This window comes from Brassica napus, chromosome C2, assembly GCF_020379485.1.
Source record: "Brassica napus cultivar Da-Ae chromosome C2, Da-Ae, whole genome shotgun sequence".
In the NCBI taxonomy this organism is placed as follows: domain Eukaryota; kingdom Viridiplantae; phylum Streptophyta; class Magnoliopsida; order Brassicales; family Brassicaceae; genus Brassica; species Brassica napus.
Genome location: NC_063445.1, coordinates 20,176,114 through 20,248,202, shown reverse-complemented (window position 1 = coordinate 20,248,202; position 72,089 = coordinate 20,176,114). Strand labels below are relative to the sequence as shown.

The window sequence follows — 72,089 nt, the reverse complement described above, 5'->3', positions numbered from 1 at the left end:
TCCCGCGCATCGATGTAATGACTACACGAAGCAGAGCACGGAGAGAAAGCCAGGATCTCGATGACGAAACCAGCGGTGAGCTCACCGACCCATCGACCCCAAGCACGTCACACGTCAGGACTAGAAGAACAGCAACCACGGCTACTGTCCCCGAAGAAGCCGTCCACGAGACTAACAACGAGGCACACGACGCCATCAAAAAAGAGTTCGAAGCTAGAGCAGATTGGAGAACCCCAATAATTAAATACATAAAAGATGGCGAACTCCCCACTGAAAGATGGGAAGCTCGAAAAATAAAAGCCCGGAGCTCGCGCTACTGTATTATGGAAGAAAAACTGTACAAAAGAAGCCTGGACGAGCTCTATTTGTTGGGGTATCGCCCAAAGACACATTCACAATCCTAAAACAAACTCATGGGGGATCATGCGGAAGCCACTCTGGTGGGTGATCCCTAGAAATCAGGATAAAGAAACTAGGCTACTTCTGGCCAACGATCGCCGATGACAGCGAGCAATTCGCACTAAAATGCGACAAATGCCAAAGGCACGCACCAATGATACACCAACCGACTCAAAAATTGTCCACCATATCTTCACCATACCCTTTTATGAAATGGTCCATGGATATAGTAGGCCCGCTAGTACCTTCCGGGCCTGCCCAATTACGATTCCTCCTGGTATTTACCGACTATTTTACCTAATGGATCGAAGCTGAAGCATTCTCCACTGTCACCTCTACGACGGTAACCGGCTTCATTTGGAAAAACATCACCGATCGACATGGTTTACCATACGAGATAGTAACCGACAATGGACCACAATTCATCTCAAAAATATTCAACGATTTTTGCGTAAAGTGGAAAATCAAAATTAAGGCCGCGAGCCCCCGATACCCAAAATGCAACGGTCATGCCGAAGCCGCAAATAAAACTATAATGACCAACCTCAGGAAAAGACTCGACCTCAAGAAAGAGAGGTGGGACGAAGAACTGCACGGTGTCCTATGGGCTTACAGAACGACCCCCCACACAGAAACCCAAGAAACACCATTCTCGCTGTCTTACGGAGTCGAAGCCGTAATCCCAGCCGAAATCAAGGTCCCGAGTCAGCGACGAGGAATATGTCCAGAAGACGCCGAACTCAACGAAGAGTTACTAATCCACCAGTTAGATATGATCGAGGAACGACGAGAAAAAGCAGCAGTACGTGTGCAAAAGTACCAACAAGCCGCATCACGTTATTATGACTCCAACGTTAGAAACCGCGCTTTCTCCGTAAGCGACCTAGTTCTCCGAAAAGTGTTCGACGGTACGAAAGAACTGGGAGCAGGAAAACTAGGAACAAAATGGGAAGGACCATACAAAGTAACCAAAGAAATTCGAATCGCAGTCTACGAGCTAGAAAAACGCAAAACTGGCCTCCCATAAATGAGACCTTGGAACGCCTACAACTTAAAGAAATACTACAAGTAACGCAAATCCCGAACCTCGACCACGACTGTCAAGCTTCGAGCTGGGTGGCTACCGATGCCTACAGCTCAGTCAAAAAGAAACGAAACTACGAAAACGCTTGATTTCTCGAAAAGGGTACGTAGGCAGCTCGACATCGAGCGCAGCCCAAACCACCGAAAAAACATTTGTTACTTTTCTTCTATTACTTAGAATATTCAATCCCTAAACATAGCCCGTTCAACCGACTTGCTATCAGGCCATTTAAAGGCCCACAAAACAGATTTCTGATCAGTCTCTGTTCTACACACACCTTTTAAATATTAAAAAGAATAAGCTCAATGAAGCTAAAGTTAAAAACATTCGATTAGGAAAGGTATTAACCTGATAATCCATTTTTCAAGACATATTTATGTTTCTTAAACAAACCAAAAGATAAAGTAAAAACACAACAAAAACTACAAACTCCAAAAACAAAACAGGTTAACTCTCGCGTCATTCTTGATCAACCGAATCACCAGAAACCTAAGGAAGATCGAGACGACTAAGGGAAGGATCCGACACAGAGGCAACACCATAATCAAGATCAAGCGAGATCTCCCGATCTTTAAGACGCTCCAATTCCTCATCGAGCTCAAAACCACCTTCGCTGTATTCGGCCAAAGCCGCAATACGAGCTCGCACCTCCTACAAGCGAATTTCTGCAGCCGTCTCCTCCTTCTTCTTCTAGAGCTTATCCTTCACCACGGCAAGAACCGCGTCGTACTCTTGGGCAAGAGACCGACGAGCAAGACTGCGTTCCTTGAGAGCTGTCGCCTTGCAACCTTCAATGTCCCGCCTATGCTTCTCCTTCATCAAGTCAAGGTCAGTCTGGAGAGCAACCTTCTCCGCCTCGGCAGCAACCAATTTCCCCTTCAATCCCTCGACCTCGACTTCGCGCTGCTTCTCTGTTGCTCGAACGGTCTCCAACTCACCCCGGAGCTGTTGAATCGTGAGAAGATGATTCCCGACCTCCTCTTGCTCGGAAAGTCAGCCAAGCGCTACTCCATCAAAGCGGCGTATTCGTTGCTCACCTCCATAACCTAAGCAAAAGGAAAAACAGAGCTCGGCCAGTTATCAGTCAACCCGACATAACATAAGAAGCAATCGCGAGACAGATTACCTTGGCATTCACGATCGCCATTCGCACGTAAATGTCACGCTCACGCATATTATCTAGGGAAGGAAGCTCGCATCCCTTCTCTCTGATCTTGCGCCAAATAGAAGCAACACCTTCAGGATTCTCAAGGATTGGTACCTCGTCGTCATACGAAAATATCCACGAAGAGGTCTCCTGCACGTCAGGAAGACAAGCGCTCGGGTCGACCTGCGAAGTACCTTCGCCAGAAGCTCGTAACGGCAGAGGAGGCTCCGAGCTCGGGGAATTAGAACTCACCGAATTAATCTCTTCTAGGGATCGACGTCGGCGTTGGTGAGTCGGCGAATCGATCTCATCATCGAGAGCTCGATCACCGACAGAACCAGTTGAAGTGTTCGGCGCCCTTTGAGCCCCACAAACGGGAACGGCGATCGAAACCGGCCTAACCAAAAGATAAGGAGATTGAGTCCGCAACCTCGACCTAAGGATCGGTCCACGACCCGACCTCGGAAGACTCGTTAGGACGGTCGGGTAGCACCTCCTTCTCCCTCCCCCCTGAACAAAACATATTTGGAAAATTGAGCGACGCATAGACATTCGAATCTTTTCAAACCAAAGAAGTTCAGCTTACTCTTATCGCGACGACCCTTTCCCGGTCGAATAGGTACCACCGAGCCAATGGGAGTAGCATGATTTTCACCCGGCGGAAGAGCGTAAGCAGCTCGATTTCGATCTACGGTGAATGCGAGCCATCGAGGGCTACCCCGCCGCAAAGTGGCGATTAACCCCCAAAGCTCGGGAGTCATTGGCCCAGAACCGAAGGGTTCTACAAATAAGCAGAGAGAAGTTAAAGAACGCCAAAAGCAATCGAAGAGTAAAACTCTTTTCGAGAAGTAGAACAAAGAAAAGAAGAAACTCAGAAAACCCACCAATCTCGCTGGACCACTCCCTAGGGATCCTCTCGAATTCAAAATCCCCCACCGACGCCGGATTAATCTTAAAAACAAAAAATTTCTCCCTCCACCGGTCATCCCTGTTAGGAATACCGTCTATAATAGAACGGCCAGCCCGAGGAGCAAGAATCATTGTTCCGGGGAAGCCACTGTTCCTCCTAATAGAAAACCGCTGTTTCAACTCCTCGAGACCGAACCTGAGACCCTCTTCCCTAGCTCGGATCCACGAAGACAAGAAATAGCGCCAAAAATTAGGCGCCATCTGGGCAAAAGCCATCCCAAGCTCCGCAAGCGCCTCGAGAAGGAAGTGAGGAAGAGGAAATGAGAAACCTCTGTCTTGGAAATGCGACGTGTAGGCCCCATAATGCCCCGGCCTCACAGTCTCCGGAGTTTCGCCATCTTCAGGTGCTTCGATCTCAACGGCATAGTCGATTCCCCAGAGCTCGTAAAGGATCTCGATATCTCTCGCCTCGATGATCGTTGGGAGATGAGGACCGAATTTTTCGTTCGCCATAGATTCGAAACAGAGAAAAGAAAATACCAAGAGAAAGACGATGAAAGAGAAAGAAGGATCGTAGTATCGAAGAAGACGATCTATTCAGTAAATTATAATATATATATATATATATATATATAAAAGGTTCCCGAAATGCTAAAGATTAACCGGCCACGAACTCTCGATCTCAACCGCACGATTCGAAAATGGCCGACAAGTCAAATCAAGCTGATGCGCGTGACATCCCACTTCCCGAGAATCGCGACGCCGCTAGTTAACGACAGTTTTTGCCCTTTCTGTTTCCCAAATAAACCAAAAAGGCTGGGAGACAAATGTTGGACCCAATTTCGATCAGTACGTTAATGGGCCGCGACCAAAGATATGGGACGTAAGGAACTAAAGCCCATAGCAAGCAATTGGGCTCGAAAACAAAGACTTCATGGTCCCGGAGATCGCTGAGCAGCCCCAGAGATCGTGGACCAGTTATGAAGGTCACGAGGTCGACACACTATAAAAGAAGATGAAGGGACATGAATGAGGACATGTTGAAAACCCTAGAGAGAGCTAGACACATACATCGACCTTGTTTCCATCCCGATCTTAGATTCTTTCTTTACCGATCTCAATTGTATCATTGGATATAGTTCAACTCATTGTATTCTATTTTATTCATCAATAAAGTCCATTTTTACCTACTGGAAACTGTTTACATCGTTGTGTTCTAAAGATATCGTTGCCTACATCATTTGTCTTCCCTAGATCAAACTCCCGATCACTATCAAATACTTAGTGTAGATTTTAGGTTCTACAAGTGTGTGGTAGTTGTATTGGCCTAAGTTATTACAACACAAGATCAAACAAAGACTGACTACAATGACTCAGACGAGTTGAAAACTTGCTCTTAAGACAAGGTTGGTCTTCTTTCGGAGCTGTTTGGTACTAGTTACTATTATTCTGTTGGGTCTGAATGTTTGGTGGTCTTGGTTTTGTCACAGGGAGAAGATAACTACACCTAGGAGGGACATCAAGAAGAGAGGAGAAGGTTGTGAAAGCCGCGGTCTTGCATAAGGTCACACCATGAGTCCATGAGTCGGAGATGAGACGGAGATGCAGCAGCATTGAGACAGGTACAAGACGGAGTTAGAAGCAGAACACGAGGCAGAGAAGCTCATGAAAAATTAAATGGTGAAGCACATAATTGAGGATGATGGTCTTGGAGAAGATGACATGGGAGCAGAGATTAGAGTTTGAGATTGAATGTTAACGTATACAGCTCTTGAGAAGTTGAATGTAGAGTTAGCTATAACAAAATGTACTTAGAAATATTGTCATATTAGTTATCTCAAATCCTTGTTTGTTTTGGATCTTTAATGAAAAACATATGGTATTTTATTATTTATTTGTATTTTATTAGAGTGTAAACTCCAAACCCCAAAGACTAAAAATCTAATCTTTTAAAATTTTATCCTCAAATTTCATTATAAATCTCAAACCCTAAAAGAATGATATATATATATATATATATATACACACAATTATAGGGTTTAAACCCCTAAACATAAATTTTTAAAACTTCAATCTTAAACTTAAACACAAAATTTAATAATTTAGAAATTTAATCTCAAATTTCTATTTTAAACCTCAAACACTAAATTTTAAATCTATACCCTAAATCTAATACCTTAAACCCCAAACTTAAACCCTACATACTAAGTCATAAATCTAATCTTTTCAAACTTATAATATAATTTTTAAACTTAAACTCCAAGTCTATTCTAAAATTCAAACCATATACACAACTCTAAATCTAAACCCAAAACACTATGTTCCAAACCCTAAACTCACTTAATTTTATTATTCTTACATCATTACTTTTACTCAATTTAAAATTTATCTACAAAGTGAAAACTAATAATGTTATTAATCTTATATCATTATTTTTATAAATGTAAATGTATAACTTAATTTCTTAATGAAATAAAAGTTTTAGCTAATCTTCTAGATATTGAACCATTCAACATTTTAAACCATTTATCTTTAAACTTAAATCTAAATTTTAACACTATTCATCTTAACCCCGAATACTATTTTCAAACATTTAATATCATATATACATAAATTTCCCATATACATAATATAAATTTCAAACTTTCAATAATTTTATAATAATTATACATACAAAAAAGATAATTTTATACTTTTTTTCGTTTGAGCCATTGATTGATTCAGAATCAAAGGACCAAAATCAAACTTTTATCAATACTCACCCTTTTTTCTATTGGTTTGGCATGGATCACCATTTTGCAACCTTGGATGATAATGAATCAACGACTGAGATTAATTGTTCATTAATTTTTTTTAAATTATTTTCCGAGATTTGAGCAGATCTCCTGTTTGAGAGGGATAGAGAGAGAGAGAGAGAGAGAGAGAGAGAGAGAGAGAGAGAGAGAGAGAGAGAGAGAGAGAGAGAGAGAGAGAGAGAGAGAGAGAGAGAGAGAGAGAGAGAGGGAGAGAGAGAGAGTAAGCGATGCATATCGACTCCTTTTCGAAAGTAAAGATCTCGTCTTCTCTATGATGATTATGGTCGACTCCTTCTCAAAAATTTTCTTCTTTCTCTCATCACTGAAACTGAACCAGAGCGCGAGGCTCACATAGAGGCTTGAGCATCGTCCGTTCGTTGTCCGGTGTGAAGCTTCTTCCAACGGAAGGGTAAACAGTCTGAAACTTTCTGAGTTTAGAGTTATCATATTCTTGCAGAAAAATCAGATCTGTATTTGCTTGTGTAGAATCTGTCTTATCTGTTTCTGTTTGGGTTTGAGAAGATTGATAATTTGTTTCAGTTTATGATTGATCTTATTTCAATGGATACTGTTAAGTTTAAGACAATTCGAAATTAATATGAGCTGTTTAGGATCTGAGTTTCAATGTGACCAGTTTCTGATTTGTTTAAAAGTTTGGAGTTTAAGTTTTAGATTTCGAAATTAATTTGATTTTTGATTTTTTTGTTCTTATTACAGGAAGAAGCCGGATATGAAGAAGATGTGCTGGTGTAGATGAGCCGAGCAAGAAGAATAAAAAGAGAAAGAGGGAGAAGACAGAGACGTAAGGAGGGAAGACGAAGAAGATGGAAGAGGAAGGCGACAACAAAGTGGCGTAGATTAGGTTTAGTATTGGTTGGTTTATTAGGTTTGGTTTAGACATGGTTAGTTTAATAATCCGGGTTTGTTTGTAAACCAATGTTATGAAATGAACTGATTATTAATTGTAAACCAATTATTGTATACTGATCTTAATTAATAAATAAAATTTAATTTTTATGAATTAATTTTTGATTTAATTTTGAATTATTTAATTACGAATTATGTTTAGGTGTAGTTTTTTTATTTTTTATTTTAATTTGGTTTGGTTTGATAATTATTTTTAATAAATTTTTGGATAATTAAAAACAAATTAATAACACAAAACATTTGCTATTGTTGTTTATTAAACTATAGCATTCGAAAAATCCGTTATCAAAAGTGTCGGACTTATTATAACGGGCGCTGTCAGAGCGGACAAAGAAGCGCTATTATTCATGACTCATAGCGTTTTTCGTCCGCTATTACTACCCTTATTTCCTGTAGTGCTGCGAGATCAGCTGCCCCTCTTGGCCAGTTATGCATCCTAATATGAGTGTCAGCGATCTCATTGATCAGGGATCGAAGGATTGGGATGTTGGTCTATTGGAGAACTATGTTAATCCTGAGGACATACCACTCATAAGGAGTTTGACCATAAGCTCAACTCATCGCCGTGATACATTCTGCTGGAACTACACAAGGAATGACCAATACACGATCAAATCTGGATATTGGGTGGCTCAGAATTTATTAAAGACAGCGGAAGAAAAGGAAGTTTTGGAGCCAAGCATCACTAAGCTCCAGGCTTTTGCTTGGAACTTAAAGGCGCCTACGTAGATATGCCATCTTATATGGAAATTGTTAACTGGTCATGTGGCAGTAACGAGGAACTTAACAAGACGCAATATGAGGTGTGACAACTACTGCCCAAGATGTGGAGAACTAGAGGAGACACCCATGCCATTTTGGAATGTCCGCCAACTTTCCAAGTTTGGTCATTATCATCAACTCCAACAAGCCCATATATTTTTCCGGTATCAAGCGTCTACACAAATATGGACTACTTATTCTGGAGGAAAAACAACATTATCGAGCCAGAGCAAGACATGGATCCTTATCTTCGGATAATATGGTATATTTGGAAGGGTAGGAACGAAAAACTTTTCAGGGGTAAAGACAGAGATTCTTTGGAGCTAGTTCACCATGCAGAAAGTGAATTTCAAGCCTGGTTTGATGCCAATGAAGTGGTACAACCAGTGGTACAAGATAACAATCCTGAGGAATCCCAAGTCATAAGCTTGGGTAATATTTGCTTGTTAGATGGATCTTGGACATCTTCTGCTCACTTTAGTGGATGCGGATGGGTATGAATGGACAGTGCTGGGAACATTCAATTTATGGGGACAAGAAATTTCACTCGACGCGAATTAGCCTTGCATTCGGAAGTAGAAGCACTGCGATGGGCGATGGAGAATATGCTTCAACATTCAACATGCCAGAGCTTCGGGACAGACTGTAAGGAGCTGATTGCAATGATAAAGGACCCTCAGGCTTGGCCAATCTTTGTAACGGAATAGGAGAGGATAGAGACGTTACAGATATGCTTTCAGGACTTCAACATCATTCATGTTCCTCGGGCGCGCAGTCAAATTTTAGATTTTTTAGCTAAGACTACTAGATCTTTTCATAAAGAGTTACATTTTATTGGTTGTTCTATTCCGATTTGGTTACCCAGATCACCTCAAGTTTGTGTAATAGAATTGCCTTTCGACGTCCAAAAAAAAAAGTTGTGCAAACATGTATATATTATGGTTTACTAGTGGTTTTTTCGCGCTACGCGCGGAATGTCAGTTAATTATATAACACAATGTTTGATTTGGAAGTTTAACTTTTTTTACATCCAATTTGAAAGTCTAAGGGCAACATTATCGGTCAAAACGTTTTTTTGGTCCTTAAATTTTTTGTTTTTTTTGTTTTCTGGTTTAAAAAAAAAAAAAAAATTAAACCAATCGCGGGCCGCCACGTGTCGTTGGGCCCGCAAACAGTGCTAAGGACTCAGTGCAAACGTTTCTTATTTTGGGACATTAGACACAATAATTGAGAAAAGGTGGTGGGGCCCACGCGTAAGGACCCTCCCCCCACCACCGATAATGTTGCCCTAAGGATCTAACTGGTGACCAAAGAATGAAAAAGAATAATGCATTTCTTGTTATTCCTTTTTTATTTTACCATTTATAAGGAATGATTTTTTCTTTTCATTTCTTCTCATTCCTTTTATTCTAGAGGAATATAAAACAAATTTGTTACTCCCCAAAATTGATGAGGAATAATTTTCCTTTTCATTCCTATAATTTTATTCCTCTGCATTTTTTCAAAAATATTTTTTATATTGTATATGAATCATTATTCTATAGTTTCTCTTATTTATTTTTCATGACTTCTTTCAATTGAATTTTTTTGTCGATAAGATATTCAACCTTAGTTTTATTTAGTCAAGTTAAATATCTTTAGTGCTATTGTTAAAATGGTTTAATATGGTTGTTTTCTGGGTTTTTTGACGGGTTGGATTTTAATTTATTTGTTTTATGTTAGGTCATATATATTTTATTTATACTTTGTATATTTTTTGTCAAATTGTTTTATATTGCACGTCTCGCTTTTAGACTGTACAAACATCTATTTTTTATTACTATAGCAATATTGAATATATGTTTTATTTGTTTTTATGGGATCAGTACATTAATGTTTTTGTAAGGAATCACACTTATATAGAGTATAATAATTTCCTTTGTGTTTAATATTTATTTTATTTATTATATCATATAATGTTTTTGTGGTTTTAAATCATTTTCTTGATGATTTTTTAAACTTGATGAAACCAATTTTTTTATCATATATAGATTTTTCGCCTTTTTATTTTTTTACAGAAGTTTTCCCTTATTACTGGAATTTTTATATTATTGAACTATTTTATGTATATTCACTAAATAATTATTCTCTGACTAATTTTTAAAAAAGAATTTTTGACTAATTTTTGATTGACATTTTTGTTCTCAAAATCAAAATCAACTCGGCATATTTCAGAAAACCCTTTTTGTTTTAACTTAGATATTAAGTTACAGTTAGTGCTCTCACTTAAATATAATTATTGTTGTATATAAAGTCGAATTACTGGTTTTGTCCATGCAACGATGTCACGTTCCAGTTTTGTGTTTACTTATTTCATGTTCCAGTTTTGTCTTCCCGTAAATTTGTCTGGACCTTCCAACTTGTGGACACTATGAACTTAAAGAACAATCAGCTCACAGGCCTTTTACCAGCAATCTTAACACAGATTCCAAACCTTAAGATACTGTGAATTCTGATTTTTTTTCATTTATTTATAAAGCACCAAATTTAGAAACTGATTAAGATATAAGTTTTTAGGTTCTAATCATGATGTTGCAATGCTCTTGGGTGTGAGATACAAAGATTACCTTACAACAACATATAATGAGCTGCATGAAAGGAAAATATTATTTAAAACCGTCAAGGCGGTAGTTTTCGTCGTGCCCACACCGAGGAAAAGATAAGTAAAAGAACCAAAAACCAAAAGAAAATAAATCAGATGCAAGACCCTATACAATTTATTCAAACTTTAAAAAAGACAAAATACTAAGTAGCAGTAGAGTGGACACTCTCCCAAAGATGGGAAGTTAATTATTATAGACTTTTTTTCTGGCGCGCCCATCCTCATGAAGTGGTGGATCCTCTGTAGTTATTACACCGTGAAAAAGTTCATTATGCACCACACCTATTGAGGCTGTAGCTCCCTATATCACTCCAGAAGTAGCAATCCCAGCACTGGTCAGAGAGGCACCCCTGTTCACACCATGAGAGGGATTTAGTTCTAACAGCTTCAGCGGTGATTTAGATGAGTCAGCATTCAAGTGAGTTGCATACTTCTGCAGCTCGAACATTCGAAAGTTGAGCTATTGCAGTGTTGAATGAGACAAAGACAGCCATATCAGATGCATCACCAGCTGGACTTGGTACCTTAATCACAGAGACAACAACAATGAGATTGATAACATGGAAAAGGCTCTCCTAGTTAGCAGTTAGAATAATGGTTGGTAGCGTATTCAAAATGTATTACCTTACAACTCCAAGGGCGTTCTCATCATTGCGTGATGCTCAAGCGAATGATGAGAATCCTCTTTTCAATTTATGTTAACACATCGTGACATCCATTATCACATTATCAGTTTCAATTTCCTCAACCTTGCAGAGCAAACGAATCCTTTCACTTCTCATAGGATATATGGACATAAACAAATGGGTCAATAATAGTTTGCGGTATTAGATATTCATAATAGCAGTGGTTCTTAGACATCTCTACTTAAAAAATCCTAGAAAATCCATGTCGGTATTAGCAAGTGCCACTAAATGGTGGAAATTACTGAACCTGTAGATCTCTGTGGGGCTAGGGGAACTGGCTTCCGTAATCTCGATGGAAACGGGTTTGATCAATGAATCTGTAACAACATGTGCGTCAGTGAAGCGAAAGTTTGGGCTGCTCCGTGTAACGTCGAACAAACTCAGATCATAAAGAGCTCCTTCATTGAGTAGTTGTCTGAAGGTGTTGAGCCGGTTAACGTTGATGGAAGCCTGGATCAACGTTTACTATGAAGTAACAGAAGGAGAGTAAAGATATCGAAAAGTACAAAAATTGATATGTAAAAGTAAACAAAAGCGATGTCAGTAAGATTACCCTCCCATCAACAAAAAGCATATCTACACCCATAAGCTCTCCACCTTTGTTAACATTGTGTGCTTTCCAGAAACGAATAAGCCTTACCTCAACCAACCGTCTACACCGTCATGCCTTAAATTCAAAGAAATGAAGCTGCGAAGAAATAATCAGACTGTAAGCATTCAGTCATAATCAACGCATAAATCGAGTTACCTTCTCATCCAAATCGGCAAGAAGCGTGGAGGAGTTGGCCATTGTTGAAGTCGAAGCTTAACAATGATTGGAGTTTGGGATTTCGTAGCAGTGTGGTTGTTCATCGCAGAGAAGAAACACATATAATCGGAGCTTAAATCGGTTACTTTAGGAGACGATGAGTTCGATTGAATGGTTAAGAGTGGGAGGAATCGTGTAAGCACATTAAAGGTCGGATTAAAGTTGGTATTAGCGCAATTTGGAGATGTTACGGTCACTTGATCGACTTTTGCATTTACTGGATAAATCGGCTGCGGGGTAACAAAGCTCAAAGTTGAGAAGATGGTGAAACCCTGAATTTTATTGGGTTTCAACTAAATGATAAGTGAAAATCAGAGCCTAGCGAAGTTGAACTTAAAAAATCATTCGAAAAAGAAGAAAAACTGACACGCCACGTGTCTTCATTAGCCCCCTCTCTCCAGGGTGATGTGGCTCAAGGAGGAGAGAGGCAAGGCAACTTTATTGTATAAGATACTAGGGCATGTCCGCGCTTCGCGCGGAATATTGTTTTATTGTTAATTATTATTTTTCGGATGATATAGCTAGCTAATTATGTGATCGGCTTTATTTGATAAAAACATTATTTGTTATTTTTATTATGTTATGTAGTAATAGGTGATATGCTAACATATTATGTGTTTGTTTTTTTAATAGTGTGTTGGTGTGGGTATAATAGTACCTTATTAGTGGTGGAGTGAGTTTGTGATGTAATGCATATTGAATTTCAATAATTTTACATTTAGGCATTTGTTGAATTTAAGGCTAATAGTTTCAGGGTAAAAATTAATATGTTTTCTAATTATTTGAACATTACTTTTTAAAGATGTTTTGTGCTCTCTCCCTATATTTTTACATTGAGCCATCACCATCTATGCATTTCGTTTACCTTTCCGTTATGCTGTGATTCTCGCCATCACCGAAAAAGACTCACATATGTGCTCTTGTTTTCCCTCACCTTTTCTCCTCTTTTTCCTTAGATTTCGGCTCATGTTAGGAACTGCATCTCTTTGGGTTGGGTCAGAGTTTAGTCGTCTTTGAAGTTGTTTTCCTCGTCGTTGGCTTACCATCGATAGTCCCTTCTCGTCTTAGTTTTCAAGATATAGTTTTTGGTGATCTGACTTCTATAGCTCGAGGACGGCTCCGCGATTGAATGATTTCGTTTTGTCTACCCTTCCATCTATGTTCCCTCATCTCGTTGCAACTTTCATGGCTGCTTGCGTCTCTGTGACTCTCCCTTTCTTCATGTTTGCCACTCTAGATTAGGATAGTGTTTTCTTCCGAATATGCTCTGTAGATTTGGAAGATTGTTTCTGGTCTCAAGTCTGGGCTCTGGTTTCTCGGGGGTTGGCTTCTGTTCTCCCTCACTCAGGTTGTTCTCTTCTTCCCTTGCTTCCCTTAGTATAAGTGTGTGGTATTAGTCTCTTGCAGCTTTGGTCCCTTCTATCCAGAGTTTTGTGATTCTTCACTTGCATAGACGTCTTGTTTGTGCTTGTTTAGTTTGTGAAGTGACTCTTACCTCTTAGCTGGTGGTTGTCCTTATCGTTCGTTATGTATGTCTCTTCATGCTTCGTGGTGATTTTAGCCTTCTGTTGATTATTTTTCCTCTAACCCGCTTTCTTGGTTCTTTACATTGCTCTTTGATCACGCTCCTTTGTGTTCGAGCGATTGCTTTATCTCAAGATTATCTTTCTACATTTTTCTGACTTTTGATTGTTCTGGCCAAGACACTTAATGATAAAGTGGGGTAAGTTAATTTTCGTTCTTGATCGCCTTTGAGCTCTGGACCTTTATTGAGTTAGTGTTACTTTGGTATTTTTTTCTCTATGGTTATGGATGTTTTATGTTTAGATTATGTGTTTTGATTTAATTTGGTTAATATTAAGATAAATATATAGTTGTAAAGAAATAATAGAAAATAGTAAAAAATAATAAAATAGCGAAAGTTTATGTTATTTTTAGCAGTGAATAAATTAAATATTAAAATACATTTATATTTTTTTACTTATTTCTTTATTCGTTTTGAAATTTTTTGAACAATAAAATAGATTATCAAACTTCAAATGATGATAGTTAGTGTGAGAAAAATTAGATAGTGCATAATTAGAAAATAATGAACCAAATTGCAATAGTCTAAAAGAAGAAGAATCTAAAATGTAAAAAGACAAAAAAGAGGACACATGTCAACAAACCCCCCTTCCACATGTCAAAGAAGAGAGAAAAATCTACTTTATATATATAGATTTCTATACGGAAAAGGTAAAAGAAAACACTGTCAGCGATAATTATATCGCTTTTCATTTCTCGATAATTTGACATAATAACTAAGCTTTATTAAAAAACATAATATGTTTATATACAGACTTCGCAAACTTAGTTGAATCTTATGATTTGGGAAGGACTAATTGATCATACAGGAGCGACCGGTTAGACCTGTAGTCTTGAGACACTCTTGAGTCCGATTCGGTCCTCTATGGGAGACTAATTGGCCATACCCTCTCGGAAAAATGTTATGTACCTTTGCATGTCGTTCGATCAAATAATCCATCTTCACTAAAACTGGCATAATTTTAACTCATGAGTAGGGCCAGGAGTTTCTCTGGCTAAATTGGTTGACTAATACCTCAAAAGATCTAATCAATGATTAGAAACATAACAAAAACATTGTGTTAATTTATGTTAGCAAAGTAAACTATCCTAGATTAGTATATTATAAAAGCTTTAGCGATATATAAAATTATATTTTCAACGTGAATTTTAGCTTTTAAGTTTGAACATATGAATATTTGACTTATCTTCTTAATAATAAAAAATTGTGGAAACCTTTTTTGTTTTTACGAGGAGAAGGTACCATTTGTAGGTATATTGAAGAGCAAAGGGATATGTGACTCTTGCCATTCTTACCTATATGTTGTCCAATAGCCACCATATATATATATCATGCAGATTTTTAATTATTCTCTTTTCAATTAGTTGGAAAGCTTTCTATTAGACCATCTATTCACTGTTGAAATACCTTCAATAAATGTATTGAAATATTGTGTCTATCTACGTGGATTCAACAAGCGTTGTAAAGTTTCAATTATTGTAAAAAAAAAATTTGTGGTCAGTGCTACCACATGTCGCTTCATGATTGGGCATAAAACTTTTCATTGGTCGTGCAAATTTCTTTTGATGCTTATTTCCACTCAATAATTCGAAAGCATTTATATATAATAAAACTTTTTTAAAAAAAATATCAAAATTATGTAAAAATTCAAGATTTTTTTATCTATAAATAGAGACTATTCTCATTTCATTTGGATATAGAAAAAAATGCATTATAATCAACTATTTTGTGTGTTTAAACCTTTTTTTGTTAAATAAATCTTAATAATAATATTTATATGTTATTTTAGTTTTCAAGTTACTTAAAATCAAATTATTTATATGTAATTATTATATTAAAAATAAATATATAAATAAAAAATAGTGAGGTAGGTTGTTGAAAATTTTAAAACAAACCATTGTAAATAGTTAAAATGAAGTAGATATTGAATAAATGAGGTTGAAAAAGAGAAGATGATGTGGAATGTTAAAAGATAAAAAATAGGGTGTTAATAATGAAATAAATGTTGAAACTATTGTACATGGTCTTAGATCTTTATCAAAACGAGGATAATTTTATTTGATTTATATAAAAAAGTGCAAAGTGAAAACTATATTAGAAAACTATGTATGGACCATGAAGCGTTTAAGGAAAGTCAAGAAAAAATTTGACTCTATTCTCACTAAGTCTTTGCTAGTGCTTCGTCTCTTAATGACATTAGTCCAAAACCAAAATGCATATTTAAATATACTTCTACATGGTATGTTTTTTCTTATTCTTTTTTGCAGTGGGCTTTCTTAGGGAGGGGGCCATAGATTTATATATATTCTTCATTACGTATTAAACATACGGGAAATTTGAAGATGAACCGAGCCCGAATTTGGGGATTAAGGAGCTTAGAGAATGTAACATGCATGATCTTTTGTTCGATAGATCTTATTGTACTTTTTTTCTTTGATGTAACTGCAATGGTTTTGCGGGGGTTCTCTGAATAGTTCCAGAAACCAACGTTAGAATCTTAATTTCTGGTAGACATTTTGTGTATACGAATACCAAGTCGATGTTGATATATGTGTAGATGCCATTTCTCAAAATTGTTGAGTTGCTATCAAATTTTTGACAGCAAAACATTTGTTAATTAGAGATTCAACGATAGAGCATCATTATTATTATTTTTATAGAGTATCATTACTTATTTTGGGTACAATTATAAAAACATTTGTTTGTGGCAAAATCTATCAATGGTCGTGCAGTGGCTCGATCGTAGTCTAGGAGTGGTGCATCATGAATGGACCGGTGGGTTGGGTTTGTAGTAACTGTAGGCAAACTCTTTTAATAAATATAGATAATAGTTGTGTACCAAATTACCTTGTCAGTATAACTATAGCCTATATGTATAAAATACATTGTTATACTGAAAATAGTTACATAACTATAGTTACTACATTAGTTCGATCTGAAATGGTCAGCATTAGTTCGATCTGCTGCTGAGGATGAGACATTATGGAAGGGAAAGAACGTTGTGTACAGGCCGAGTATGATACTCGGGACCGATTAGATGAAATTACAATTCTTCTCACATTAGATGATTTGTTAGGTAACCGAAATTATGTTATGATGAATGTGCTACGTAAATAGTATTTAATATGATCGAAAAAAAATTCCGATTCTAAGCCTAAAATGAAATTTAATTTGTTAATCATGTATAGCTAGTATATTGTAAAACTGGAGAAGTAGTGTATTGATAAGCATATAACTGGACGGTCCGGACTGAAGGAAGCAACCAATGAACGGGGATGAGCTAGCAGCCTAGTAGGCTAGCGCCTACAGCAGATTAAGAAGATAAGAGAATAGAGGGTCACAGAGTGGTCGATTGTATTTTGAGGAACTGTGAACGGCACACATAGAACTTGTTTTCTTGTCTATGACGGACGAGACTCTATTGATGGTGATAAGGTTCGGCGATCAGGTCTCAGACATGTATATGACAAAAGAAGCAAAATATTCATTTCTGCATTTGCATGTATGTGACTGTGACATCACCGTTAACAAGATGGAAGGAAACTCTTTTCTCTTCCGCGTGCCCTGTCCCAATGCAAGGCGTCGCATCCTAAAGCAAAGCTTGTGGCAAATTGATGGCCAAACCATGTTTGTAGCAAAATGGTCTCCTGGTATCCAACAAGTCAAACCAGAGCTGGAAATGGTTCCAGTTTGGCTAGAGTTTACAGGGGCCCCTCTCCAATTCTTCAACAGAGATGCCCTCAAAGATATCGCTGGAATGGTTGGACACCCTCTGTGCCTGCACCCTGCCACAGAAAATCTCACCAATATAGAGGTTGCTAAGGTTTACACCGTCATTGACCCGAGGAAACCGCTCATAGAGTTCGTCAATGCTCGGTTTGAGAGTGGAGATACTCGGAGAATAGCTGTCTCCAGTCCTTGGCTCCCTTCACTTTGTTCCTTCTGCAAGAACTTTGGACATACTATCACAAGATGTAAGAATGCTCCTAAAACTTGCTTAACTTGCAACTCAGTGAAGCACTCTACTGCCTCATGCCCTCGTACTAATCAATCAGCACCCTCTAAAGAAAAGCTTGAGAACAAGGAGGGAAAGAGGCCGGTAAAAAGCCTCCTCCCCATCGTGGGTCAACCACCGAAGACAGGGTTGAAAATCACTGACAAGGGAGCTAAGCCACCTGCCCGAAACCTCACGTCTGATCCTCCAAAGGCTAAGACCGCTGGAGCTCAACCCTCAAAAAAGAGGCCAGCCAGTTCTCTCCCCCCTGCCCCTGTGATTCAAGTGCCACCCCCTGGCTCTCTTGATCGCTCTGGAAGCACTGGCTCCGTCTCTCATGATCTATCTAAGGGAAGCTTATATGTGGATCTCTCATCTGATGGATGTCGTGTTGAGCAACAGCATTCTAGCATGGATTCTTCCTCTGATACTTCACACTCTGAAGAAGAGGACAGCCCAGACAACCCCGAAGACGATAGCGATGAGTTCATTGAATTCTTCTCTAAGAGGTACAAGAAGCGTGCGAAAGCCAGGGCTAGAGGCCCTTTAATCCTCTAACCGTTACCCCCGATGGATATATTTTGCTGGAATGTAAGAGGAATAAATGATCCAGTAAAGTGTCGTGGTTTTCGGAAGTGGATTCGTAAATATAATCCTATCTTTGGTTGTCTCGTTGAGAGTCATGTACAACAGCCTAAGTCGGTCGCTGTAGTCAACATCCTGCCCAATTGGTCCTTCGACGATAACTATGATTTCTCTGATCTAGGGAAAATCTGGGTTGTCTGGAAGCCTTATGTGCAGGTTAAAATTATCGCCAAGACTCTGCAAATGATCACCTGTTCTGTCAAACTCCCGTTTCAGACAAGTGAGTTTGTGGTCTCTTTTATTTACGCTTCAAATTGTCGAAGAGAAAGAAGACTATTATGGAGTGAGCTTGAATCTACATATTGCTTGCCTCAGCTTTGCAGTCTTCCTTAGATTGTGATGGGAGACTTTAACGAGATCATCAGTCCCTCGGAGCACTCCAGCGCTGATCACTCAACCTCAACCAGGGGTATGTGTGATTTCAGAGAATGTCTTCAACAATGTTCTCTCTCTGACCTTCAGTACAGCGGAAACACTTTTACCTGGTCAAACTCGTCTGTGTCTAAGAAGCTGGATCGTGTTCTCTACAATGAAGAATGGCTAGAGAGCTTCCCCGAGTCCATTGCAGTTTTTGGCAAGCCTGGCATATCTGATCACAGCCCTTGCTGCACCTTCCTAGACCAATTCAAACCTCCTCAGAAACGCCCTTTCAGGTTCTTTGCTCACTTAAACAGTCACCCTGACTTTCAAGAACTTGTCAGATATGTCTGGAACTCTCTTCCTTTCCTGGGTTCTAAGCAGTTGAAGGAAATGAAGCCTTTCATTCGTGCTTTCAATAAGGAAAATTACTCAGAGATCGAGAAGCCGGTTCAAGAGGCGTTTGATCATCTCACGGACTGTCAGCAAGTCTCCCTGTCTGCACCAAGCTCACTTGTTGCTGATGCAGAAAGATCGGCCCACGCCAGGTGGTATGGTTTGGCCAAGGCTGAGGATAAATTCCTTAGACAAAGATCAAGGGTGCAATGGTCGGTTGATGGGGATGCAGGCACTGCCTTTTTTCGCCGCGCTATCCGAGCAAGACAATCCCAAAACCATATCCATTTTCTGCTTGGTGATGATGGTCGTGTAATTGACTCTCTCGAGGGGATAAAATCTCACGCAGTTAACAACTTCCAGAATCTTTTGGGTGGTGCCAACGCATCTACAACATGTACTCCTGATGACATTGCGTCGATTATGCAAGTTAGATGCTCCGCCGAAGCTATTACCTCTCTTGCTGCACCATTCACTGATCTCGACAATGAAAAGGCATTCTTGTCTCTTCCAAAGAACAAGTCTCCTGGACCTGACGGCTACCCCGCTGAGTTCTTCACTGGAAATTGGAAGGTGGTTGGCCGAGACTTAATAGCTGCGGTGAAAGAATTCCTGAGCACGGGGGAACTGCTTCAACAATGGAATGCAACTCTCCTTATCCTGGTCCCCAAAAAGACCAATGCCAACAAGATTACTGAATTCAGACCTATAGCTTGTTGCAACAAAGTATACAAGGTGGCTTTAAAGCTGCTAGCCAATCGACTGAAAGACCACCTCCCGACTCTAATCTCCTCCTCTCAGTCAGCTTTTGTTCCTGGTCGCTTGCTGGTATAAAATGTGCTTCTAGCTACTGAGCTTGTTTCAGGGTACAACTGGAAAAAAATCTCTAAACGATGCATGCTCAAGGTTGATCTCCAGAATGCGTTCGATACCCTGGACTGGAACTTTGTTCTCTATACCCTAGAAGCTTTGGAGTTTCCTCTGGTATTTCGAAACCTGATCAAGAAATGCCTAACAACTACGCACTTCTCTGTTGCCATTAATTGAGAACCTTGTGGCTACTTCAGGGGAACCAGAGGCCTTAGACAAGGCGATCCCCTTTCGCCCTACCTATTTGTCCTCGCTCTGGAGGTCTTCTCGCAACAATTGAAGAGGAAATTTCAAGACGGATCCATTGGCTTTCACCCCAATACCTCATCCTTGCAGGTCACTCACCTATCCTTTGCTGATGACCTGATAATCTTCACAGATGGGACGCCTAATTCTGTGAAATGCATTGCTGATACAATGGAGGACTTTGCTCTCTGGTCGGGCCTGAGTATGAATAAGTCGAAGACAGAGCTGTACACTGCTGGCCTGAGCAATCAAGAAGCCTTAGAAATCTCTCGGCTTGGGTTCACAATGGGTTCAATGCCCATACGATACCTAGGTCTCCCGCTGATGTATAGGAAGCTGAGACTTTCTGACTACAGGCTTCTAATTGAAAGGATTGCCTCAAACTTCAACTACTGGTCAGCTAGAGCTCTCTCATTTGCAGGAAGGAGACAGCTCTTGTCATCAGTTATTTATGACTCCATCAACTTCTGGACTACTGCTTTCATTCTCCCTAAGAACTGCATAAAAAAAGATTGAATCCCTATGCTCTCAGTTCCTTTGGGGTGGCACAGAAACGAAGAGAAGTATTGCTAAAGTGGCATGGAAGACTGTGACTCTCCCTAAGATTGAGGGTGGCTTAGGTCTTCGAGATATTGGTCGATGGAACAAAACGCTCTATCTCAAGCTGATCTGGAGACTATTCACAGCTAAAGACTCGCTATGGGCATCTTGGGTAAAGGAGTACCGAATAAAAGGAGCAAACTTCTGGGCGATGGATGAAACAAAATGTTCTTCATCTTCCTGGCGATCTCTGCTTTCTCTTCGTGGTCTAGCTGCAGTGTTTCTAAAGGCAAGGGTGGGTAATGGTCAGCAAGTAAGCTTTTGGTATGATCAGTGGACGCCCCTTGGACCTCTTATTAATCGATTTGGTGATCTAGGCCCGAGAGAACTGCAAATTCATGAGCGAGCTTCAGTTGCGCAGGCCTGTAACAGCGATGGATGGCTTCTTAGAGGAGCCCGATCTCCGGCTGAAGAGGAGCTTCACACACACCTCACCACCATTCCTCTCCCCTCGCTAAGCTCCACAGAAGACTCTTACGTATGGGAGATAGATGGAAATGAGTTGCAGAACTTCTCCACAAGCAAAACGTGGAGCATGGTGAGAAACAGGGCTTCGGAGCAGAACTGGACTCTGAACATTTGGTTCAAAGGTCACATCCCGAGACACGCCTTCACAACCTGGGTGGCGCATCAGGATCGTTTACCTACCAGATCAAGACTAGTTGATTGGGGCATGAAAATCCCTTCATCTTGCTGTCTCTGTAGCTTGGCGGATGAGAGTAGAGACCATTTGTTCCTCCAATGTGAGGTAAGTGAAGCAGTTTGGGCATCTGTGCTGGTCCGACTCGGATATTCCCACTGGGGGTTCCACACTTGGACTGCCTTCTCGGAATGGATGAGTTTGCGAGACACGGTAGCGAGCTTGACACTCAAGCGCATGGTTGCTCAGGTCACCATATCAACGCTCTGGACAGAGAGAAACAAGCGGCTGCATGATGTAGTGTCTCAGTCGCCTGCGGTTATCTTCAAGACAATCGACCGCATCATCCAGGACGCAATTCTTGGCAGAAGGAATACTGATCTGTTCCGGCCTATGATGCAGGAATGGTTCAGATATGAGTAGCTATCTATTTATCTTAGAAAGTTTTGCTGCTAGCTTAGCTTTGTTTATTTTTTGCCAAGGCTAACTTAGCACAGTTTTTCCCCCTTTTTGTAAATCTGCAAATTATATGAAATTCACATTTTGGCAAAAAAAAAAAAAGTATGTGACTGTACATGTACTATTGGCATCTATGCGAGTATGTAAATGTGATCTTTCTTATCTTGCAAAAAGCTAGAAGGAAAAAAAAGGATTTATGCATTTTTCTTGAGATATTTGATTCCTTCACCTAAACCCTTAGCCTGAATTCACGTCTAAGTTCACAATGCTTCCAACAGTATATATAGAAACACTAATCCGTCCAATTTTTTCAAACCCTAATTCTCTTGGTAAACCAATTTCACCCAAAATAAGTAGACAATAATACATTGATCATGTAGTACACAAACAAACATCATTTTGGTCGGATGTTTCCTAGAGTTCCTCTGAGCACTTCATTGGAGAAACTCATTTGCTATCAAAATGTATTCACTGAAGTGTTTGGGGGAACTCCTGGACTCATCCGGTATTTTATATTAGGTGGACTAAGTTTGGTTTAGACTCAATCCGATCCAGAGCATAGACAAACATAATCACGGCTTCAGGTTGCAGGTTTTGTTTTGTCAAGTTAATCCTGTGACCGTTTAGGTTGCAACATTTTTGAATATATTTTCAACATAAGCAAAAAAAAATATATACAAGGTGACCGTTTAGATTTACGTGTGTCCCTCCAGTGACGTTTGGCTTTCCCGACATACATCAACTTGTTTTACCGAACAAATTATATCTTGTAAGATTTTGTAATGTGTACCATATTGGCTAAAGGCTAATCAAGACAAAGGAATACACATAAAATAGTGAATAAGTTTACCTTTGTTGAATTGCTTTTATTTGTTTTCCTCAGGTTTGTCGATCAAGTCAACTATCACTGCTATAATTCTGCTACCTTGATAACTCTACTGTATAGCAAGTCGACGTGAGAGTAGCCTCCATTATTATTTACCTATCTCGCCATGGTTAATTTTTGCCTTTGTAATGTGTTTAAATTTGTATTTCACACAAAGTAAATGTTTATGTTTGTAAATGAAATAATAAAAATAGTTTATTTTAAGGATTTTGTGTTAGTTGGGAAAATTTGTATGGGTGAAATAATCGGAATTTAGGTTACCTATATTATTTGTCTCATAGGGGTTCTTAAAATGGTAAATGTTAACCGGGTGGGAATCATGACCGTCATGCAAACGATAGAAGGGATCTTAATACAACTAGCATGAAGAAAATAAAGTTTTTTTTTTCTAAAGGCCTTAGTTAGGTTCGTTCCTAAATTTGGAAAAAGTGTAAGTGTGAATCGTCTATGGATAATAAGTTCTACAGTTAAGAAGATTTGGTTGATTAAGGAAATAAGAAATGAGTGTTGAAAGTCAATTGGTTTGTGAAGCCTTCCATCATGGATTTTGGAACTTTAGTACCACAAAATGTTTGCCAGCATCAGACTGATAGACTATTAAGTGGGATCCCTCCAGCCATGTATCATCCGTATATGCAAAACTGGTCCTAGCAGTTTAACTGACTTACTATATGATATACTATAGATTTTACTCATTTTTAGACATGGTATATAAGTGTTTTTAAATACCTTTATAGTTGTTTTGGAGTCTTTCTAGTATGTTTTCAGGTTTTGAAGTGATTTAGAGGAAAATAGTGATTTTGGTGCATTTTGTAGATAAAATGACAAAGATCCGTAGCTGACCATCGACCGGACTATCTATCAATGGGCGAAGGCAATAATCGATCGACACACACTCTGTGTTGTCAATCGAAGGCAAAGCGCGCGGAAGCCAAATTGGGTTCCACCCGACTTAAAGCCCAAGGTCCACAAGGATTACTAAATTACCCCTGACGAGTTTTAACCTAATATTTATGTGCTCTACCATTGTTCTAGGCACCACACGCTTTCTTACTTTCATACAGCAAAATATTTACAGCCTTAGGTTTGGAGAGAAGATCCAAGAACTACTTCAGAGATTTGTGATTGGAACTCCAGTTTTTATACTCTATATTTTATGTAGTTTTCATATCTCTTTGTTATGAATTGCTTAGCTATGTCTGAGTAGTTCTTCTTGTTAGATTTAGGGTTCAGATATTCATGAGGGATTAGCCCAAAATATAGAACTGCTAAGTGTCAAGATATGAATCAACTAAACTGTTCTTAATGCATATGTTCTAGAGTAGCTAACTAGGACCTTGCCTATAGATATTAGGGCGCAAGCGGAAGCTTGGTTCTCTATCTGAAATAGTTTAGATTGTGGTAGGATTGCTAGAAACAAGCGGAAGCTGATTTAGTTTAACCTAGTGAACACGTCAAAACCGTGCGTAACGCTCTCTGGAAGGAACGTCGATTGACAACTCACTAGTTGCATCAACCAACGGGTTGAAAGGTGTATCGATCGACACCCTGTTGTTGGAATCGTTCGACACTTTCTCAGGGCCAACAAGCGACAGCTGAGGTCCTAGATCCGGCGATAGATAGTTTAAATATACAGAAGTTGATCGACTATTCTTATTGTTTGAGTTCTAGAATATCCATATATGCTTAGTATCTATATCTCTATAATCCCGATTGACTGAATAGAAACCCTAAGTCTAACGCTTTCGACTTCTGTTTTAAAACTCCAATCAATCGACCGAACAATTACTTGTTCACCCCTGATCTTTACTGCTTTAAACCTATTTGCCTAGCTTAACTACATAACTAGATAGATCTATTGTGTGCCTTAGCTCCATGTGAATTCGATCCCTAAGTGCTACAACTTGACCTCTTATTTGAGAGAGTAAATCACTCCTTAGGGTAATTTGAGTGATATCAAATTTGGCGCTGTTGTCGGGGAGCTTCGATCGCCATTAGATCATATTTAGTTAGGTTTAGTCTAGGTTTTTGTTACTTGCAAAAACTGATAAAAAAATTTCTTGTCTTTTCAGGTGCATGTCCAGCAGTAACATAAGAAACAAGGAACATACACTTCTCTTTTCAGATCCTGCTCGCCTAAAACGCACCATCCGCAAAGGCAAACGTACCGCATCGATCGACAACAACACTTGCTCATCGACCGACGCTCGCCTTCCACCGTCGACCGAAACTACTCTTTCGTCGACCGCACATACCCACCCGACATCGATCAACATTCCATCTCGGACATTGATCGATATCGAGCCGCGAAACATGGTTACGACACTAGTTCTGATTCAGGACGCGACTGGAAACCTACATGACCAGGAGGTTCATATACGTAATGTAACAGGCCAGAAGATAGATGATCAGGGGGGCTGTGATCCATGATACTGATGATGATATTGCAGCTGCTCAAGCTGTAGAAAAGGCTGCTAGACCGAGGACATTATCTGATTATAACATGTCAGATCAGTACTACGAGAACATATCTGCCATCCGTCCTCCAGCCATACAGAGACAAAACTTTGAGTAGAAGCCTGAGTATATTGTACTCGTGGGACAGACACCCTACTATGGGTTATCACACGAGCATCCTATGGACCATCTGGAGAGGTTCTTGGATTTAGTTTCTGCTATCAAAGCCAATGGAGTCCCTGAGGGCTATCTGTTTTGCAAGCTCTTCAAGTATTCACTTGCTGGAGAGGCTTTGCACTGGCTTAAGCAACTACAACCAGGATCTCTTACATCCTGGGCCGACATCAAGAATGCATTCTTATGCCATTTTTTGATGAGGCACGTGCTGAAGACTTGAGGAGTAAGATTCCTACATTCACACATGAGCCTACAGAGTCATTCAAAAGCTCATGGATAAGATTCAAGTTATATCCGAGAGATTATCCACACCATGGATTCAATGAAGTGCAGCTGCTCAGCACTTTCTTAAGAGGCATCCAACTGGCATATCAGATGGCTCTAGACTCAGCTAGTGATGGAAATTTCAAAACTAGGAATCCAGAGGAGGCAGTGAGACTTATTGAGAACTTAGCATCCAGTAACTACACCAAGAAAACTGATTTCGAAAGAAAAAAATTGGCCCCTGCCCTAGGGAAGGAGCAGTTGGAAGATGTTAAGGCTAAGCTGGATAGTGTTCACAAGCTTCTCAAGAAGCAAGTCAGCTTTCCAGAGGATGTAGAGGCTGTAGATGTCGACAGTGACATGGACGAAGAGGAGGATGTGAACTTCATCAATGGTTCAGGCTTTCATAATCAGAGGTCTGGAAATCAGAGTGGATACAGAAACTCCTATAACAACAGCCAGAAGAGTGCATACAACCAGAATTCACAGTACCAGAAACCCTTCAGCAGCAACTACAACAGTAGCAACAAAGCTTATGGAAGTTCTTTCTACCAGAATCCACCACCGCAGACTCGAGAGAGCAAGATAGCATCCATGCTTAATCAAGTTCTTGAGGGTCAGCAGAAGTTGATGGTGAATTTCAATGGAAAGATAGATGATATCTACACAGAGCTGAACTCAAAGTTTGAGTCTTTGAACACACATGTGAGGAAGTTAGAGACACAAGTAGTTCAGACAGGAGACACTATTAAAAGATATGAAGCCTTCATGAAGGGTAAAGGAGATGATTCTTTGAAGCACCACGTGAATGCCATCATGGATGATGATTCTTGCAAGTGGTTAAGGAGGAGAAGCTTCAAGAGGGAGATTTACAGGTCGAAAGTTCCATGAGCTTCGGTAGTTTACATTGGTGTCGACCGACGCCAAGCTGCGAACATCGACTGACGGAGACAGACGAACATCAATCAATATCAGGTTCTCCACATCGATCGACAGAGGAAGTTGCACCATACACAACCGTCAGAATCCTAACTCACGAGAAGTTCGCAGCTAAACACCCTCATCCACCCATAGCCTTACGTATCAAGAAGTCGGACATCGATCGACACCAGGAGCCAGCCGCCAATCGACAGCCAGACTCAAACGATGATCAACAAAACTCATCCAGCATCGATCGACGACCACTTCTGACATACCGAGCGAAGTTACAAAAGATAGATGTAGCACGCCTGACTGTACTCAGAAACCCATCTCAACCTTCAGAACACATTGCATACAACTTTGAACAACATTCAGATGACACAGCAGAGCCTATGCAAGTTGATCAGACTTCTGAGAGGAGAACCTTGAGGTAAAGAAATGAAAAGGTTCCTAAGCATCTCAAGTGAGGAGTCAATGAGAAGGAGATGGATAACTTCACTAAAGAGTTCTCAGGATACCCTTGGACAAGCCGTTTGAGGAGACTTACTTTACCCACAGGTTGTGGATGTTCTTCAGAGAGACCAAGAAAACTGAGCAGGACATACATAGGATCTTCAATCAGATCAGAGAGAAGATGAAGCGGGGGATTACACTGGAGAAGAAGAGTGATCCTGGGAAATTTGTAGTGCCATGTTTGGTTAAGGGCATTGAGTTTCCATGTGCGTTGTGTATTACAGGTTCATCAGTCAGCATACTACCCAATATAATGGCAGATCATCTGGATCTGAAGATAGAGCTTTCAGAGGATTCATTCACTTTTGTGGATCATTCTACGAGGAACTCAGGAGGATTCATCGGAGATCTAGAGGTGCAGATTGGCAATGCACTAGTTCCAGTTGACTTTGATGTCCTGGAAAACAAGCAGAACAAGAATCATTTTTTATTACTTGGGAGGGCTTTCATGGCTATTTTAGGAGCGGTTTGCAACATGCAGACTAATCAGTTGTGTCTAACACTGATAAATCCTGATGTCTACTTTGATACAGTCAGAATTGTGAAGCCACAGACGTCGAACACTAAACTTAACACATGATCCATTGCAGCATGCCACTGCGATTTTGAGGATGAATACGAAACAAAGTATTCAGAATCGATCGATAGCGGGACTCCACTATCGATCGACATTGCTGTTCAACTACCGATCGACAACATGTCCAGAGAATCGATCGACAGCAATCATGTGAATAAGACCTTCGCTTTGCCAGCACACTGCTATCCGCGCTTTGATGTTGCTACCCAGCCTCAGACATCGATTGATTACCACTACGGTGATACGATCAGCAGACAAGGCGACTATTCTATTGGCAGTTGGGCAGATGATAGCCTTCATGAGAGCTTCGCAGTAGACACTGAACTACCGGAGATGAAATCTGATGAGTATGACGAGGACTACCATAGAGAGAAGAACATTTAGTATCGTGGTCTTTCCATTGATGATAGAGGACTTCTCCATACATCGTTTGCAGATGCGACGTCAACATCGATCGACAGCAGCACCAATCCATCGATCGACGATCAATGCATACATCATTTATCTCCACCAATGCATACATCATTTATCTTGGCAAACATCCGATATCCTGGTTTTCCAAGAAACAGAAAGGTGGTGCCCGCTCATCAACTGAAGCTGAATATTTGTCGGTGGCTAATACTTCAGCAGAGCTTCGCTGGATATGTTCTCTTCTAGTGGAGCTTGGCATAAACATAAATGGACATTCAGTCATCTATTGTGACAATGTTGGAGCAACCTATTTGTGTGGTAACCCTGTTTTTCACTCAAAAATGAAACACTTGGCACTTGACTATCATTTTATAAGGAATCAAATCACATCAGGCATACTACGGGTGGCTCATGTTTCTTCAAAAGATCAACTTGTCGGTGCTATAACCAAATCTCTTGCACGTGCTCAATTCACTCAAGTGTCTTCCAAGATTAGTGTTCTTCAAGCACCTCCATCTTGAGAGGACATATTAAAAAAAGAAGATACTCTCATTACTCCTGTATATTCTTTACAATCGTTGTATATCAATCACACATATACTCCCATATAATGGCTTCTTTGTATTGTATAAATATGTACTTAACAGCATCAATAAGAATCATCCTTTACATTCCATACCATATGTTGATATCTTGAAGGGCAAAGGTACATGTGACTCCTGCCTTTGTAACTTATCAATCGATGTATCCAATAGCCACCTTATGCATATCCTAAAACTTTCTTTCTTCTCTTTTACCCAATTTAACAAAGGAATCATCAAATTTTAGATTCTTATCGAAACGTGTGCAAAAAGTTGTGTACAACCGAACCGAGGACGAACCTGGTCTATGTTTTGGACCTGATGAGAAGACATTGAAATAAGAAAAATATTTTCAAATGAAAAAAAAACATTTGCGACTAATTTTTCGATAATATCTTTGCTTTTGATAAACGTATATACTATATTAAAGGCAGGTCCGCAAATTCAATATATCAGTTTTTATGAAATATATAATTTTGTGTAAATTTTTTTCTATGTTCAGTTGCTTGTAAGTGTGATTATGCTAAATGAATGAGATTGAGTTTTCAATTACCATAATTCTTTTTTTATGTCAGAATATCTAATACTGTGGAAAATAAAATTTTAATTTTAAGGTAATCTTAGTCACTAAAAATATAATTGTAGTTGTTTAGGACAATGTCATTGCTACTATTAGTACTTGTCGTTGTTTTTTTATATTTATGTTATATTTGAGGATTTATTTTTGCTTTATATTATGTCTGTAATTTGCTAGAGATAAACTAAAGCAAATGTAAAACACACCAAATAAACGGAGGAATAGTATGCTTTGATGATTATATATTTATACTTGCATAAAATTTTAAACTGGCTATAGAATATTACGAACAAACATAACTTATACGACCAGTACAAAAATTTATAAATCAACAAAATACATATTAAACTAACTATTATTTTAAAATTATTTTATTATGCTATAGTAAAGGTTAGTTAATAGAATAACTATATATAATTTTCGATATTTGTATTAAAATTCTTTGTAAATCTAAAATATGAATATATTAACATCTCAAATTGATAGTAAAAGAAAACCTTTCTTATAAATTATTTTATCTAATCTTTAAATATTAAAATTAATAATATATTTATAAAATAGTGATAATAATATTTCTGAAGTTCAAAACATAACTTTTAAAAAATTAAGTAAAATAATTAATGTACACAAATTTAAATTTTTTTATGAAACTAAAATTATCTAGTTTGTGGATATAAATATAATTTCTGTCTAAATATTTTTTTGAGGATAATATTACACTCTAAACTAAACCCGGTTAATATGAATTGCACTCGCATCCAAAATGTGCAATTTTCCTATATATTTGTTTTAGTTTCAAAATCATAATAATCCCCCTACAATACACTACATCTATTTATTATTATTATTTTTTTCCTCAGACTAAGAACTAAAATATATTATAAACACTTTTTTCTTTTTAGTCTAATCCACTATTAAAATATGTAACAGAAATCGAGTACTATTTTGTATCTGTAAACATACGTGTTTAATATATATGCATAAACATCCTATACAATCAATACTAACAAACATATAATCTCTTAATAAGAATACTTTTCAATGATCAAAAAAAAAAAAAAACTTTTGGTTGTTTTAAAGATACATAAGCAGAACGAACCCGATGTTAGGCGGCGTTGGTAATGTTAGATGCGCTCGTGACTGAGCAAGGATGACGACGTCTTATGTTACTCCACTTATATGCATGTACTCCAGCCTTTCTTCTGTTTTATCTCTTGACCATAACTAAAATTGTTTAAAAAAGATCTTAGAGTATTGTCATGATATGTAGTGGCTGCGATGGATCTCTATATATACATATAAGCGCTTATTGATGTGCATTAAAGTGTCAATTACATACTACTTGTATGTATAGAAATACGACGAGATATATTCATTTAACAAAGTGATGTATTTTGAATACAGGGACACGTGGCGTGACGACAGCCTTCGACTTTCTGACGTGGTATTCTATGTGGATGGCTTAGGAGCGAAGAAAACTCTTCTTTATATAGATAGATAGATAAACATCTTATTTTTTTTTCCTCTGTATTATTAAATAACCAAAAGGCTGCAAATTACAAAAGAGCCCAAAGTCCAGAAAAGAAAAACTAAAGGCCCAAACGCAGAGCCCAGACAAAATAATAGCCCAAAGAGAGAACGTTGCCACAATCCAGCTTTCTCCACGCGTTGAACTGTTAGCGAGGAGGGACACGTGCCTAGAAACTGAATCACCACCGCACAACTCCCGCCAAAGCGTGACCGACGGAACACTAATCGGCTGACCCACCGGAAACACACCGGAAACAGGATCCCGTTCAAAGTGAACCGTCGACTACGATATCGGAAGTGGAAGCACCACCAGCCAAGTCGTCAAAGTCTTCAACCACGAGCAATTATCAGACGCCATGTATCTACAGCCAAAAGATCTCCACTTCAATTGAAGGAGTTTCAATCCAAATTTACGAAGGACAACAAACACCTCGTAGATCGATTAAAACAGAGAAGATCGCATAAGAGGAGATCAACTAAGTCCGGAAAACCGGGGTAAAGCCGCCTTTAACATCAGAAGATGATGTAAAGCGGAGCCAAGAGCCAGCCGTCCTACGCCGGAGAAGAAAGCGCGGACACCGGAGCCAAGAGCCGGCCGTCTCACGCCGAAGAAGAAAGCGCGGACGCCGAAGCCAAAAGCCGGCCGACCACCGATAGATAGGTGCGACGCCGGAAAGGAGGCCCAACAACGGCCTGTATAGCCGGAAAGCCACCGGCTTGCGGTTTCTCCTCACCATCTTTTCCCTGTGAATGATTCTAGAGAGATAGATACACATCTTATTGCATAATAAATGAAGCACATGATGGGACGAAAATCAACCTTATTGATCCGACGGCCGAATAGAAGGGAAATGAATATATTAGATTCACGATGTATTATATAAATTACATGATCTGTCATATTACAGAAATCTTTTTAATTAGTTCCAAAGATAGAGTAATTTATTCTTTATACTATTATTTTTAAGTTAGACAACTGCTACAGAACAATATATACACTAAAAGTTGGATCAACTCTACCCGAAACTCATATATGATATAAATTACCGTTCTTTTTTCTATTGGTGATGAAACTATATATCCATAGATGATTGATATTCTGCTTCTTTTTCAAGTATCTTTAAGAAATAAATTATGAGATAACATTTTTTTTTCTTTTGAAACACAAATTATGAGATAACTAAATTAACTTAAGTTTAAATGATTATTAAAAAGTGCTAAACAATGAATTCAAGTTATTGTGCCAAAAACACCAGAGCGACCAATTTTATATTCTGATACAAAAGTGTGCAGAGTTTTATTACACCCCTAGACTATTGTTACCCAATTTATTTCCCTCCAAACTTCTAACCTCATCAATATACATTCCATTCTTATAAGTTTCATTACTAAACGACATATAATTTTCAATTCAAACTAATTCCACATATTTATTTGAAATTATAAAATTGTGTTTCGTTAACTCAAATAGCATTTTGAGAATTTCGTGTTACTAAGATCTGACCCCAAAAAAAATTTAGTTCGGTTTAAATCATTTGTTTTGAGTATCTAGTAGTTTAGAATCCATTCAAGAACCAAGGAAAATTTAGTTCGGATCGAAATTAGCTTGGTTTCATTTTGGTTCGTTTACGAGTTCATTCAAAAAGTAGGGGTGGGCGTTCGGGTACCCGTTCGGGTTCGGGTCGAGTATTTCAGATTTTCGGGTATTTCGGTGTAGAGGTGTAGAACCTGTTCGGGTATTTCTGTAATTCGGGTCGGATTCAGGTATTTTTAGTTCGGATTCGGTTATTCGGATCGGGTTCGGATATTTAGATTTTGAAAAAAAAAATTCATTTCTCAAATTTCTTGTATTTAAAAATATAACTTTCACTTAACTAATTTTTTATTTTTAATAGATTGAATGGTTAACATATTTGGACATAACATTTTGAAACTACATTAATTTGGTTATTGTTTTTACATTTGTGATGTAGATTTTTGTTAATTCTTGAAATAAAAAGTTTGACATGCATTTTAAGTGAGTAGCGAATTATTTTTTCTGTAATTGTATGTATATCATATGAACTTAAAGTATGTGTAGTATCAATATAAATATTTTATATAAAATAAGAGATGTAAACTAGAAATATAAAGTTAATTATACATATGTTCGGTTATCTTCGGATATCAATTCGAGTTCGGATATTACCCGTCCTGGTTCGGATATCCAATATCTCCAAATTCAATATCTGTTCGGATATTTTGCTACTTCGATTCGGATTTCGGTTCGGATTTTTCGGATCAGGTTCGGGTGCGATTTCAGATATCGGGTAAAGTGCTCACCCCTTTCAAAAACATTCTGGAGAGTGAAAGAAGTTCTTTATTCGAGTCCCTAAGATGAAAGTAGTCTTCTCTGAATGATAGTTTTGTAGAATCTAATCTTATGCCACTGAAATATTAAATAACCCTAACTTAAGTAATCATTGTCTTTTATTATTTTATTTAATTATTTCCTAAATAGGTTTAGCTAAATTTTTGTGTTAAAGATATTTACTAAAATGATTTAGCTAAATTTTAGAAAAATTCATGTTTAAAAACGATTTATAATAATATTATGTAATATGTTCCAAGTATCATATAATCCCCACACATTTAGCTTGTAAGGCCTAAAATATATGTATTTTGAATATTCCAAAAATATATGTTTAACTATTACGGTTACCATTAATTATTTTCAAAAATAAAATCTATCTATGCTAAGATTAAATATTTTTGAAATACTTGTAAAATAATATGGATTGTTTATAACCAAATATTAATTTTAATCTATCTAAATCTCGCTTAATATATATATACATATCAAATATTTCTAAAATATATTTTTGACCTTTTCAGTTACTATTAATTATTTTCAACAATAAAATATATCTATATTAAGATTTAAATATCATTAAATTACTTGTATACTAATTTATGTTTCTAACAATATGCCTTTTCTAATGTATCTAAATCTCGCCAAACATTTAAAATATTATTACATTTGGAAAACACTTTCGTGCTAAGAGAAAAATTACTCAAACATATTAATGGGTCAATATTTGTCGAAGTTTTAGTATAACGCACAAGTGAATATTTTTTACAGCATATAAAATATTTAATTATTATGTTTATAAATATTTTAAAATAAGATAAATATTTCAAATAGTAACTAATAAAAATTTAAAAAATATTTATGTAAATAAAAATAAAAATAAATATCCGTACGGATGCTCAGATCAACCTCTCACATTTTAAATCTCACGAAAAGACAGAAGGAAAAGAAAGACTGATTCTCTTCTCCAGACTATTGACCCCAAGTTTACGTCCAGGTTCACACAATATCCCCTCACACTAAATTACATGAGATTCTTTAGTCCTCACTATAAATAAGATCGTATATATGCATCTTCGCTTGTAAATTAACATATACGTTACTAAATACAGACAACAAAATTTATATATCATGTCCACGATGGTTACAAGGGACTGCAGCAACCTAACATTAATATTTCGACTAGATGTCTTCTAGAGCTCTCCCGAGCACTTCATTGGAAGTTGTTATTTACGGTCAGCTGACAATTAATTCCACTGAAGTGTTTGGGGGAACTCCGGATGTCATTTGGTGATTACAAGCCATGCGTGTAAAATGGTAGCTTCAGATACTCTTTACTATAAATATTATTTTGACGTTGTATATACGATTTAGTTTTGATATACACAATCTCTAGTCTGCATTACTTATTTATTACTCCTACTCTTACCTTTTAAATATGTTTTTATTTTGATTCATCATATCTAATTAAGTATATGAAAACCATGTCTAAACTATATATATATTTATTTATTTTTTTGGTCAAACGTGATGATATTCTTGTTTATAATGGAAGATACATTTTTTTTTTTTCAAGATACATATTTTGGACAAGAAATATTTTTGGACTTAAATAATGTTTTATTAAAATTTATTTTTATTTTATTATTTTTGAAGATACATTATATATGCGGAAATATGTATCTTCAAACACTGGGCTTTCTAATTTTGTTATTCTCGTAATTTATTATATATGCGGAAATATATAATATATACTTGTGTTTAAGGTACATTTTCATATATTTTAATAAAATATTATTTTTGGACATATGCGGAAATATGTATCTTCAAACATTATTTGAGATACATTATATATGCGGAAATATGTATCTTCAAACATTATTTGAGATACATTTTCATATATTTTAATAAAACATTATTTAAGTCACACTAAACACAAGTATATACTGTTGACAGAAAAAACACAAGTATATACTATATTTTTCCACATATATAATAAATTACGAGAATAACAAAATTAGAAAATCCAGTGTTTGAAGATACATATTTCCGCATATATGCAGAGTAATGAAAAATAATAAAATGAAAATTCACACTGACGCGCGTTCACTTGCTCTTGTAAAATTAGAAATCCCAGTGTATGATACTCACCTTTTTACTATTAAGCATAGCTCTGCTATGTGTTTCAAAAAAAAAAAAAAGCATAGCTCTGCTATATATTATTGTAAACTCATGTGACCCAATCATTCAACAAATAAGAACTGTTCATAGATCATACGAATCCTATTGTAAAGTTATCATATATATTCGTATACTATATACATTTTTCAACCAAAAAACCTACGAACTTGAAAGTACAAAACTATTCAACACTTTGCAAAAAGTAAATTTACAGACTCAAAAAAAACTCGTTAAGTCTATCAAACCTTAAGCGTAGAGACGTCTCGAACCATGTGATTCTCCGACATATGCGGTGAAGGAGACATGACTCCGGTTGGAGTAGATCCCTTCTTTGTCGAAGTCTCAAGTTGTTGTAAAGTAGACATGACATCAGACATCTCCGGTCTCAACTTAGCTTCTGTGTTGAGACACCGCAATGCGATGTTGGCTGCTGCGCAAGCCTCTTTGTGAAGGTACCGTCCTCCAAGCTTCGTGTCCATTATTCTAAACACTTTTCTTCTGTCTACTAAATAAGGAATCGCCCAATCCACCAGATTCTGCTCCACTCCTACTTTCGTTTTGTCTACCGTGGGACGTCCCGAGAGTAGTTCTAGCAACACAACTCCAAAGCTATAGACATCGCTTTTGGCAGTTAACCGGCCCGTTGCTATGTATTCAGGAGCTCGTAGCCTTGAGTGCCCATCATTTGAGTTGTCACATGGGTTCTATCTCCTGTTGGTCCTGCTTTTGCCAATCCAAAATCAGATAGTTTAGCATTGAACTCCTGCATTTACAAATTAATTAATTTTAATAATTGGAGAAGAATTTATATGTTTTTGTATAAATTCTATCTTGGACATTGGAAACATCTTCAAAGTGCGTTAAAACAACTTTCTTATGAATAAGAAGTTATGCGCTCGGCCAGGCTCAAACTATGTTAAATAACTCTTTTTAAGAGAATAAATCCTTCAAAACGAAACTTGAACTTATAACCCTCAAACATCTACTACAGAATCTACGAATTTAGCGACTAAACCAATTCCGCGACGGTAAAATAAATTAAAAACCATTCAGTTTATGTACAAACTTGAGAACTAGTATAATAGTCATAGGTGGTGTACCACATCAAGTAGGATATTAGAGGCCTTGAAGTCTCGGTATATGACTTTCGCTTCGTGGAGGAAAGCAAGTCCTCTCGCTGCACTAATCGCAACTTTCATCCTTGTATTCCACGGAATCGGATCTGAACTTCCTACACAAAAAGCAAGAAACACCAACAAAAAAAAATTATATTTAAGGGATAATCATAACTTGAATGTAAGAGCATCTCCAATGGGGGTTCTACCCATTGGAGTCTTAAACACACATATATGTGTATGTATGTTTATGTATATATTATATATGCATATGTAATTGTGGGGTTCATTGTTTCGTGGAAAACCCAACCCAAACTATATCTAGCTCCATCCAAATGTAGCTACTCACTTCTAAACAGATGATTCTCAAGGCTTCCTTTGGGCATGTACTCGTAAACCAAAAGCCGCTTCTCTCCCTCTAAGCAATATCCAATTAGTTTCACAAGATTCATATGGTGAAGCCTCCCAAGATAATGAACCACATTCTGAAACCCACCAACATTTTTTATAATTATTTATTTGTGCTACATTCATAAAGATCTTGCACTAATTGTCATTTTATTTTGAATATGAACCTTAAACGCTCTTATCTTGTTTCTTGTCTATATGTTAAGGATGATGAACTTACCAACCACTCTTTGTGTCCTTGAAACCCTTCTGATTTAAGTTTCTTGACTGCAACAACCATACCGGACCATGGTTTCGAAGGTGAGAACGACTGTTTACCAATCCAACCTTTATAGACATAACCAAAACCACCTTCATGTAGAGGATGGATTTGACCATCCCACAAGGCCCGAGGAATAGGAAGGCCTGGCCCGAATTAGGAGGAGCGACGGCTCGATCGGTCGGCTCGAGAGTCAGGTCTCTCGGCTTGACTCTTGAGTACTTTTAGTTGATCATCATCGACTGAAGTACGTTCGGCTCAGCGACTGCTCGGACGCCTACGGGCTTCTCGGCCCAGCAGAGGAGGCCCACCAAGATGGCGTAAATTAGGTCAAGAACGAGGCATAAGGACGTCTATATAAGGGAAAGGAGAGACGACGAGAAGGGGATCCGAAATCACTGACTAACACTTAGCGGCTAGATTAGGGTTTTCACCTTTGCTTCATCTCGCCGTTAGTTGTACTTTTCCGGTAGCTTATCGAGCCACCGGCTTTCTTTCTGTCGCGTTCTCTTCTTTTCCCTTGTAACCGACTGAACGTTTTCTCTCCGACCATTAATAAGATGTCTTTGTTTAAACCCACATCTTATTTATTACCGTTTCTCGATCAAACAATTGGCGCCCACCGTGGGGCTACTAGCAAAGTAACGTCGGAACTATGGTCGTTAGCAATGACAGTTCTTCGTCAGGCGAGGAGCGCGAAGCTCTCGAGGTGACACCGGCTCCAGAGGTGACACCTACGCCTACACCAGTAACTCCACTTCCCCACCCTGCATCTATGGAAACTATCCTGGCACGCCTCGCCCTACAAGAAGCGGCGCAGAAGGCGGCAGTTGACCAAATCATGGCGATAGCAAAGATCCTTGCTCCTCTCGCTGCAAACGCCGAAGCTTCAACGGCGTAGTATCGTCGACACCTGTTCGCCACAGAACAAACCACCGACTTGGTACCTACGCAGGATAACGATAACCAAAGCGCCGGTAACGACACCAATGCGCACACCGCAAGCGAACTAGCCGCGTTAAAACAGTCGGTCCTCGATATCAATTCTAAGATCCACCAAGTGACGACGTCCGCGCCCCAAATCGAGCATGTACTTGCGGAATCTCTTCGTACACCCTTCACGCAAAAGGTTACCGGTGTGCGGCTACAGAAGATGGAAAAACTCCGTCTTCCAACCTTCAAAGGTCTCTCCGACCCTTCTACTCACGTCACGTCTTTCAACATAGCGATGCGACGCGCAAACCTGACCGACGAAGACAAAGACGCCGGCTTTTGCCAACTCTTCGTCGAAACTCTAGAAGGCCCGGCACTTACTTGGTTCACAGGCCTCAGAGAGAACTCCGTCGACTGTTTCCACGACCTCTCAACGGCTTTCCTTAAGAACTATATCATGTTCACCAACCAGGAAGCGACCGTGTCAGATTTATGGAACCTCACTCACGCCAGCGACCAAAGTCTCCGCGACTTCATGGAGAAATTCAAAGCTATTGTCTCGAAGATCGATATTCCCGACCATATCGCCGTCGAATCTTTGATGAACACCTTGCACGTCGACTCCACATTCCGCCAGGATCTTTACCGATACCCGACTAAATCTGTCTCTGACGCCATCGCTCGCTCGCACAACTTTATCCACATGGAAGAAGACACCAGAGCAAAGTTCGCAAAAGAAGCAGCGGCGAGACAGCGATACTCCCGAACAAACGACCCCCGCCCCGAGCCTCGCCAGCACTCCTCCGGTGGAAATACCACTCAAAAGCGAGGCTACGTTAGCTCGGTCGATGATGAGGAATCTCCAAAATCAGCAGCCATCACACGAGAGAAAGGCTGGAACCACTGGGATCGAAACTCTGCTCCGAAGCAATCAACCCCAACCGAACCAGCGAGTTCAAATTCCGAGGAGCCGAAAAAATGGTGCCCTACCACAAAAGGGATTCCCATGACACAAAGGAATGCAAGGTCCTCATCGGGCAGTTTTTCGACGGGATCACTAATGGGACAATCCAAATGCCCACTTCTCCTACGACGCCGAAAAACACTAAAAGCTGGAGTAAGAACAAGGAGAAGAAGGCACAAAAGTCCCAAAAGAACACGGCCCCGAGTGGGGAAAGAGCAAGCCCTGAGCGCACTCCCATCAACAACGTCGGCCCCGCCAACGATTCATCAGAAGAGAAACACCTGCGTCGCCGGCGACGAGTGGAATTCATACTCTCTCGCCCTTGCGACTCTTCTGATGACGATGTCCCGACAGTGCAACCAGATCTGCGCGATAAATTGGACAGCAAGGATAAGCAGTCTCTCGCTCCCTCGAAAGCAGCTAAAGACCTACGCATTCTATTGAAGCGAAAAAACGCCGCGAACGAAAACACAGGAACAACCGACCTCCGCGCGACCATCTCAAAATGCAACGCTCGGAGAGTCGGTCAAACTGGTGACCTTCGTGACCAGCTCAATTCGAAGGCCGACGACCTGCGAATCCAACTCAACCGTTCGAAAGGATCCGATCTGCGACGACGCCTTGAGTCAAAGAAGAAACAGCCCGCAGAAATTCCTACATTCGAGAACACAACCGACGATTTGAGGAAGCAACTCGAATCAATGCGAGCTACCCGAGCCCCGCACATCAGTGTCATAATGGGCGGATCACCACCTTGCGGTGACTCGGTTCGAGCCGTCAAAGATTACAAACGTCAAGCAACCACCTCTCAGAAGTGGCCTTCTCCAGTCGAAAATGATCACCAGATCACTTTTTCGGCACTAGACACCAAGGGTGTCCACATGCCACATAACGATCCTCTCCTCGTCGACCTTGACATCGGCGAATGTCTGGTCGCAAAAGTCCTTATTGATACCGGCAGCTCAGTCGATCTCATCTTTCGCGACACACTCGACAAAATGGGAGTTGATTTAAAAGATATGAAGCCTTCCTCTCGCACGCTCACCGGCTTCAACGGAGCCTCGGAGCAAATGATAGGGACAATTCGCCTTCCAGTTTACGCAGGCGGTATAACCCGCACCGTCAAGTTCTCCGTCATCCGCGCCAAAGCACCCTATAATGCCATACTCGGAACACCATGGCTGCATTCCATGAAAGCCGTCCCTTCGACTTATCATCAATGCATCAAGTTTCCCGGAAAAGATGGCAAAACTCAGACGATTCGGGGCGATCAACAAGCCGCAAGAGAACTACTGATCGCAACTGTAAAGATGCAGCAGCAAGCTTCCCTTGTCAACTCCGTCAGTAAACCACTCAACAAGATATACCCTCAGAAGGAGGAAGTTCGCGAAGTCGCAATTGATGAATCCGACCCGACGAAAATCATCCGAGTTGGCGTCTACCTGTCCGACGACGTATGTTCACAGATCATCTCTTTCATCAAAGACAACGCCTCGACGTTCGCCTGGAAGACTTCCGACATGAAGGGGATCGACCCCGCAGTTACCTCTCATGAACTGCACGTCGATCCGACGTTCAAACCCATCTGACAGAAGCGACGAAAACTCGGTCCAGAACGATCTAAAGCCGTAAACGAAGAAGTCGACAGGCTCCTCGACGCGGGTTTCATAACCGAAGTCCGATACCCCGAATGGTTGGCTAACCCGGTTGTCGTCAAAAAGAAAAACGGCAAATGGCGCATATGCGTCGACTTCACGGACCTCAACAAAGCGTGCCCAAAGGACAGTTACCCACTCCCTCATATCGATCGTCTCGTCGAATCAACTGCTGGTAACGAACTCCTAACCTTCATGGACGCTTTCTCGGGATACAACCAGATCTTGATGCATCCAGACATCACCGATAGAGGGACCTACTGCTACAAGGTGATGCCTTTCGGGCTAAAGAATGCCGGCGCGACTTATCAGCGACTCGTCAACCGAATGTTCGCCGACCAGCTAGGCAACACCATGGAAGTGTACATCGACGACATGTTAGTCAAATCGCTCAAGGCCGACGATCACCTAAACAACTTACGCGACTGCTTCAAGATCTTGAATGACTACGGGATGAAGCTCAACCCGGCCAAGTGTACCTTCGGTGTCACTTCGGGAGAATTCCTCGGCTACATCGTCACTCAACGAGGAATCGAGGCTAACCCCAAGCAGATCTCGGCGATCCTCGATCTTCCAAGCCCAAAGAACAGCCGCGAAGTACAGCGACTAACCGGACGGATAGCAGCTCTCAACAGGTTCATCTCGCGATCAACCGATAAGTGTCTTCCCTTCTACGAGCTACTAAGGGGCAACAAGAGGTTCGTCTGGGACGAGAAATGCGAAGAGGCGTTCAATCAACTAAAGCATTACCTCACAACCCCCCCAGTACTGTCAAAGCCAGAAGCCGGCGACACATTGTCTCTCTACATAGCCGTCACATCCTCCGCTGTCAGCAGCGTGCTCATTCGAGAAGATCGGGGAGAACAGAAACCAATCTTTTACACAAGTAAAAGAATGACCGAGCCGGAGACGAGATACCCAACACTCGAAAAAATGGCCTTAGCTGTCGTTACCTCGGCCAGGAAACTGCGACCCTACTTTCAGTCGCACACGATTGAAGTGCTCTCCAACCAACCACTCCGAACGGTTATGCAGAATACCAACCAGTCAGGACGATTGACTAAATGGGCGATGGAGCTGAGCGAACACGACATCGTGTACAAGAATCGCACAGCAGCAAAATCACAGGTTCTTGCAGACTTCTTGATCGAGTTAACACCAGAGCTGGAGCAAGACCTCATCCTACCAAGTTTGAACTGGATCCTCCACGTTGACGGTTCATCCACGAGTAAAGGGTCGGGACAGGAGTGCAACTGCAATCACCAACAGGAGAACTCATCTGGCAGTCATTCGGTTTTGGTTTTGCGGCGTCAAACAACGAAGCTGAGTACGAGTCCCTCATCGCAGGGCTCCGTCTCGCCAAGGCAGTAAAGGCCAAAAGGATCAGCGTTTACTGCGACTCTCAACTTGTTGTAAGCCAGTACCTCGGCGATTACGACGTCCGCAACGAAAGGATGGACGCCTACCTCAAACTCGTCCAAGACCTCACGCGAGACATCGAGTTCTTCGAACTCACGAAGGTTCCTCGCGGAGAAAATGTCTGTGCCGACGCCCTCGCTGCTCTAGGAAGCAAGCTACACGATCAAGTCAAGAGGACAATCCCAATCCATAAAATCGAGAAACCGAGCATCGACACGAAGGCGGAACAGACTGCAATCGCAGCAGCGATTAGCGAAGCAATGGACATCGACGAAGCAGAACCTCCTTCGCAGGAAGATCAGCCAACAGATTGGCGCAAGGAACTCATCGATTACCTCGCTGAAGGTTTATTGCCCACCGAGAAATGGGACGCGCGGCGACTGAAGCGACGTAGTGCACACTACGTTGTCATGGACGGGGAACTACACCGATGGACCGCGACGAAGGTGCTACTCAAATGTATCTCCGGCGAAGAAACGAGACTAGTCATGGCCGAAACACATGAAGGAGCAGCAGGCAATCACTCGGGGGGACGAGCTCTTGCATTAAAAGTGAAGAATCTGGGATTCTACTGGCCAACCATGAACGCCGACTGCGAGAAATACGTGCGCAAGTGCGACAAATGTCAGCGTCATGCTCCCACCTTACACAGCCCAACGCAGTTCCTTCATACCCTAACTGCTCCATACCCATTCATGCGATGGGGAATGGACATCATCGGTCCAATGCCGGCATCTCGCCAAAAGAAGTTCATTCTGGTCCTCACAGACTACTTCACCAAGTGGGTCGAAGCCGAAGCCTATGCCAACATCACCGACAAGGAGGTGCAAAACTTCGTCTGGAAGAACATAATCTGCCGACACGGGCTCCCATACGAGATCATAACAGACAATGGTTCGCAATTCATCTCGCATCATTTCAAGGGATTCTGCGACAGATGGCGCATTCGACTCAACATGTCAACCCCGAGAAACCCGCAGAGTAACGGCCAAGCTGAGTCGACGAACAAGACCATCATCGACGGTCTGAAGAAACGACTCGACTTAAAGAAGGGTTGCTGGGCGGATGAACTAGATGGTGTCCTGTGGTCCCACAGAACAACTCCTCGCGGAGCGACGAAGGCCACGCCCTTCTCAATGGCCTACGGCGTCGAGGCAATGGCTCCCGCAGAAGTGAATGTGACGAGTTTGCGCCGATCACGAATGCCACAAAACGTCGAACTCAACCGTGACATGCTGCTCGACGCACTCGACGACATCGAGGAAAAGCGCGACCAAGCACTGCTCCGTATCCAAAATTACCAGCATCAAATCGAGAGCTACTACAACCAGAAGGTTAAGTCGCGTCCCCTCGAAATGGGCAATCTTGTTTTAAGAAAGGTCTTCGAAAATACTAAGGAGTGGAAAGCCGGCAAGCTTGGAGCCAACTGGGAAGGACCATACAAGATTGTCGAAGTCATCAAACCAGGGGTATACCGCCTCGAGACTTCAACAGGCGAAGCAGTACCGAGAGCTTGGAACTCCAAACATCTCCGCCTATTCCATCCTTAGTCAAAACGAACACTTTACCGAGTAAATGCGCCACTAAAGCCACTTTTACTCGCAATCTAAGAACTACGAATGGCTTGATTCCCACAAAGGGATACGTAGGCAGCCCAAAAGAAAAAGGGGTCCAGCCGAAATAAAAAAAAAAAAAAAAATACAAACCCCTCCCCGAGGAATCGACCTCCGAAACAGCCGATCACTTAAGCGGTGCCGACGCGAGCACGTCCCGGCTTCTCGAACAAACGTATCGGTACTCGCGTCCCACGATGGATATGTCCTGATCAGACACGTATTCACGAGGGTCGACCGTGTTGCGATTTAAACCAACACGACCGAGACAATGACTCCAACTCACCCTGTAATTTACTTAAGTAAAGTTTGGCCCACCGAACACTTGAAAATTACGCTAGGGTCGATTTGGAACCGTCAACGTCGAGGACTTATAACTAAACTCAAACGACGAACGATCCCGAGTCAAAGAAATCGACCGAGACAAAGTCATGACGAGCTTAACAATACAACTATCTCGATTATAATTAAACTCAAATGACGAACGATCGCGAGTCAAAGAAATCGACCGAGACAACGTCATAACGAGCCCAAAAACTACAACGATTCGATATCTCGAATAATGTTATACTAAACAAACAGTCACTTCAAATCTTGATAAATCATGCATTTGATAGACGAGTACAATAAAAGACAAATAGATAATACGATTCGAAGAGTTGTAACAGAGGAACAACAAAGTAAAAGCCTCGAAAGGCAAAAGTCTAAAAGGCAACAACATAAGTCCTCTGAGACTCAAAAGAAAACAACAAACAAGGAAAACTAAGCTTCCCGATCACTCTCGCGATCATTAAGGGCGGAAAGCTCCGAAGCCCTGACGCTCGATTCGCGGGCAATCGGAGAGACTCGCACCGCAGCATCCTCCGACACCTCGCCAGTGTTTTCCTCGCCATCCCGATGAGACCCTTCTGGAGGCAGCGAATCGCGACCCTCGACTGAAGTGTCCGAAAGCACGAGGACAGGAACGTTATTTCCATCGACTCGGACTCCTCGACCAGGCACCCCTTCCTCAAGAACAGTCAAAGGGTTTTCGATAGGAAGCATCGGTTCCTCGCGCCTTTCTCCGACCGGACGAGTACACGAGACATGCAGATTCGCCGCGGTCTCCGGGTCAATTAAGCCAGCGTTGGAACCATACGGATCGAGACCCGCCAGAATCCGAGCATCCATAAACTGAGACTCCAACACAAGAGGAGAGAGTCTAAAATCGCTTTCAGGGATCTCGCCAACCTTCAGCTGCTCAGCCTCTTGTTCGTACTTCCTCTCGTACTCGACGAACATATCAATAGAGGCTTGCGGTATGTCGTTCCCGGCTCCTTTCAAGGCCTCGAGGCACTTCCTAGTCCCAAAGGCTTGGCTGTAAAGTAACCGAGCCTCGTCGTAAGGACCCCGACGCTCCTCTCGAGAACGAATCCTGGCGAAGCAACGACTAGCCTTGGCGGTCATTTCTGCCTCAACTCTCCCCCTTTCTCTCGTCACCTCCAAGATTCTGGAGTCTCTCAGACGTTTCATCTCCCGCTCGTGCGTGACAGCGAGCGAAGCCCTCTCGCTCTCGAGGTCAGTATTCTTCTGTTCAAGCTCGCGGATGGTTCTTCGAGACGACTCCAGCGCGGCTTTAAACTCATCGCGTCGAGCAACGGTGCGAGCCATCACCCCGTCGAGCTTCTGCAGATTGGCCCTTGACTCGTTCAGTTGACGAGCAGAAACCTCTTCCTTCTCAGCAAACTCTTTCTTGGCCAGCTCGAGCTCCTCCAAGGCTCCTTTAAGCGCCGTGTCGTATTTATCAATCACGACATTCATCGTGCTATCACCCTGAACACGCGACACAATGGAAATCGTGAGAGGTTAGGAGTCAAGGAATTTAAATAAAAAAAAAAGGACCAAGCCGTTTACCAACAGTTTGGCCCTTGCAGCTTCTTCGTATTCACCCCCGAAGATAAGGTCCTTCACGGCAGGAAGAGGTTTCGCCCTCCCTCTTAGTTGACAGAGAAACTCCCCACATTTCTCTGGAACGTACACTAAGGGAGCCGGTCCCTCGTAATGGAAGTCGACCTTATCGGGAAAGCTGAATCCGGGAGCCCTCCTTAGGATAGCCGAGCCACGGGAAGAAGTACCGATCTGGACGGCCCCTCCTCCGACGGGAACTGGAGTTCTCTCGCGAGGAAACGTCAGAACAGGAGACCGCCTCTCATCATCGTCTTCGTCATTTCCCTCCTTATCAGGAGTGGCGACCCTTCGCTACCTTCCTCAGAATCATCCGAGCAGGCGGCATTAAATGAAGTCTCGCGTTCCCCTCCTTCACTTACTCCCTCCTCGTCATTCCGTCCCTCCGAGGCTTCAACCTCAGAACCCCCCTCTTCGGGCTGAATTTCTTCTCCTCGAGCACCCTCTTCCTCTTGCTCGATCTGCTCGTCAGCATCTTCCAACTGCTCGCCGGTAGACTTCTTTTTTGTCCTTTTCTTCTTGCTCTTCTTCCGGGGCTCACTGGAAGGAGGGACATCACTCGTCTCCTCAGTACTCCTCCCGGCTCCCGAACCATCGCCTCTTTTTCTTTTCTTTCCCTTCCCCGCACTTCTGGCATCGGAAGGGAAAACCTCGTCAGAACGAGGAACCGCCGTTGAGGGTCCTTCCCCGCTAGTCAGCCCCAGCTGGGCCGCTATTATTGCGCTCAAATCAGGAAGAGTGCCCATCTTCTTCGCCTCGGTAATTTGTTTTTGGATGTCTCTCGGGAAGATGTCCAGTCGCTTAGCACGAATGGGAAGAGCGGTCGGAAGGTCGGATCTCCACTCTCCTGAAAACATAAGGCAGAAGGGTCAGGACGCGACAGAAAAAAGGGGCACAGTCTAGAGGTGCGAGATAACGTACTTCGAGCGATTCGATCCTTAAGCTCACGGATCCTTTCGACGGAGATCTCAGACCAACGATAGACTCGAAGCAGAGCGACGGCGCGAACACTCCTCAAGAAATCTTCGGGATAAGCTGGGGAGGTAGGATGGCCAACTGCATACAAAGCAAAAAAATGGTTGGTTAGAATCGACAAATCGCTTACGGTTCGCGACAGAGTATTCTACCGCAAGAACGGTTCCAAAGAACTCGATAATCATCTTGGGGAGGCTCCTCGAAGGCCGAGCTGTCGGACTTAAGGAAGAAGTAGGAGCGCTGCCAATTCTGCGTCTTATTCGGATGACCGGCACACACATTGTAGTTCGGTCGCATCTTCACCGAGTAAGTGCCATCTTTCATGTCGGTTATCGAGGTCATCTCCTCGAACGACCTAATGCTCATCGGCATGTCGATCTGCTCCGCCAAAACCGACAAAGTGACCGCTAGACGCAGCGAGCCATTCAGCAGCTGACTGATCGCGAGATCTCGACGTCTGGCGTATGCTGTGATCAGTCGTGGGATGGGGAACCAGCAACGAGTGTCTTCCTGAAAATAGGATTCATACACCGTCTGGTACCCCATCGGAGGAGACCAGGGTCTCTGCGCTTCCGTAGGCACAAGGAAGGTCACGCCTACGGCACCCGCAGCCCAAAGAACCCTCTTCACGCTTCCAAGAGTCGACTTCGTCTCCTCTACGCCTTCCCAGTCCTGACCGGCCAAGAAGGCAGGACGCAATAAATCGGGATGGAGTTGAGGAAGCTCTTCGAAAATCCCATCGGGGTAAAAGGTGGTCGGGAAGAACTCGGCCTCAGAATCATCATCCTCCGAGAGACCAACCTCCGCAGGTCGAGCTCTCAGGGTGATCGAGTCAACGGGCATCGCCCTGCTCTGTCCGTCTCTCGAACATTCCATTGCATCCCTCGCAACGACGTTCTGACATCCTTCTCTCGCGAGTCTCGCAGCATCCGCAACCAGAAGTCGATGAGAGCGGGATAGATTCGCCGTGTCCATCATCGCCGCGCGATGAATCGCCTCCGGGTCCCCGACACGACCCCCGTCGAGATTCCTTGTCGGATTCGACATCGCTGCGACTGCCTTTCCCTTCTGTTGCTTCGATAGCCTCTGACCCGACGACATCGCGGAACGGAACGGTGAAGAATGTTTCGAATGAATCTAACAACGCTTAGAGAGATAAAGGATAGAGAGAGAAAGTACCTTCGATCGCGGAGAAAAACTTGAAGAAATGAAGGGGGGTCTGCGTATTTATAAGGAAAAGAGAGGGGGGGGGAACTCGAGGCGCCATCATTAGGTCTATTCGGGCCCAAACGGGCCTCGAAATCCGCCCTAAAAACCCAGCGGACCCTCGCGACGTTTCGACTTCTCGGTTCATTTAAAAGCAAAAAAAAAAAGGGGGGGGAATTCGAGGTGTCGTCATTAAGCCTAAACGGGCCTAAATGAGCCTTGAAACTCTCCCAAATGTCCAGCGAACCTTCGCGACGAACCCTTCCTGCGACACGACGACCAAAAGAAGAGATAAAAGCCGCTACTGCTCGCTTCCGAGAGAACAACGCTGTGCGACTCATCGACCAACCGTTCTAACCTTCCGACAGGCCTTCTATTCCCTCAAACCTCCAAACCTTAGAATCCATCACGAGCTGGAAAGCACTCCGCTCACTAATGGACTAGGGGGGGACTTACTGTAGAGGATGGATTTGACCATCCCACAAGGCCCGAGGAATAGGAAGGCCTGACCCGAATTAGGAGGAGCGACGGCTCGATCGGTCGGCTCGAGAGTCAGGTCTCTCGGCTTGACTCTTGAGTACTTTTAGTTGATCATCATCGACTGAAGTACGTTTGGCTCAGCGACTGCTCGGACGCCTACGGGCTTCTCGGCCCAGCAGAGGAGGCTCACCAAGATGGCGTAAATTAGGTCAAGAACGAGGCATAAAGACGTCTATATAAAAGAAAGGAGAGACGACGAAAAGGGGATCCGAAATCACTGACTAACACTTAGCGGCTAGATTAGGGTTTTCACCTTTGATTCATCTCGCCGTTAGTTGTACTTTTCCGGTAGCTTATCGAGCCACCGACTTTCTTTCTGTCGCGTTCTCTTCTTTTCCCTTGTAACCGACTGAACGTTTTCTCTCCGACCATTAATAAGACGTCTTTGTTTAAACCCACATCTTATTTATTACCGTTTCTCTATCAAACACTTCACCAATAAGATTGTTGTCTTTGAAATTTCTAGTGGCGGTTTTGAGCTCGTTAAATGTAAAGGCCTTTAATGCTGGAGAAGGTAAGAGCTCTCCTTCACTTCTTGGTGTATGTGTTGACAATGAACTAGTGAAGCTTCTGTTGCTGTAAGAGGGTATTATGAGGTTTGAGAGTCTTGATGGCTGACTCGCTTTAGGTGAAATTCTCGATGACCCTGTCGTCAAATGTGACACCAACGTCCAAAATTTTAATTACATGTGAACTGAATTAAAATTTTGGTAGAAGTGAATAAAGGAATTCAAAGTACAGAGTATTTATTTAATTTCATATTAGGTTAAGCATCTCGATAAGTGAATTAAAGAAACATTGCAACATGTACACATCATAAGAAGTGGATGTTTTGGTTCATACCTCCAAAAGAGCTTTCTCTGTTATCTACTCGTGCAGGAGAGTTCACGCAATTACCCATTAGACAAAATCACGAGAAGCAACACTATTAACTTCTAAGGAAATTGAAATCGAGTTTTTCTTGTTGGAGTTGAACCTTTATGGATCTCTCTAAAGGATAACAGAAGGAGAAAACAGAGAAAATTATGAGAAGAAGTTGAGGACACTCAATTAAAAGAAAGAGAAAAGACAAAAAAGATATGTATGATGAAAAAATCTGTCTGTCATTGTCGTTGGTCAACACCAAAGACGTGTGCAACACCAAAAGACGTGTGCAACACCAAAAGACGTGTGCACCATCCATCACTAGTTTGGTCTGCTGCACGTGTTATTTGATAATCATAATCCCATGGAATTTTGACAATTTTCTAACAAAGTAACTTTTTCGCCGGAAGTAAACGAAAGGTACAACTTTTTTTTTGGGCAAACACGAAAGGTACAACTAAGATGCTGAATCTAACTATTTTAGCTAAGATAACGAATCAAAAAAATTGGTAGCAGGTTTTATAACTTTTATTGTCTATATATCATAATTTTAATATTCATTGTAATACTTTAAATTTTTTTCCATAGTCTCAAAAATTCCAATTTTATGTAACCCAACCAGATGGTAACCCAATAACAAAACTACCATATCTTATATAAGGATAAGATTTAAGAATGTATGTGTCAAGAAATTAAATTTGAAACCCAGTGTGAAATCACTACTCGTTTAGTTAATCAGTGACGCATGCGCACAAATTTGGGAAAGAAATTAGAGTATAGAAAATTAGAAAGTGTGTGGGGTAGGATATTTGTTACAAGGGGTCGTTGAAATTTGAAGTGGGTCGAATTATTTCTTTTCCTCAAAGCAAAGCTTCCAACTAATTTATCCTGAAATTTCACGTCATGCATCTTATGAGTCATTTGGTCGATAACTTTCTTAGTTTTTAACTTTCTTGCACCTCTAACCATTTCTCTTTCTCGAAGCAAAAGAAAAATGAAAGGTATCACATACCATAATAACGGTGGTGATCGGTTCAACTGTGGCGGTAAAAATTTAGCTGTAAAAATTTAGTTGTAGATAAATAGCGGTAAAATTGTTACTATAGATTTTTTTTTGCAAAGACTTTTTGATGTAGCATCATGATACCTTCACCGCCAAGCAATTGTTTTCTATTTCGGCTTTCAAAATATTTCCTTTTCTATCTATTATTTCTTTTTATTAGATTTTCTATTTTTAAGAGACTTACGTTATTATAAACCGTGTCTAAGTCCTATATAAAGGCATTGTAAGTTGGCTTTGATAATTAGTTTTTGAAAGATAATAAACTAGAGTTTTCTTTAAAGCCTTGCATTGATTCGATTATGTCATCAATACAAGAGCATTGCATCGAATTTGATTAAATTCTTCGATTCAAGAAGTTAGATCTCTAAAGGTTTAACCTAAATCTTGAGATTTGAGCTTAGTTACCTTTGATATGCTGTGCCAGGTTGGTATCAGAGCTTTGCTACTCTCCTCGAAAATGTTCCATTAACAATGGCAAGACCTCGAAGAGTACCTGTTCGAACCGAAGCAGAAATCACCCGTGATGCAATCGCTGAGCTTCAAGCTCAGATGCAAAATATCACCGCCACCCTTCAAAACCTCAACATTCAACGCAACGCCCCTCCACCCCTTGTTGGCGTCCCCGCCAATGATCAAGCTGACGGAACAGCTGGAGAAGAAGATGACGATGCGAACCTGTTTGCTGATAATCCTTGTGCTCCTCTCCAGAATAACCGCGCCATTGCTCGTGAGGCTGTTCTAGGCGCTGATGAAGGCTTTGCTTGGGAAAAATGATTTAAAACAGAGATTCCAGAATTCTTTGGCAACTTCTCCGCTGAAGAACTTCTCGATTGCATTATCACGGTTGAAGAAATTTTAGAATTCAAAAGAGCACCGATGGATCGTTGTGTTCCTCTTATCACTATACGATTCCGCAACAGAGTAGCGGCATGGTTGACACAATTGAAATCGACTCGAGCTCATCTCGGGAAACCTAAAGTGATGTCATGGGATAAGTTGAAATAGAAGCTAAAGAAAACCTTCTTACCGTATAATTACGATCAGATCATGTTCCAACGTCTTCATACTATACGCCAGGGTACACGTTCTGTGGCTGAGTACTCGACTGAATTTTTCTTGTTGCTTACCCGCGTTGACATTCAAGATTCAGAACGTCAGCTAGTTGCTCGATTCACTGCTGGTCTTCGTCAACAAATCCAACACACCATCAACTTGTTTAATCCACTAACGTTGGCAGAAGCTCATCAGCAAGCCCTCACCATTGAGTCGCAAACTAGAGGAAATTTCTCGTGGACTACTTCACGTTCGACACGCCCTACTCAGCAACAACAAACTGCTAACCCGACTGATGATATGCTTCCACAGCAACAAGATACTGCCATTGTGCCTTTTACGGACAAGATAGTACCACGTCCATCTTGCCTTCGTTGTTTCACTTGCGAAGAGATCGGTCATCGTCAATCCAACTGTCCTAAAAGAAATCGCAGAGGTCTTCTCATTGATGCAACTGGCAATGATGTAGAGGTCGTCTATGATGAGGAAGTAACAGAAACTATTGAGGAAACTGAGGATCTTGTCCCAGACCATGGCCTGTGCTTAATGGTTTGGTGTGTTTGTCTCGCTCCTCGACACACCGATGAAAACCCCCAGCGACACAACCTGTTCCATTCAAAGTGTACTATTGCAGGCAAGGTGTGCAAATTCATTATTGACTCTGGTAGTAGCGAAAACGTGGTTGCAGAAGATGTCGTCAACAAGCTCAAGCTAGCCACATAACTCCACCCGTGTCCTTATAAGCTAGCGTGGTTGGATCAAAAGACGGACCTTCTCATTACTCGTCGCGCTCTAATATCTTTCTCGGTTGGTGGTACATTCAAAGACCAAGTTCATTGTGATGTTGCACCAATGGATGCTTGTCATATGCTCTTCGGACGACCATTGATATTTGATCGTCGTGTCCAACACGATGGATATCTTAATACCTATAGTTTCCGTCACAAAAATCGTAAATTCACTCTACAACCCTCTTTACCCGAGAAACAGAGCACGCCATCAACACCCTTTCTCATTCTCCAACGTAAACCTTTTGCGAAAGAGCTGCGTGACGAAGGATATGTTCTCGTACTCATAAACTCGGCAACAGAACCATCTTTGCCAGCGATTCCAGCTGAGTTTAGAAGCTTGTTGGAAGAGTTTCAAGACATCGTCTCAAGTGAGTTGTCGTCCGGTCTCCCTCCGCTGAGAGACATCCAACACCGCATTGATCTGGTTCCCAATGATGTTCTGCCCAATCGAGCTCATTACCGTATGAGTCCCAGGGAACATGAAGAGACGTCAAGTGGAGGATCTTGTAGTGAAAGGTTATTTACGCGAGAGCCTTAGTCCGTGTGCCGTTCCAGCATTGCTTATCCCAAAGAAGGATGGGTCTTGGAGAATGTGTGTCGATAGCCGCGCTATAAATAAAATTACAGTGCGCTATAGTTTCCCATACCGCGTCTGGACGATCTTTTGGATCAAATTGGCGCTGCAACATTTTTTTCTAAACTGGATCTTCGCAGTGGATATCATTAGATACGTATCCGCCCTGAAGACGAATGGAGAACAGCCTTTAAAACGCGTGAAGGACTTTTTGAATGGCTTGTCATGCCTTTCAGTTTGTCCAACGCACCGAGCACCTTCATGAGGGTTATGAATCAATCTCTACGGCCTTTTATTGGCAAATTCGTCGTGGTTTATTTTGACGATATTCTCATCTTCAGTATATCCTTGACGGAGCATATTACCCACCTGAAAGAAGTGCTTCTCATTCTTCGTCGCGATCAGCTTTTTGCCACACTAAAGAAGTGTGAGTTTGGGTCTCCGCAGGTTCACTTCCTTGGCTACATCGTCTCTGCAAATGGCCTTGCCGTCGACCCAGGAAAGGTGGAAGCTATCAAGTCGTGCCCTACTCCAGCTACACTTTCGGCCACTCGAAGTTTTCATGGTCTCGCATCATTTTACCGAAGGTTTGTGCCGCAGTTTAGCAGTTTGATGGCGCCTCTAACTGATTGCATTCGATGAGATGGTCTATTTACTTGGACTCCGGCAGCATCTGAAGCTTTCGAGATCATCAAGACAAAGTTGATTTCGGCCCCCATACTAGCTCTCCTCGATTTTACTCAAGTATTTGAGCTTCATTGTGATGCTTCTAAGCTCGGGATTGGTGCTGTCTTAAGTCAGCGTAACCCGCCTATCGCCTTCTTTAGTGAAAAGCTCGCAGGAGCTCGTCTGCGATATAGTACTTACGATGTGGAGTTTTATGCAGTGGTTCAAGCAATCAAGCACTGGAGACATTATCTTTTCCATAGAGAATTTGTTCTCTATACAGATCATGATGTCTTAAAACACTTGAGTAGTCAAGATAAAGTCTCAGCTCGTCATGCTTCATGGGTGTCTTATTTGCAACAATATACTTTTGTTATCAAGCACACGTCGGGTGCTTCCAATAGAGTTGTAGATGCGCTTAGCCGTCGTCATTCCTTAATGGGTATACTTCATGTCTCTGTCCAGGGATTTGCAGCCTTTGCCGAGTTATACGAGTCTGATGATTTCTTTGGTCGAATTCTTGTTGACGTTCAAAATGGTCTTTCTCGTGATTTCACTCTTCATGATGGATTTCTTTTTCGTGGTGATCGACTCTGCATTCCGGACTGGAGCCTTCGTCTTCAATTGATCACTGAGACACACAATGAAGGTCATATCGGTCGCGATCGGACGCTGCATTTGCTCTCCCAATCATATTTGTGGCCTGCCTTGCGGCGTGATGTTGAGCGTTTTGTTGAACGATGTACGACTTGTCAAACATCAAAAGGGCATGCCATGAACGTGGACCTCTACCTTCCTCTCCCTCTACCAACTCAACCATGGTCTGACATCAGTATGGATTTCGTGATGGGTCTTCCTCGCACACAACGAGGTTTTAATTCAATCTTTGTTATTGTGGATCGTTTCTCAAAAATGGTGCACTTTGTTCCTTGCAAGAAGACAACAGATGCAGTTCAAGTCGCAACACTATTTTTTCGAGAGGTTTACCGACTCCACAGGTTGCCAACTTCTATTGTTTCAGACCGTGATTCTCGGTTCTTAGGCCACTTTTGGCGATCTTTATGGAAGCTTCTCGGTACCAGCCTTGACATGAGTTCCGCTTATCATCCTCAAACGGAAGGTCAAACAGAGGTGACCAATAGATCGTTGGGAAACTTACTTCGCTGTCTTGCGGGTGATTCTATTAAAACTTGGGATTCAAAACTTCTTCAAGCAGAGTTTGCTCATAACCATGCCCTCAATCGAAGCTCGGGGTTCAATCCGTTTCAAGTCGTTTATGGTCTTCTTCCTCGTGGCCCTTTGGATTTGACTACACTCCCAGACCGTACACGTCTTCATGGTGTAGCTGATGATTTCATCGACAACATTCATCACGTCCATGCGCAAGTAGTCACCAATCTCGAGTCATCCTCATCAAAGTACAAAGCCGCGTCTGATCCTCGTCGCCGTCGTGTTATCTTCGAAGTAGGTGATCAAGTTTGGGCATTTCTCACTAAAGACCGGATGCCGGCTCATGCTTACAACAAAGTCAAGGCGAAAAAGATAGGTCCTCTCACGGTCTTGGAGCGAATTAATGAAAATGCATATCGTCTGCAACTTCCAGCAAACATCAACACCTCGGATGTCTTCAATGTTCGTTATCTATCACGCTTTGTTCCACCGGATGCAGCTCCAGATTCGCGGTTGAATCCTTCTAACCCGGAGAGACCTGATGCATCATCATGATACCTTCACCGCCAAGCAACTGTTTTCTATTTCGGCTTTTAAAAGATTTCCTTTTCTATCTATGATTTCCTTTTATTAGATTTTCTGTTTTTAAGAGACTTAGGTTATTATAAACCGTCTCTAAGTCCTATATAAAGGCATTGTAAGTTGTGTTTGATAATTAGTTTTTGAAAGATAATAAACTAGAGTTTTCTCTAAAGCCTTGCATTGATTCGATTTTGTCATCAATACGAGAGCCTTGCATCGAATTTGATTAAATTCTTCGATTTAAGAAGTCTGGTCTCTAAAGGTTTAACCTAAATCTTTAGATTTGAGCTGAGTTACCGTTGATACGCTGCGCCACTTTTGTTGTAATTAAATTTGTTAAAGTTGTAAACTATATATTGTAGACAGTTTAAATTAAAATATGTGAACTATGTGATGTATATAAAAAATATTTATTTTTATCAATTTAAAATAGTTTATATAATATTTTCTATATACTATCAAAGTTTAATATTATTTGAAATGTTATGTGCAAATAATATTTATGTTATTTAAAATATTTCAATAATTTAAAAAAACACCCAAAACTAAATTAAAATAGTTATAAATATTTTTATTATGATTATCTAATTTATTTGATATTATAGACAGTTTTTTCATTTTACAGATTCTAAAACCTATAAAAAAAGATGTAGGTTTTTTTGCTTAAAATACATAAGAAAAAATTTTGCTTTAATTTTTTTTGTTGTAGCTTCAAAAATAAGTTTAAAGCATGATTGGTAAAAATTAATAGAAGCTTGATGTATTCTTTAACTTTTAAACTAGATTTTGACCTGCGCGGTTGCGAGAGATTATTTATTTATAATTTATGCTTTTAAATTAAAATTTAATATTTTATAATATTTTATAAATTTCGGTTTGCGTCCAGATTATATTTTTTGATTTTTGGTTTGGTTCTGATTCGGTTTTGGGGTTTTGGTTTTCGGTTCAAGAAATATAGCAATAATGTAGTTCAGTTATTTATGAATTTGGTTTTGGTTTGGATTTTGTTATTTTGATCTTGGTTTGGTTCAAATAAAAACATTAGGAACCAATAAATTTTGGGTTCAATTCGAGCGCCTGGATAGATTTAGATAACTATATTTTTTATTACATTTTCTTATTTTTTTATTGAATGATTTAATTTTTAAATATGTTTAAGGAATTGGTATATCTCAAGGATACATACCAAATTATAAAATATTTGCAAATTTGTACTTCTATGTGATAAAGATAAATTGCATATTCAATAGTGATGATCATAGTATACAAATATTGTTTTTGTTATAGAAAATATTTTTAGTCTAAATAGGAATCTAAAGAAATTATATATCTTAAAACAAAACATAAAAAGATACTATAAAACAAATAAATATATTTTTAATAGTGAAGTAAAGAAACTAAAATGAAGACGTAAATTTTTTTTTTTAGAATTTTGTTTCTACCACTGTCGATTGAACTTTATTTTATTATTTGTCCATCATTTAAAAATACAATCATAGAAAACACAAATGTACAAAAGATGCCTTTTGTGGCAAGGAATATCAATAAAAGAAGCCCTAATCTCTACATTAGAGATGTACAATATATATCCATATTGGTTTTGGCTCTACTTAGTGAAACAACCGTATTGTTCACAAGACTAAAAGGATCAAGTGCATGAATGCAATTGCAATAGTATTTAACAGAATTTAAACAATTAATTCGCTTTGCCTAAATATAGCGTGAAAGTAAAACGCAAAAAACAGAACCTTCATGTGCAGGCTACATTTGGTAACGTTGGAGAAACAAAGCCTGAACCTTTGAGAGTCTGTTCAAATATGTGACTAACTTTCAGCAATTTCTCCTAAAACCAACAACCATCAAAACTCAATCAATCATTATTCTAAGCAAAATCTAAGTGAACCAAAGTAAAAAAACCTTGTTCTCAAGCTAACCTTGAGAGTAAGCAAAGAGTTTATGTAACAAACCTCATCAAAGTCTGCACCAATCATTTGAAGACCAACCGGTAGACCCGAGGAACCTCTTTCAACTAATCCACATGGTAATACAATCGCAGGAAGCCCCGCAAGATTCACATTAACCTTCAACATAATTCATACGACAAAGCTTTATGTTGTGTAAAGAAAACCGGTTAAAGAGGGACAAAAGAGAACATTTATTTGTTACTAATTCATATATTAACACCAAAGAGAACATATATTAGTTACTAATTCTTATAATGTATAGATCACATACATTGTGAATCAAGTCTATCACCGTGTTTACCTGATGAAATAAGTTATTATTGAATAGAATGAAACAGCTCTCTATTCTCACAACTAAAGCTCTGTATTTATACATAGACGTTTCCTATTAGGATAAGGACTAGGAAACTAAACATCATTATCTATCTAGAAGTAGGAGTTATCTCCATATAACTTGTAGTTATCCCAATACTCCCCCTCAAGTTGGCAGTGTGAGATTGCGAACACCCAACTTGGACACAAATCTTTCAAATGCCGGTCCTGGTAATGACTTTGTAAGAATGTCAGCGAGTTGATTCTTTGACGTGACATGTTCAGTAGTAATGAGTTTAGACTTGAGTGCATCGCGGACATGGTGACAGTCGCGCTCGATATGCTTGGTACGCTCATGAAACACCGGGTTTGCAGCAATATACAGAGCGGATTTACTGTCACAGTAGAGCTTCATTGGCGTTGGATGCGCAATGCCAAAGGACTCGAGAAGGCCCTTCATCCATTTTAGGTCTTTGAGAGCAACAGACATTGCACGATATTCAGCTTCAGCCGACGAAAGAGAGACTGTATCTTGCTTCTTGGTCTGCCAAGCAACCGGAGACTCACCTAAGAAGGTAATATATGCACTCAGAGAACGCCTAGACAGAGGGCAAGATGACCAATCAGAGTCACAGTAGACACTTAGTTGCAGGTTATCATCGGCTTGAAGAAATATTCCCTGGCCTGGACTTCCTTTGAGGTATCGAACTACCCGTAACGCAGCTTCCCAGTGAGGTAATAGCGGCTTGTGCAGGAATTGAGACAGAGTATGGATAGCATATCCAAGGTCAGGACGCGTATTAGTGAGGTAGATTAAACGACCTACCAAACGTCTGTATTGTTGTATGTTAGCGAGAGGTCATGTAGCCAAAGCAAGCTTGTGGTTGAGTTCCATAGGTGCAGGAGCTGGTTTAGCACCAAGAAGACCAGTCTCTGCAATAATATCAAGAGCATACTTCCGTTGAGAAACATAAAACCCTGTCTGATTCCTAGCAACTTCGAGACCCAAGAAGTATTTTAATGTGCCAAGATCCTTCATCTTAAAGCACCGGTGAAGATAGTCTTTGAATTCTTGTAGAACTTTAGCATCATTAGAGGCAATCACGAAGTCATCCACGTATACCAAGATATGCAAACATGTGGAACCCCGTACTTTAGAGAAAAGAGACTGGTCAGCATAGTCATGAGAGAAACCAAAGTCCTGGAGCGCCTTAGTAAGCTTAGAGTACCAACAGCGTGGTGCTTGGCGCAGCCCGTACAGAGACTTTTTGAGACGACAGACCTTGGTCGGATCGGAGCATTTAAAACCCTGCGGGAGTTTCATATATATCTCTTCTTCGAGGTCACCATGTAAAAATGCGTTTGTAACATCCATCTGGTGGACAAACCAATTCTTGACTGCAGCTAGTTTGAGTATGAAGCGGACCGAGGCGAGTTTAGCAACAGGCGCAAATGTGTCAGTGAAGTCTTCACCTTCGGTTTGATGATTACCAAGCACAACGAGACGTGCTTTAGGTCGTTCTAACGTGCCATCCGCATTATACTTGTTAGAGTAAAGCCACTGGTTGCCAAGGGCTTTCTTGCCCGGAGGTAGATTAGTGACCTCCCATGTATCAGTGGCTTCAAAGGCCGTGACCTCCTTGTGCATTGCATCGCCCCATATCTTGAGTTTAGAAGCCTCGCGATAGCTCTTAGGAACATCATCATGAATAAGAGCAGCCATAAACGCTTGATGCGTAACTGAAAATATCTTGTCAGTGAGATAGCTAGATATAGGGTATGGGGTCATACCTGAGACCGTTTCTGGAGGACCAAGATCAGGCGAGTAGAGTACGTGAGAGGGTTTATTATCATGTTGAGCTGAATGGGTCACATAGTCTTTGAGTAGAATTGATGTAGTTTTATGCCTTTGACCTCGACCAAGAATCTCTGGTATGCCTGGGGATGCAGTAAATTCATCTGTAGTAGGAGGCACAGGAGTTACAGACTGGTGCGGTGATGCTGGAGAAGTATGAATAGCTGCTGTAGGCATTACAGGATTTGTTTCAGACGTAGGCGGAAGACTAGTACTAACCGGTGGTGGGACTGTGTGATCTGAACTGGTAGGAGGAGAAGGTGGCAGAGGCAGCGAACTCCCCCTTGAGTCCAAGTTCGGTAGTAACCAATCATCTATAGTAGGGTCATAATGATTCATAGGTGGTGTAACATATGCATCAGTATGTACACCAGGGAACTTTGATTCAGAGAAGGCAACATCTCTGCTACTGAAGAACTCGTGAGTGTCAAGATCATATAATTTCCATGCTTTCTTACCATAAGGATAGCCAACAAAGATACACTTTCTGCTGCGATCGCCAAATTTGTCTTTGTCACGCGCCTTCCGATGAGAGTAACACAAACACCCAAAGACACGGAGCTTATCATAATCTGGTTTTGTTCCAAATAAAAGTTCATAAGGTGTTTTTCCTTGAAGAACTTGAGATGGCGTGCGATTTATTAAGTGAGCAGCTGTTAGTATGCTCTCACCCCAGAATGTGACTGGGAGATGTGCTTGAAATAGACACGCCCGAGCTACGTTTAGGATGTGGCGATGCTTCCGTTCGACTCGAGCGTTCTGCTGTGGTGTGTCTACACATGAGGTTTGATGGACAATACCTTGCTGTTTGAAGTAGGACGAGAGGGTGAGAAATTCAGAACCATTATCTGTGCGAACTGTCCTTACTTTCTTGCCAAACTGGCGCTCAGACAGAGCCATGAATTCTTTGAGCAATTTCGAGACCTCTGACTTCTCTAACATCAGATATGTCCACACTGCCCGCGAGTAATCGTCAACAATAGTTAAGAAGTATCTAGCACCACACGAAGAAGTTGTTCTGTAGGGTCCCCACACATCACAATGAATCAGAGAGAATGGTTCAAAAGCTTTATGTGAACTATTATTAAAAACTTGGCGCGTTTGTTTAGCGCGAAAACAAATCTCACAACTCGAGGCTTGCTCAGAATCGAAAACCAGTTTATCTAAAACATGTAAAGATGACAAAACTCGAAAAGAAGGGTGTCCAAGTCTCCTATGCCAAAGTTCTGAAGTAGATGAATTCTTGTACTCAGTCCGATGAACACGTGCAGCCGTGACCCCTGTGAAGTAATAAACCCCCTCACGTTCTTCACCCGTTCCAATCAGGGTCTTCGTAAAACGGTCCTGCAAAACACATAAGGTGTCAGTGAAGATAGCAATACAGCCAGTTTGTTTAAGAAGACAAGACACCGATATCAATGTGCAGTTAAAATCTTCAACATATAAAACATCAGTTAGGTAGTAGTCTCGGCTGAGAACAAGTTTGCCCTTCTTTGTTGCTTTAGAGAAGCGGCCATTTGGAAATCTGACCGAGGAAGAATGTATATCAACGACATCACTCAGGATTGAAAGGTCTCCTGTCATATGATGCGATGCGCCTGTATCTATGATAACATCTTTAGGTGTAGGTTTACCCGAAAGTTTTTCAGAAGACAATGATTGTTGAGTGGTCTGAAGAAGTTGAAGTAGTTGAGTGATCTGATCGTTGTTAAGTGTTGGAGAGGGAGCCGCAGAGGCATTGTTTGTTAGTGCTCTCGAAGAGTTAGACCTGCCACGACCCCGTCCTGAGTTCTGAGAACGTCCACCACGTCCACGAGAATTATTTCCTGCATTCGTGGTATTCTTCTGTTCATACCACCATTCTGGATAGCCGTGCAAGAGAAAACATTCACTCTGATCATGTCCTTTGCGAGAGCAATGAGTACATGATCGATTTGGATCCCGACTTCGGGTGAAGACTGTTGTAGGTTGCCATAGGCGTAGAGGACAGAGCTAAAGTCGTGTCTCCCATGTTTCTTGAGTATCAAGAAACACGTTATAGTAGTAGAAAAAAAAAAAAAAATTAGGTTTCAGGTTCTTTTTTGCTCTGATACCATGAAATAAGTTATTATTGAATAGAATGAAACAGCTCTCTATTCTCACAACTAAAGCTCTGTATTTATACATAGACGTTTCCTATTAGGATAAGGACTAGGAAACTAAACATCATTATCTATCTAGAAGTAGGAGTTATCTCCATATAACTTGTAGTTATCCCAATACCTGACACCATCATTACGTGTTGGAAGATGATTCAGATGAGGCAATCACATGTAAGTTGGTAGTCCAAGAGAGAATGAAAGAAGAGAGACATGTGAATTTCAGAACATAAATCTCTATGTATTTGTACACAAATAACACACAGAACAACATAATGTCAGAGAAAAAACCTCTGTTAGTACACAATCCAATCCTTCTAAATGAGAAGCAGCTTCCTTAGTTGCAGATCTCACTCCGGAATGAACACCTTCTTCAAGCTTCTCGTGAATGAAACCAATTTTCAATCCCTTTAATGGTTTAGATTCAAAAGAATCCATAGAAAGAAACTGTGATTGGAACTCAGACACATCCTAAACAAAGCAAATATACTTTAAAGTCAAAAGCAAAGACCTTTCTTCTGTTTCATTACCATAAACCAAAACCAGGAGACCTTACTTGTTTGCTACTCATGGAGTCAACCTATCATACCCAGAAATAACTTTGATTAATCCGATAGAAGGGCATCAACCGAAAAACACCTCTTAAAGCAATCTTAATCATCAATTTCAAATTTTAGATCGATGTGTACTCATCTCAAACCAATACCCAGAATCTCAATTGAACAACTCTTAACACAGTTCTTAAAATCAAAAACACACAAAATCACAGTGCAAACTCATGTCTAGTTCAATAGTTAACAATCTTTGATCAATCCAGACGAAAAAATCTCAATTTAGCATCAAATCATGGAAACAACGATGAAAATAAGAAAGAGAGGAAGAAGATGGTAGCGACAGATGATGATATACATGATAAAAGAGAAATATTTTAAGCGTGTGTATATTTAGTCACAACCTTTTGAATATGTCCAAAAAATAAAATATGCCACGGTAATTTCAAATAGAACTCTGTTTTAATAGATTATATAAAGTTACAATATAATTAGTACAATTTAGTGATTTAAAAAATAAATAAAACTAAAGTAACTAGATAAAACTCAAACAATCATCCCTGGTATTGAACCTAAATGCCAGATTTAATAGTGTCTTACATAGTTACTATGAAAAAGCCCATCTAGCCTAAACGCTAATCCGTTTCAATATTAATGCCTCAACTATTTGTTTAGTCTTTTCATTTAAAAAAACACCGAGCACACAAAATTCAATATTTGAGAAGTTTATTAATGCTAAAATACAATTACCGGTAATCATAACGAAACTAACACCATTTAACGATGTCATGCCATTAACATTTAATTTTAATATAAATATTACTTATTTAAACTAACAATAGAATATAATCTATATTCGTCGTAATTAGTGCTTTTCATATTTTGTGAATGATAATAATTTTAATTTTAAGAAAATTATACTCTCCATTCAATTTGAATATAAATTTTTTCACACATGTTATTATTTAACGATTGAGTATGAATATATACATGAAAATTTTAAAAATACTATATACTATTTCGTTTTTTATATAATAATGATATACCAACTTTGAGTGTTCAAAAATATTTTGATTATCATAAAATTAAGTTTTAGATTTAAAATAAATAAAAATACCAACTTATCATAGTTTATTAGTAGCAAACAAAGAAAATAATATTTTCATATCAATAATTTTTTCTTTTTTTATTACCATTGCTTCATTTTCTTCAAATGACATAATACAAATTTCATTAAATTCTAAAGGATCACAATTTTTATCAATTTTATATAATATGAGTTATTTAATAAAAATTCAAAAATAATATTATTTTTTTGGGTTTTCTGTGGATATCCAATATCAGATCGTAGGTTAATGGCAGATTTTTGGATTTTACCAGTTTTCTAGGATTTATAATTATAACTTTTTTTATTTAATTTGAACCGTATACATAGGTCGTCGGATCTATCGGTTCTACCGGTCTATGTCAGATATGAAAACACTACTTGAAATCAGAATCCATACTTAGATTTTGTCTTTCCTTTAATTATTTACAATATAATATGATTACATTTAATTTTAAAATAAATATTACATATTTAAACTATCAATAAAATATTTCGAATATTTATGGTCATCTATATTATTAAATCAGAATCCGTACTAGAATTTTGTCTTTGATTTCGTTTATTATTTATGTGTCATGCTACTCCTCCATTTTGGTGAACCATTATTAACTATAACAAGCCAGCAAGATAAACCTATTTAAGGAATCTTCCAAAATAAACCTATTTAAGGAATATTCCACCCAGCAAATAGTTCATTTTCTATATATGCGAATCAAAAACTCATTTATTATATGTATAGAAATTAATTAAACTTCCTTTAAAGGGGTTGTTTGCAATCAAGGAAATTCTTTTGCTATATAATTGGGTCAAAATTTTCAAAATTTTAGATAATATTATGACATGTAAAATAAGATAAATTATACCAAAATAATTTATACCTGATATATATTTAAATCAAAAGTAATTCTTTTCTAAATCGATATTACATAAATCTACTAAATATATGCGCTTACAAAAATTTAGTTTTACATAAATCCTAATAATAAATTATAATTATTTTTTAAATTAATATTTAAGAATTTAAAATAAATTCAACTTTTTAAACCAACATACAATTAATGAGTAGACATATTTACAATTACCATTTTCTAGTTATTTGATCGAATATAAAAATTATTTATCAAGTACAAATGGATTGAACAAAAAATATTTTTAATTTCAATTATGAAAGAAAGATTTTTTATTTCAATTTAGTCTATAATATTAAATCATAATCCATACTAGGATTCTTCCATTGCTTTTCAATTTTTTTACAATGTTATGACATTGACATTTAATTTTAATATAAACTAGATTACGATCCATGCTTTAAAAATGTGGGATTAACTTTTTAACATAATGAAATTTATAAAAACAATAATGTTGAACATTTTTATTTTAGTGTATTTTAAAATTATATAATTATGTATTTATATTAAATATAAATTAAATAATATATTAGTTATTATATTACCCAAATCGTTATGATCTCTTAATAAAATCAATGCAATTTATTTGATCAACTGTATGATATGTATTTTTGATAAATTTTTAATTACAAAATTTATTTTATATAATTACTTGCCTCAATATTTTATTTATATGCAATTTTTAATTAAGTATGAAATTTTTTTATTTTAATGAACGTACTTTTTACTTACGAAAATATAAATAAAATAATTCATTAATTTAATTGACATAATATTAAATAAATTAATTTTTCTTATACTTATTTTCAAATTTTCATAAATTATTTGAGTGTTTTAATCAATTATTTGATTTAGTAAATAGTTTAAAAAATATTAAAAAATTTATTAAAAAGATAAGACTTGATTTTTATATTGTTTAGACAATAGATTAATTATTGTGATGTTTGGAAACATAGTTAGTAGTATAATGTTGTTTTCCATAATTATATTTAATGAAGTTTTAATGTCTTACAAGGAATAGAGATTTTAATGATTTAGAGTGGGTTTAACTATATAGTAGAATTGTGCATTTAATTTATAAACTTACAAAAAAAAATTAGGTCTATGGGAATGATTATGTTTTAATAAGAGAAACTAGAGCTGGACCCGTCCGACCGGGCGGGTGTTTTTTTTGTTTACGTAAGGTAACAAAAACTTTTATACACCATTATATAATCTATAAAAATTATAATAAAATGGTGACAAAAATACATCACATAATACATATATTGCTGTTACATAATTCCACTAATAGTAAAAGTAAAATGATTTATACAACTGTAGATGTAAATATCACGCGAATATTTGTTTTTATTTGACCGATATCATTTTTATTTACCCGATATCGAGTTGGCTAGTGGTAAAGAAAATGCTAGTAGCCTTTCATTGGTCGGGTTTGATACACGTTGGAAAAAATTATTTACAACATTTGGGTTCCCAGTAAATAAGAAAACCACTTTTTCATTTTTTAGAAATATACTTTTGTTTACTATAAATAATATAATATTTATTTATTTTTTCACGTATTATGTATTTTTATTATGACATTATGCATAATAATTAAAATATATATTTTTAGTTTATGTGTGTGTTTTCCATAAACTAAAATATATATGCGAAAATAATATTTGAGATGTTTTGATAGGTTTTTGTCCATAAATAATAACTATACCAACCCGTTATATAAGTAGTCTTAATTTTTAATTTCTTAACCCGATATATAAATATTCGTCATCTATTTTCGACACTAAAATATTTATGTTATCTACTTTATTAAAATGAGTAATTTGTTAGAATGAGTAATTGCATTTCTTGTATTTATATTATTATCAAATGAATTTTATTTTAACTTATTGACTTTAACATTTTATTATATGTAAGATTTTTATTTTATATGAACTTTTTTTTAGAACATTGTTATCTTGCCTAAATGTTTTTCTTTACATACAAAACTTGAAGAATATTGTTTTGAAAAACGGCATATCCTTTAAAAACTGCATATCCTTTAAAAATTTTAAATATTGTTAATTGATTTCATTAACAATAAAATTTTGAAAAATGTAATAAACATTATTTAATACAGGATAATACCCACAAATTTATGAAAAGAAGTTTTCTACTTTACGTATTAAGGTTTATAGTATTAGTGTGCATTAAGTGTAATATTTATCGTGAATTTGTTGTGGGATAGATTTAGGTAAAAAATTAATTTAAATTTATGTTTATTAATTACTTCAATGGCATTGTATTGTAATTAAGTTATAAGTCTTAGGGTTATTTCTTATTTGTATTTCTATTTTAATAAAGTAGATATTAGGTATTTAAACTAACAATAGAATATTCCCTATATTTATGGTAATTAATATGCGACATATTTTGTGAATGATAATAATTCTAATTTTTATACAAATAATACTTTCCATTTAATTTGAATATAAATTTTTCATGCATAGTATTATTTAACGACTGAATATGAAAACTCAATAAATCATCTGTAATGTGTGAAGGTTATGTGCGATTTTTTAATTTCATGATAAAATTGTGATGAGACAGTTTCGTTTAACCCAAAATAGAATCTACATACTCTAATCTACGATATACTCTCGAAACAGACGAAGACTATGGTTTTGCTGAAAGTTTCTACTGGCATTCGTTTATTTTTATGTGAAGTTGCCTTAATCGACAAGTCAAGCATAAACAATAAAGGAAAATAATATTTGAGAAATATTCTTCATTATCATGCGAATTGAAGGTAACAAAAATATTACAATAACTAGATAATAATACGCGGAATTACATATTTTATAAAATAATTAAATTTTACTTTAAAATATTTTTAATATAACAAAAAAATAATTTAAAATATATTTTAATAATTGGATTAACTGTAAATTTATTTAAAGTAAGATATTTTTTCTGAAATTTTAAAATTGAAATAGTTATAGGTTGATAAAATGTTATATAACTTAATATTGATATACATATATATATATATATATATTTAGTTAAAGATCTATTTTTTTTGTGAGTAAAAACAACAGAATCATGTAGACTCTGCAAACCAAACTGATATCTCGGCATCCATATGAACAACAAACGATGATTGCTTTCTGGCACTGCGTCCTAGACTGTTCGTCCTTGAATTATGCGTCCGTCCGTGGTATATGAATGAGCCCTGAACTGTTGAAACTTCTCGACAAGACCTTTATATCTTCTAAGTAACTTGCAAAGGATGGTCATTTTTCTGATTCTGAAACTATCTTCACCAATTGAAAACAATATGTTGCAAATGTAACATCAAACTGACGTAGATTCTTGATACACTCTATTGCCAAAATAAGCGCATCTATCTGCAAGTGAAGTGGCGACTGACTCGCTCTTGTATTCCTCGCTCCCATCAAACCATCAATACCCTTCCAAAGTGCTATACTACCCTTGTCCCGAATATACATCCTAATTTTTCCATGATCCATCCGTAAAGCACCAACGACCTGGGATATCCGGTACTCTTGCATCTACTGGTAAACAAGTTTGCTCAATTCCTTGTGTAAATGAGATGCGCCTCTGCCCAAAATAAAGACTTCGTTTCTGCCAGTTTAAGAGTATCTCTAGGATCAATGTCCAAATTACTAAAAACTTTGTTGTTTCTTCATTTCTATATGTACCATAAGATCCATGCAAATTGATGGTCCTCCAACTCCGGAGAAACCCTCCAAAATAAATGATCCATATTCGTAAAAGTGATTGAGTGGGAAAAATGTATGGATTCGAAAGAACTCGTGAGAGTGCCCAAACCTGAACCACCGGTGGACATTCAAAAAACACATGATTTATAGATTCCTCAGGTGCTCCACATCGTGCACAAATTGTATCCCCTTGTATTCCTCTTGCTCTTAAATTTTTCTTAACCACTATACATCATGATACTGGTTGCAATAAGAAGTGTTTCATCTTAGGTGGACACCGAACTTTCTAGTAGAAAGCCTTCAGAGGAGAGACCAAAGGACCATACTCTGGTGGCATTCTTTCTCTGTCCAGGTACACTCGTTCTACTTGATATCCATATTTAACCGTATATCTCTCATTATTTGTAAAATGCCTCCCATCGCGATCTGCAGTCTGAATTCGACTTAATGGTATACTTTCAATTATTTTTATATCCTGAGAATCCACCAGAGTCCGAATGACCTGTAAATTCCATGTCTTCGATGTTGCGTTAATGATATAATCCACTGTAAGGTCCGGGTAAAGATTGTGCTTATTTTTATTTGTGATCTCGGACGAGTGCGTGGGAGCTAGGGATCATTCCATACAAAGATAGAAGATCATGATCCCACCCTTTTGATTAGTCCTTTGCTAACCAAAGATCTAGCAGAAACAATGCTGCGCCATCCATAGGACGACTACTACGATCAAATTGGTTCTAGGGGTGATGCATTCCTGAAATACCGTCCTTTAAAAATACGAGAAAAAGTGTGTTGGGTTTGTCTACCAATCTCCAAAATTGCTTCCCAAGCATTGATGTATTAAAGTCTGTTAGGTCTTTAAAACCCAAATATCCTTCGTCCTTGGGACTACATATTTTATCCCATAATTTCCAGTGCATACCACTAGTATTGCCTCCTAGATACTCCACCAAAATTGTGCCACTGCTTCTTCATTACCGTTTTTGGTATGCGGAAACAGGACATTACATGGTTTGGCAAAGCCGTAACCACAGATTTTATTATCACTTCCTCCCCCTCCCCCCCCCCTCCGGTGAAAAACTTGAAAGTCCATCCATTTACTCTATTATTCAAGCGATCTTAAACAAAACCAAAAACATGTATTTTTGATCCTCTTATATTCTCAGAAATTCTCAAATAAGATCCCACACCCCCTATATTCCGATTCCCTAAAATATCCCATAGTTTTTGTCCGATGGGTTCTTCAATTTTGTGACCAAATTGAATCGAAGATTTTTCAAAATTTATATGCTGACCCGTTACCTCTTCGTAATACTTGAGAATCCTGAGAATTGTTTGACATTCCTCTGTTTGTGCTTTGTAGAAGAAAAGACTATCTCCTGCAAAGAGGAGATGAGAAATTGGGGGACCAGGCCTTGCAACCTTTATGCCCATCAGTTGTTTCTCTCTCTCCGTCTTTTTAATATTTGCTACCAATGCTTCTGTACATAGAATAAATAAACAAGGAGATAATGGGTCTCCCTGCCGTTGACCTCTCTGTGGGATTATGTGTCCTTTTGGTTGACCATTCAATAAGACTTTATACTATAGTGAGGAGATACATTCTATAATTAGTTGTGTCCAGTGATGGTCGACCCCATCTTGGACAGTAACTCTTTTATAAAAATCCATTTAACTCCATCATAAGCTTTACTCATATCCGTCTTTATGGGCATAAATTTGTCTTGACATGATTTGCTATTCCTCAAGCCATGAAACATCTCCTGAGCTATGAGGATATTGTCAGAGATCAATCTTCTCTGCACAAAGGCTGATTGAGTTTCCGAAATAAGTGAAGGAAGACAAGCTTTTAATCTCTGGCATAAAATCTTTTATATTATCTTATATCCTACATTACATAAGCTTATAAGTCTAAGCTCGGTCATCCTTGTAGGCCTTTCCATTTTAGGGATCAAAAAAATGTTGGTAATATTTAACCTTGTATCCAGTTTCCCTGTTACCAAAAAATATTGAACATTTCCAGTAAATCATTTTTTATTGTGTGCCAAGAGTGTTGGAAAAATAGAGCCGTCAATCCATCCGATCCAAGAGCTTTTTATGGATGCATCATAAACATGGCTTGTCTTATTTGATTATCGGTTGCTATCCTAATTAACCGCTGATTCATCTGGGGTGATGGTATAATATCGTCCAAAAAAACCTTCGAATTCCGAGGGAGAGGTTGTCTTAAACAAATCATCAAAATAATCCACTGCAACCTTTTCTACATCTTGATTCTCAATTATCCAGTTTCCCTCAGTATCAACGAGTCCCACATTCCTATTACGAGCACTCGTTGTTTTGTGAGAGCATGATAGAATTTAGTATTCAGATCCCCTAATGTATCCCACATATTACGAATTTCCTATTGCCAAAGATCTTCCTCATCCTTATATGCTTCGTGTAACTTCCTTGATACTTCCAGTATGCAAAGATCTATTAAACATCTTATGTTTTCTATTCATACGATTTATGATTATTCATATATTTCAACAGTAAAAACTTTAAAATTTTAATGCGAGACTTTTAACAGTTTTAATAATTTATAGCTGGTTTTTAAAATTCAAAATATAGTAAATACGAAAATCTAATTTTTTTATTGTATGGTTAATGTGATTATATAATTTAGTAATATAGCATTAGACAAAAATGATAGAGTATATAAATTTTTTATTATTTAATATCATTAATTTACATATATATTTTAAATCACATTATGTAATTATGTATTTTTATTTAAAAAATAGGTAGGCTTTTTAATGTGTTTTGTGAGATTGCATACAGTGACGACCCGTGAGCATATTTAATGGGAATCATTCTTGAGGCGACGTGTAAGCATTTTGTGAGAATCATTGTGGTGACAACACCTAAGAATTGCTCTCTCATTTCTCAATTAATATACAAGTGATTATCATGAAGTATTTTTGAAATTATTTGAAAAAATATAAACGTTTAGATTATGGAAACAAATAAGACGTACTCTATTAGGATTTATCTAAGATAATATGGAAAATTTTGGTATAAATTAATTTCAGAAAAAAAAAAATTTATATACTAAATTCCACATTCACCAAGACTTAAGTCCGGCCCAGCGGCGGATGCTATAACGTTTTTCTCTTTCCTAGTTTCTGCATAGATTATTAAACTTTTATTAAAGAAGAGTCATGTACATTAGAAGATTTTTTTTGTAAGCAATGTGAAACTTTATACTCTTGTATTATATTTAAACTAGTTAAGGAACCCGTGTGATATCGCACGGCAATTCATTTAAGATTTCAAAGTTTGTAAAATAACTTTTTATAAAAAAAATAGTTTACAATTGTTTTCAAATAAATATGTGTTACAAAATTATCTTGCATGCATATATATATATATATATATATATATATATATATATATATATATATATTTATTGAATATACTAAAAATCTGTATTATATTTTTAGGTTTTCTGTAATAAAATTACAAACATGTCAGTACCAAATAAAATATATGTTTATTATACGTTTATCTAAGTTATCTAAAATATTGAAAATAACAGAATATCTGACTATATTCTAAGCCTTATGCTACATGAAATCTCTTTGCAAGGTAAAACAATCAAAGTCTTATTTTTTTGACTAAGATACATGAATAACAAACAAAATTTACCGTGTTTGATGTGTTTCTTCAAAATCTTTGATGATTAATTGAAAATGTATATTTTTCTCTCTTTTTTTCTCTTCAACATATATGTTTTTAATTATGATTTTCCAATTTTCATAACTCCGAATTAAAAGTTGCAATGATTAATAACCAATCATTACAATGGTTAGCTAAGAATTATAATTGTTAACATCAAAAATTGCAAGGGTTCCTCACCAAAGTCATAGTTGCATTAGTTCATCATAGTTATAATACATAGTTCATCACTAAAGCTACCATCACCAACAATTCATGTAGTTCATAAATATATAATATTATAAAAATTAAAAATTACAATTAATTACTTATATAGATATACGATTTATAGTTTCTCAAAAATCTATAAAAATAGCTATAACTTTCAGAATTGTGATAATTATTTTTAAATGAAAGACACGTCTACACATATTTTCACAATCGTTTCCAACAGTTGCATGTTGAAAAGACACATAACTATAGATATGCGCATCATTTCAAAATTTGAATTTTAAAAAAATATATCTCATTTTTATAATGAAAACACACATCTTTAAACATTTTTAGATTTTACTATGTTGTTGTTAAACAAATATTTTATTAATTTTGAATATGATTTTATAATATATTTTGAAAAATATTGATTTCTATACATGATAG

General features: G+C 38.9%; 4 protein-coding genes and 1 pseudogene across 6 annotated transcripts; 2 read left to right on the top strand and 3 right to left on the bottom strand.

Annotated features, from left to right (window-relative positions):
* Window positions 1-2,173: 2,173 nt before the first annotated feature.
* Window positions 2,174-4,052, bottom strand: LOC106436095. The gene is made up of 5 exons (XM_048748820.1): window positions 3,515-4,052; window positions 3,254-3,411; window positions 2,610-3,140; window positions 2,521-2,529; window positions 2,174-2,428 (listed from the first exon to the last, which is right to left on the bottom strand). Exons 1-5 carry the CDS (start codon window positions 4,050-4,052, stop codon window positions 2,174-2,176), a joined length of 1,491 nt encoding a protein of 496 aa, XP_048604777.1.
* Window positions 4,053-18,721: 14,669 nt separating this feature from the next.
* On the top strand, window positions 18,722-21,914 carry LOC111210828. Its single transcript, XM_022711491.1, has 4 exons — window positions 18,722-19,963; window positions 20,042-20,119; window positions 20,342-20,695; window positions 20,784-21,914. Exons 1-4 carry the CDS (start codon window positions 18,722-18,724, stop codon window positions 21,912-21,914), a joined length of 2,805 nt encoding a protein of 934 aa, XP_022567212.1.
* A 13,471-nt stretch (window positions 21,915-35,385) lies between these two features.
* Window positions 35,386-38,081, bottom strand: LOC106436091 (annotated as a pseudogene).
* Window positions 38,082-40,904: 2,823 nt separating this feature from the next.
* On the top strand, window positions 40,905-43,524 carry LOC125582232. Its single transcript, XM_048748819.1, has 5 exons — window positions 40,905-41,086; window positions 41,345-41,937; window positions 41,979-42,184; window positions 42,230-43,462; window positions 43,504-43,524. Exons 1-5 carry the CDS (start codon window positions 40,905-40,907, stop codon window positions 43,522-43,524), a joined length of 2,235 nt encoding a protein of 744 aa, XP_048604776.1.
* Window positions 43,525-44,292: 768 nt separating this feature from the next.
* LOC106436093 (meiosis-specific protein ASY2) lies at window positions 44,293-49,466 on the bottom strand. Of its 3 annotated transcripts, none has more exons than XM_022711486.2 (3): window positions 49,250-49,466; window positions 45,635-49,052; window positions 44,293-45,553 (listed from the first exon to the last, which is right to left on the bottom strand). In XM_022711486.2, the coding sequence occupies exon 3, from the start codon at window positions 45,539-45,541 to the stop codon at window positions 44,504-44,506; it is 1,038 nt and encodes a 345-aa protein (XP_022567207.2). In that variant the 5' UTR covers window positions 45,542-45,553; window positions 45,635-49,052; window positions 49,250-49,466; the 3' UTR covers window positions 44,293-44,503. The 3 variants fall into 3 exon arrangements, with proteins under 3 accessions (XP_022567207.2, XP_048603917.1, XP_048603918.1); XM_048747960.1 differs by having other exon boundaries at window positions 44,293-46,532; window positions 46,607-49,052; XM_048747961.1 differs by having other exon boundaries at window positions 48,660-49,052.
* Window positions 49,467-72,089: the final 22,623 nt, after the last annotated feature.

Excerpts from the sequence above, each read along its gene's own strand:
- LOC111210828 (XM_022711491.1), top strand. The coding sequence starts at position 18,722 with ATGGGAGACTTTAACGAGATCATCAGTCCCTCGGAGCACTCCAGCGCT. Across the intron at positions 19,964-20,041 it reads TTGTTCCTGGTCGCTTGCTG|GTTGATCTCCAGAATGCGTT; the intron begins GTATAAAATGTG and ends TGCATGCTCAAG. Across the intron at positions 20,696-20,783 it reads GGAGACAGCTCTTGTCATCA|TTCCTTTGGGGTGGCACAGA; the intron begins GTTATTTATGAC and ends CTATGCTCTCAG.
- LOC106436093 (XM_022711486.2), bottom strand. The coding sequence starts at position 45,541 with ATGAATGTCGTGATTGATAAATACGACACGGCGCTTAAAGGAGCCTTG.
- LOC106436095 (XM_048748820.1), bottom strand. The coding sequence starts at position 4,052 with ATGGCGAACGAAAAATTCGGTCCTCATCTCCCAACGATCATCGAGGCG. Across the intron at positions 3,412-3,514 it reads GGAGTGGTCCAGCGAGATTG|AACCCTTCGGTTCTGGGCCA; the intron begins GTGGGTTTTCTG and ends GCTTATTTGTAG. Across the intron at positions 3,141-3,253 it reads CTACTCCCATTGGCTCGGTG|GGGGGAGGGAGAAGGAGGTG; the intron begins GTACCTATTCGA and ends TGTTTTGTTCAG.
- LOC125582232 (XM_048748819.1), top strand. The coding sequence starts at position 40,905 with ATGGACGCTTTCTCGGGATACAACCAGATCTTGATGCATCCAGACATC. Across the intron at positions 41,087-41,344 it reads GAAGTGTACATCGACGACAT|GTTCATCTCGCGATCAACCG; the intron begins GTTAGTCAAATC and ends AGCTCTCAACAG. Across the intron at positions 42,185-42,229 it reads TGGACGCCTACCTCAAACTC|GTTCCTCGCGGAGAAAATGT; the intron begins GTCCAAGACCTC and ends GAACTCACGAAG.